At 42.9% G+C, this 72,089-nt stretch overlaps 2 protein-coding genes across 2 annotated transcripts; both read right to left on the minus strand.

The window, feature by feature from the left end:
• Positions 1–1,084: 1,084 nt before the first annotated feature.
• LOC127527377 (tripartite motif-containing protein 16-like) lies at positions 1,085–8,664 on the minus strand. Its single transcript, XM_051926012.1, has 2 exons — positions 8,252–8,664; positions 1,085–1,906 (listed from the first exon to the last, which is right to left on the minus strand). Exons 1-2 carry the CDS (start codon positions 8,292–8,294, stop codon positions 1,365–1,367), a joined length of 585 nt encoding a protein of 194 aa, XP_051781972.1. The 5' UTR covers positions 8,295–8,664; the 3' UTR covers positions 1,085–1,364.
• A 116-nt stretch (positions 8,665–8,780) lies between these two features.
• On the minus strand, positions 8,781–49,503 carry LOC127527613 (E3 ubiquitin/ISG15 ligase TRIM25-like). Its single transcript, XM_051926731.1, has 5 exons — positions 49,446–49,503; positions 47,183–47,764; positions 35,957–36,052; positions 24,058–24,291; positions 8,781–8,978 (listed from the first exon to the last, which is right to left on the minus strand). Exons 2-5 carry the CDS (start codon positions 47,762–47,764, stop codon positions 8,781–8,783), a joined length of 1,110 nt encoding a protein of 369 aa, XP_051782691.1. The 5' UTR covers positions 49,446–49,503.
• Positions 49,504–72,089: the final 22,586 nt, after the last annotated feature.

Below are 72,089 nucleotides of genomic sequence, written 5' to 3' on the forward strand. Positions count from 1 at the left end.
ACTGTAATTCAAATAAATGTTATTTTACCATGAGAATCTTACATAACATACTTAACCATTACTTAAAATGAAATAAAAAGAGATACATTTAAATAAATGTTGTTTTACCATAAGAATCTTACATAACCTAACAAAGCAACACTGTCCTAAAAGGTAATGGCAATATTAATACATTTGCACAACATACTAATTCAATCAAATCAAAATCTAAGAATTTAAAGTAATTTAAAGGAATTTCTTTCAGGTGTTTTATTCTTGTGCTTTATATTCTTTTTTCTTTTATAATGCACTATATACTCCCCCTCCCCCCTTCACTGCTGAACTTGCCCAATTGTGTAACATGGCGAGTGTCCACTAGAGGGCACCGCTGCTGCACTTCACTCCTCCAGTTCAAGTCTCCATTTGTCTGACTGTCTGATTGTTTTTCATTCTCTGCTTTCACGTTTCAGTGCTCAAGATTTCATTGAATGCTTTCTGGTTTAATGTTTTTGTGTCAATTGTTGTGTAAAATTTAGAATGGCCACAAGAAGCAGTACTTTGGCTACTGACCAATCAGTGACCCCGTCTGTCGCTTTCTGGTTTAATGTTTTTGTGTCAATTGTTGTGTAAAATTTAGAATGGCCACAAGAAGCAGTACTTTGGCTACTGACCAATCAGTGACCCCGTCTGTCTATCTATTCTCTTTCTTGTCCACTTTTCTATTTCAGGTTTGTGGACGAGGCAGGACCCAACCCTGGATGAGGCACCAGCCCACTGCAAGGCCATGACATGGGTGCAAGTGTGTGTCAACTAACCAAGAATTCATTTTTTTTTTGATAATGTCAGAGCTTCAACAACACCATTAGTAACAAATCTGGGGACCAGAAGGATGAGATGTAGATTAATGTCTAACGTGACATCAAGCGACTCAGTCAAATGCCAAACTCTGTCAGTATGGCTGACATCTGACTGACCGGTGAGTCCTCGTCTCATTCAGAAGTGATTGGGACCCCTGAGTGACCAATGGAGGGGCACAAAATGTCTAGTGAGAGGCCAAAGCTAATCACATTTGTGCTCCGAAATATAGTCACTATTCAAAAAGGACATGGGGCTGTGAAGCAACCATGACCACTGCTGGTCAGACTGGTATTTAAAAGTCTGAGATGTCACCACCCCTTACTGTGATAACGCAACACACCTGATTGGCTACTCCAATCCAATAATAATGAAGACCCTGATAACCAAACTTGTCCTACATTCTTAACCCCAATTATGGTCACAGAGGTGCTGTCCCCTCATAGTGAAATTCACTTTAACCCCAAACTGAAAAACACAAAATGGACCTGCGCTTGAGGGGACATCGAGTGACCAGTGGAGGGTACTGGTCAGTAGTTATATGGTGTCAGATGGTAGACTGTTACACTGCAGTCAGGACCAACCCAAAACCCTGGATAGAGGGGCTCAGTGAAGGAGTTGTTGAACCTGTGCAGGAGGGTCATTGTGTGTGAGACGCTATAAAATGACAGTGAGCCAGCAGGCCAGTCTAGATACACGCCTATTCTGGGACTGTAGGGGGCGCTGATTATGGTCCTCTGTCTATTGTGACTCACAAAACATTGAGAATGAGAGCAGAACAAACTCCAGGACTGCTCATTGTTCCCAAGGCTGTATTCTCTGCCCAGTCCTTTCCTGCTCAGTCCTTTATATGTGACTCCTATCCTCACCCAGTGTCCAGTGAACTTCACCTCCCAGTAGCAGCAAGTCCCAGTCAGAGCCTCTCTGCACAAGACTTGGGGACAGTAGTCAAATCTGTCAGGATGATAAGGATATTTGGCCTTGGTCCTCTTACATGTCACCTTCTTGTCCTCTTCAGACAGACGGAGGTCTCTGTTTGCCGTGTTGATGTCCAGTGTGAGGGGACAGAAGTCTGAAAGGAGGCAAAAGAAAACGAGTGAGGACATCTGGAAGTGTGCAACGGGACTGGGGGCGGAGCAGAACACAGACAATTAACAAGAACCAATCAGAGCTACACTGATGAGACTCAAACATGTGCCATCGACAATCAAGAGCTCATCTGATTGGGCAGAATCTAAGAGAATTAAAAAATGACACTCTGGAATTACAATAAATGCCATAAAGTGACCATCAAGGCCCAAGTTCTAATGGACTGTCCACGCTGACTGCTGGCTTTATTAAATGACACTTTTTATTGTCACTGTCCACATCTTTTAATTTATAATCAATCCACTGTCACACTTCATCACCAAACTGATTAGGTATCATGAGGACTCTACAACACAGAACAAACACCATACCCACAGACCCAGCGGCCAGGGAAGCAGAAGAACATCATATCACAAAGGCCCTGAGTAAATGTGGTTATCCCAGCTGGACATTTGTCAAAGCAGGGAAGACACCTAAAGAATGCTCTAAGCAATCCAGGATAGAGGAAGGACAAGCGCGGCCGAAGCGAAAACGTTTGGTGATCCCTTATGTGTCAGGAGTATCGCAACAGCTGAGACGCATTTTTTCAAAACACCAGGTCTCAGTGGCTTTCAAACCCCAAAACACGCTACGGCAAAAATTAGTCCACCCCAAGGATCGGGTGCCCCGGCACACACAGAGTAATATAGTTTACACAGTTAAGTGCTAAGAGGATTGCCATGAATCATACATCGAGGAAGCCAAACAACCACTGGCGAAGCGGATGGCACAACACAGAAGAGCTACCTCGCCAGGCCAGGACTCCGCAGTCTATTTACACCTACAGGACAGTGGTCACTCTTTCAGTGATGGAGATGTGCACATCCTGGACAGGGAGGAATGCTGGTTTGAGTGAGGAGTCAAGGAGGCCATTTACGTGAAAAAGGAACGACCATCTCTGAACTGAGGAGGGGTCCTAAGGGTACATCTTTCACCATCTTACAATGCTGTGATTGCAGCCATTCCCCAACTCTCTGTGAACGGTACTCATGGCCACTGATCAATGGACAATTGGCATGTCATTGATCACACGGCTCATTGTTAGTCAATGGTGCTAGTTTCGGTCATTATGCAAAGGTTGTAAGGTTGGAGAAACCTGCAGTCAACTGAGACTGAGGAAGTCACTTGGATGAGTGATGTAACATATCTCCATGGAAAAGAACTGTGTTCCAGATGAACTGAATCAACTTCTTAGAACAAACTGATTTTCCTTTCCTCACACTAAACCCCTGATCCTTTCTTCTCCTTTCATTCCCAGTTTTTTCTCCTTCCATTTCTGGTAGTCAATTAAAAGTTTAGGGGTCACCGTGCAGGTCTCGGCTACACAGAAAATGGAAATAAACAAAAATAAAATAAGACGGGCCTGAGAATGAAATGTTTGTGATGAAATGTCATAAAACCCGTGACTGACAGCTCGATGATTTACTGGCCAGCAGATAAGACGGCCATCGAGTGCTGAGAGAGATGGTAAGTTCATGAAGAAAATCATCATGGAGTGAGATGAAGGTGCTCAGGCAGTAAGAGAGACGATTCACTCAGTAGAAGTTTAAAATAAGATAAAAACGGGTTCAAAATAGATAGATAGATAGATAGATAGATAGATAGATAGATAGATAGATAGATAGATAGATAGATAGATAGATAGATAGATAGATAGATAGATAGATAGATAGATGTGAAAGGCACTATATAATAGATAGATAGATAGATAGATAGATAGATAGATAGATAGATAGATAGATAGATAGATAGATAGATAGATAGATAGATGTGAAAGGCACTATATGATAGATAGATAGATAGATAGATAGATAGATAGATAGATAGATAGATAGATAGATAGATAGATAGATAGATAGATAGGAGTGAAAGGCACTATATAACAGATAGATAGATAGATAGATAGATAGATAGATAGATAGATAGATAGATAGATAGATAGATAGATAGATAGATGTGAAAGGCACTATATGATAGATAGATAGATAGATAGATAGATAGATAGATAGATAGATAGATAGATAGATAGATAGATAGATAGAAATGAAAGGCACGATAGATAGATAGATAGATAGATAGATAGATAGATAGATAGATAGATAGATAGATAGATAGATAGATAGATAGATAGATAGAAATGAAAGGCACTATAGATAGATAGATAGATAGATAGATAGATAGATAGATAGATAGATAGATAGATAGATAGATAGATAGATAGATGTGAAAGGCACTATATGATAGATAGATAGATAGATAGATAGATAGATAGATAGATAGATAGATAGATAGATAGATAGATAGATAGATAGATAGATAGATAGATGTGAAAGGCACTATATGATAGATAGATAGATAGATAGATAGATAGATAGATAGATAGATAGATAGATAGATAGATAGATAGATAGATAGATAGATAGATAGATAGATAGATAGATAGATAGAAATGAAAGGCACTATAGATAGATAGATAGATAGATAGATAGATAGATAGATAGATAGATAGATAGATAGATAGAAATGAAAGGCACTATAGATAGATAGATAGATAGATAGATAGATAGATAGATAGATAGATAGATAGATAGATAGATAGATAGATAGATAGATAGATAGATGTGAAAGGCACTATATGATAGATAGATAGATAGATAGATAGATAGATAGATAGATAGATAGATAGATAGATAGATAGATAGATAGATAGATAGAAATGAAAGGCACTATAGATAGATAGATAGATAGATAGATAGATAGATAGATAGATAGATAGATAGATAGATAGATAGATAGATAGATAGATAGATAGAAATGAAAGGCACTATAGATAGATAGATAGATAGATAGATAGATAGATAGATAGATAGATAGATAGATAGATAGATAGATGTGAAAGGCACTATATGATAGATAGATAGATAGATAGATAGATAGATAGATAGATAGATAGATAGATAGATAGATAGATAGATAGATAGATAGATAGATAGATAGATGTGAAAGGCACTATATGATAGATAGATAGATAGATAGATAGATAGATAGATAGATAGATAGATAGATAGATAGATAGATAGATAGATAGGAGTGAAAGGCACTATATAACAGATAGATAGATAGATAGATAGATAGATAGATAGATAGATAGATAGATAGATAGATAGATAGATAGATGTGAAAGGCACTATATGATAGATAGATAGATAGATAGATAGATAGATAGATAGATAGATAGATAGATAGATAGATAGATAGATAGATAGAAATGAAAGGCACGATAGATAGATAGATAGATAGATAGATAGATAGATAGATAGATAGATAGATAGATAGATAGATAGATAGAAATGAAAGGCACTATAGATAGATAGATAGATAGATAGATAGATAGATAGATAGATAGATAGATAGATAGATAGATAGATAGATAGATAGATAGATAGATGTGAAAGGCACTATATGATAGATAGATAGATAGATAGATAGATAGATAGATAGATAGATAGATAGATAGATAGATAGATAGATGTGAAAGGCACTATATGATAGATAGATAGATAGATAGATAGATAGATAGATAGATAGATAGATAGATAGATAGATAGATAGATAGAAATGAAAGGCACTATAGATAGATAGATAGATAGATAGATAGATAGATAGATAGATAGATAGATAGATAGATAGATAGATAGAAATGAAAGGCACTATAGATAGATAGATAGATAGATAGATAGATAGATAGATAGATAGATAGATAGATAGATAGATAGATAGATAGATAGATGTGAAAGGCACTATATGATAGATAGATAGATAGATAGATAGATAGATAGATAGATAGATAGATAGATAGATAGATAGATAGATAGATAGATAGATAGAAATGAAAGGCACTATAGATAGATAGATAGATAGATAGATAGATAGATAGATAGATAGATAGATAGATAGATAGATAGATAGATAGATAGATAGAAATGAAAGGCACTATAGATAGATAGATAGATAGATAGATAGATAGATAGATAGATAGATAGATAGATAGATAGATAGATAGATAGATGTGAAAGGCACTATATGATAGATAGATAGATAGATAGATAGATAGATAGATAGATAGATAGATAGATAGATAGATAGATAGATAGATAGATAGATAGATAGATAGATGTGAAAGGCACTATATGATAGATAGATAGATAGATAGATAGATAGATAGATAGATAGATAGATAGATAGATAGATAGATAGATAGATAGATAGATAGATAGATAGATAGATAGATAGATAGATGTGTGCCTTGTGTGGTTGTGGCTATGTGAACACCTGACTTTACACAATGCAGCCTGAACTGAATTGAAGTGGCCTGATGAGGTTGTGTTAAAATCACTTAAATGTAAACCCAGCAAGGCCATGATGGTCCGCTGACCTGAGTGAATCAGTCCATGAAGACAATCAGCTGCTGCTCTCCGATCACCGAGTCGCTGATTGAATTTGATTGAATGACACAAATCGGTAAATTTGTAAAGCGGCCTGAGGGCGAGTCAGTGAGGAAAATGTCTGCCATTCTGATGTGACACAGAGTCGAAATGAGAACTCGGTGTATTGGAATGTCGGTCATTTTCACTAACCATATCATGTTGCATATTTTAGCATTGACTACTTATATGGATTATGCATACTGTATGTAACCAGTGGATGAAACTGCAATTCTTTGTGTGAAGCACACTACGCTGTTTTTAATGTAAGTAGTGTGCGCTACATAAAATTATAAATGTCATTACAAATTATAAGAAAATGAGCAAAGAGTGGCAACACACAGAAATGACAGAATGGAAAAGAGAAATACAAAAGCAATACGTGCCCAAACAAAGAGGACTGAAAAAGTGGACCTGGTGTAGTCGGCAAGATTTCATTTTAAGTTTATACGTTTTTTACTTCCTGTGAGTTCGCTTGACACTTGAAGAGACTGACACCTAATAGACTGCTTGGGTGCTGACCTGATCCTCTCTGTCCCATAATGCCCCAGTCACAAGACCCCATCACTCTCATCTCACAACACTCACACTGCTGTTTCTTCTGCTGGTTACACTTTCATATCATAATCCTGGCCTGAGATATGGTAAACCGGATATGGACGCAGGGACCTGCCCGTGGACGCAGGAGACATAGTGCACAGGCGCCACACAAAGCCCCCCTCTCTCCAGAGTGAAACGGGAGAGACTACAAACCGTCTGACATGCCGCAAACCAGGCAGGCACGGCTCCAAAAAGAAACCACTCAACTGACCGACCTACAAAGTGAAACGGGAAACACCACGGAGTCTGCAGTGGTCCACAATGCACCGCATGATAGTTCTGAAGAAGCTCCGTATTAACAATGGGGGGCCCCAGAGTGACACGGGCGAATGTTCTGTATTAAACGTACGTCATCCTCACACGTCCAAACTATACAGCATAGGTGGATCACATTACAGTGATGCATTATTGACAGTACAGTAAAGATCACAGTATCGTAAACAAACGGAAATTAGTACTCGAAAAAGGGAGAATATAATCACCATGGACCAGGTGTCATTGAAACAAAAGCAGGATAAAGCGAGGTCAGAAATAAAAGACAGAGTAGAAAACAAAGTAAAACGTCATAAAGAGGTTAAAGAACGGGGCCAAACACATGGAGAGCAGGTTACAGATGATGAAAACTGGAATGCAACAGCTTCAACAAAAACCTAGGCACAAAACACATGCACAGCGAGATACAGAATATAAAAGCAGAAAACACGACAATTAAATGTCCACACCACACAGCGGAGGCAGACCCGGAAGGTGCAGGCGCCTACATCGCGCGTCGGAAGGCGCGGGACAGTATGAAAAGCAAAGGCGCCTACACAGCATGGTGAAACCCGATATAATACGGAAGGCGCAGGTCTCGCCGCCATATTGTGCGTGGCACTACTGCGGAGTGAAGATAGGAATTGTACAAGATGCCGAACGCGACCCAACGTCTGAAACTGCGGAGGCAGAGCAGGCACGGGTTTAAACCGAACGAGCTTGACTGATGGATATACGCCTACAACGGGCGTCTCAAACCGCAGAAGCAGGGCAAAAACGGGTTCAAAACAACACAAGCTCCTACAACGCGCGTCTGAAACTATGGCTGCCCAGCGGGCACGGGTTCAAAACGCCGGGGGTAGGCGAGCGAAGTGAGCAGGGGGTGGAGGCCCCTTGTTAAAAGAGAAATGATTTCTGCTGTGAAGGTCCATTTAATCAAAGCACAGACTCACATTGTAAAAACTCGTCTCTGCTCCGAGGTTCAGGAGGCTGCATGGCGAAAATGGGAGCATCACGACCTTAAAATAAAGAGAAAAGAGAAGAGGAATGGAAACTAGAAAGACAGCATTGTGGAATGTTAGATAAATTCTTAAAACACACATTACAAGTGCAGAGCAATACAAATAAAACACAAAATGACCAGCAGCTCAAGCATAAAACTTGATGTAGTACCAACAATGCACAAACGGCTGCTTTCTGTAGAAAATTTTTTGTAATTAAAAAATACAAATAAGTGTGATCAACCTACAGAACAATCGCTGATCTGACATTTCAAAGGGATGTCTGCAAAGGGCCAAACAAGAAGAAGAAAGAAATGACAAAAGCAACTCTTGGCTATGAGAGTGTAATATTACTCAGCTAGTCCTTGTAAAAGGCACTATATATAATAAAACACTGTTAAGAGCCAAGGCTGATAAGACACATGTTAAAGAGCAGGCCTTCTTCATCTCTCAGTTTCCTCTTATTGTCTGCCTGGTCCTTTTAATAGACTTTAATCGGCACAACATGACCAGACACTGTACCTGATGTCCATCTCATGAGTTCCCACTGGCTGATCTTCTCCAGACACTTCCTCAGATATGCCAGCTCCTTTTTCAGTTCCTCAGAAGAGAAATCAGTTGTAACAGTGAAGCTGAGCGAGTCTCCATCAGCAGAAAGGATACAGCAAGATGAGAAAATCTCCATCAGAAGGGTAGAGAGGACATGGAGAAAGAAAAGAAATATTTGTTAGATAAAGCTGTTCTGGTGTAACGGACAGCCAGCCTGGTTAAACAGGCGATGATGTTTCGTTAATGTATGGCTTATTTGAGAGTGCACTTCAGTGTTGTTTAATATGAGTTACTAGCTGCCCGGGAGCAAAATAAAGTGTTTTTTTTCAATTGTTTGTGAAAATTATAATTAAAATAAAAAACACAACTTTAAAAATAAAAATAAATGAATAAACAATGAAGACTCACTAATGTGCTGGTATTGTTTGCTGAAGTGCCTTATTATTTGAATTTTTCCATCTTTAGCCTTAATATCTAAAGGTTCTTGGGACTTCCTACCCTTGAACAGGCCACATAAAGTTGTCCATGTGAGAAATGAGCCATGTCCAAATTGATTCTAGCAACTTTCAATAATTGTCCGAACATTCCAAGCATCAAGAGGATGATAACAGACATACAAGACCGGATCTCCAATTAGTCTCTTCCAATTGAAATTCTTTTATAATCAATTAAAGGATAGATAGATAGATAGATAGATAGATAGATAGATAGATAGATAGATAGATAGATAGATAGATAGATAGATAGATAGATAGATAGATAGATAGATAGATAGATAGATAGATAGATAGATAGATAGATAGATAGATAGATAGATACTTTATTAATCCCAATGGGAAATTCACATTCTTCAGCAGCAGCATACTGATACAATAAATAATATTAAATTAAAGAATGATAATAATACAGGTGAAAAAACAGACAATAACTATGTATAATGTTAAATATTAACGTTTACTCCCCCTGGTGGAATTAAAGAGTCGCATAGTTTGGGGGAGGAACGATCTCCTCAATCTGTCTGTGGAGCAGGACAGTGACAGCAGTCTGTTGCTGAAGCTGCTCTTCTGTCTGGAGATGATACTGTTTAGTGGATGCAGTGGATTCTCCATAATTGATAGGAGCCTGCTGAGCGCCCTTCGCTCTGCCACAGATGTTAAACTGTCCAGCTCCATGCCAACAATAGAGCCTGCCTTCCTCACCAGTTTGTCCAGGCGTGAGGCGTCTTTCCTCTTAATGCTGCCTCCCCAGCACACCACTGCGTAGAAGAGGGCGCTCGCCACAACTGTTTGATAGAACATCTGCAGCATCTTATTGCAGATGTTGAAGGAAGCCAGCCTTCTAAGGAAGTATAACCGGCTTTGTCCTTTCTTGCACAGCGCATCAGTATTGGCAGTCCAGTCTAATTTATCATCCAGCTGCACTCCCAGATATTTATAGGTCTGCACCATCTGCACACAGTCACCTTTGATGATCCCTGGGTCTATGAGGGGTCTGGGCCTCCTAAAATCCACCACCAGCTCCTTGGTTTTGCTGGTGTTCAGGTGTAGGTGGTTTGAGTCGCACCATTTAACAAAAGTCATTGATTAGGTCCCTATACTCCTCCTCCAGCCCATTCCTGATACAGCCCACAATAGCAGTGTCATCAGCGAACTTTTTGCACATGGCAGGACTCTGAGTTGTATTGGAAGTCCGATGTATATAGGCTGAACAGGGCCGGAGAAAGTACAGTCCCTTGTGGCGCTCCTGTGTTGCTGACCACAATGTCAGACGTGCAGTTCCCAAGACGCACATACTGAGGTCTGTCTTTAAGATAGTCCACGATCCATGCCACTAGGTATGAATCTAATCCCATCTCTGTCAGCTTGTCCCTAAGGAGCAGAGGTTGGATTGTGTTGAAGGCGCTAGAGAAGTTCAGAAACATAATTCTTACAGCACCACTACCTCTGTCCAAGTGAGAGAGGGATCGGTGTAGCATATAGATGATGGCATCTTCCGCTCCCACCTTCTCCTGATATGCAAACTGCAGAGGGTCAAGGGCGTGTTGAACCTGTGGCCTAAGGTGGTGAAGCAGCAGCCTCTCCATGGTCTTCATCACATGTGATGTCAGAGCAACAGGCCGAAAGTCATTCAGCTCACTAGGACGTGATACCTTTGGGACTGGGGTGATACAAGATGTTTTCCAAAGCCTCGGGACTCTCCTTTGTTCCAGGCTCAGGTTGAAGATGCGCTGTAGAGGAACCCCAGCTCCGATGCACAGACCTTCAGCAGTCGTGGCGATACTCCATCTGGACCCGCTGCTTTGCTGGCACGAAGTCTCCTCAGCTCTCTGCTCACTTGCGCTGTTGTAATTATGGGTGGGGATGTCTTTCCTATGCTGGTATCAGCAGAAGGATGTGTGCAGGGTGCAGTACTCCGAGGTGAGAGTGAGAGTGGGTTAGGGTGGTCAAACCTGTTAAAGAAGTTGTTCATTTGGTTTGCTCTCTTCACGTCTCACTCAATGGTGGTACCCCGCTTCGAGCTGCAGCCAGTGATGATCTTCATCCCATCCCACACTTCCTTCATGCTGTTATTCTGCAACTTCTGCTCCAGCTTTCTCCTGTACTGCTCCTTCGCTGCCCTGAGTTGGACTCGAGTTCCTTCTGCACGCGCTTGAGCTCATGCTGATCACCGTCTTTAAAAGCCCTTTTCTTCTGATTCAAAAGGCCCTTGATGTCACTTGTAATCCATGGCTTGTTGTTAGCATAGCAGCGTACTGTTCTTACTGGAACTACAATGTCCATACAGAAGTTGATGTAGTCAGTAGTGCAGTCAACAACTTCCTCAATGTTCTCACTATGTGATCCCTGCAGGATATCCCAGTCTGTAGTTCCAAAGTATTCTCTCAGAGTATTCTCAGCCTCCGGAGTCCACTTCCTGAATGATCATGTGGTTACAGGTAGGACTCTAACTTTTGGTTTATAGTGAGGCTGAAGCAGAACCAGGTTATGATCTGCTTTCCCAAGCGCAGGCAGCGGGGTGGCGCTGTATGCGTCTTTAACATTTGCATAAAGTAAATCAATAGTCTTATTTCCCCTGGTGTTACAGTCCACATACTGGGAGAATGCAGGTAATGTTTTGTCCAGCGTCACATGGTTAAAGTCTCCAGCGATTAGCACAAGCGCCTCAGGGTGCTGCGTTTGTAACTTAGCAACAGCGGAATGGATGATGTCACTCGCTGACTCCACGTCTGCCCGAGGAGGAATGTATACAATAACAACAATGACATGTCCAAACTCTCTGGGCAAATAGTAGGGACGTAAACTTACGGCCAACAGTTCGATATCCCTGCAGCAAGTGGAGATTTTGACGTTAACATGTCCAGAGTGACACCACCGTGTATTAACATAGAGAGCGAGTCCTCCTCCTTTGTGCTTACCACAGGTACTTGCATCTCTGTCCGCTCTAACTGTGCTAAACCCGGGTAGCTCCACGTTGGCATCTGGGATGGTGTTATTTAGCCACGTTTCGCAGAAACACAACAAACTGCATTCTCTGTAGGTCCTGACATTTTTCATCAGCGCAGCAAGTTCGTCGATCTTATTTGAGATTGAGTTTACATTCCCCAGAATCACAGAAGGCACCGAAGGCTTGAAACGCCACTTTCTCGCAAGCCGCTTCTTTTTTAGCTTAGTACCGGCTCTATACCGATATAAATAAATTGTATAAGTTAAATATCATAGCTATATTTGGTCTATACTTTACCTTCGATTTTGATAAGTTAATTAAGTTTAGTTTTTTGATTATGAGCGTATTAAAAAAAATTCCTATTTCTTTTTTCCGAATAACTTGTAACCCAACCTGTGAGCTACGATGCTGCAAAATAAATGACATTTAGTTCATTAATGAATAAAGAAAAATTGCAACGATAGCCGCTGTATCCACAAAATAAATATAGGATGTTATGGTAGATAAAAATAAAATTGTTTACTTATCTTATCTTAATACATAATTCGCCTGCCTCCTCACTCACATCTGTCCGAAGCCGAATGCGCAGTCGCCTTCTGCACAGCTCCCTGAAGAACCTTACGAGACCGACATCGCGGCAGGCGGCGGATTTACGGCTGTGAAAATTCAAAGAGAAAGGCGACTTCGACCGACATCCAACCCCAACATCACGGCAGGTGGCGGATTTACGGCCTCAAAAATTCAAAGAGAAAGGCGACTTCGATTAAAGCTCTAGAGGCCTGGAATGCGATTTCGACTACAGCTCGAGGCCTAATTATGCATTCTGATTCAATTACGCATTCATTCAATACCCCCTCCTCGAACCGCCACCTTATCGTGGTAGAGGGGTTTGCGTGTCCCAATGATCCTAGGAGCTCTGTTGTCCGGGGCTTTTTGCCCCTGGTAGGGCCACCCAAGGCAAACTGGTCCTAGGTGAGGGATGAGACAAAGTGCGGTTCAACAGACCTCGTATGACAAATAAAAAATTTGGACGGCGTTTTCCCTCACCCGGACGCGGGTCACCGGGGCCCCCCTCTGGAGCCAGGCCTGGAGGTGGAGCTCGTTGGCGAGCGCCTGGTGGCCGGGCTTGCACCCATGGGGCTCGGCCGGGCACAGCCTGAAGAGGCAACGTGGGTCCCCCTTCCCATGGGCTCACCACCTATGGGAGGGGCCAAGGAGGTCGGGTGCAGTGTGAGTTGGGTGGTGGCCGAAGGCGGGGGACCTTGGCGGTCCGATCCTCGGCTACAGAAGCTGGCTCTTGGGACGTGGAATGTCACCTCTCTGAAGGGGAAGGAGCCTGAGCTAGTGCGTGAGGTTGAGAGGTTCCGGCTAGATATAGTCCGGCTCACCTCAACGCACAGCTTGGACTCTGGAACCAATCTCCTTGAGAGGGGCTGGACTCTCTACCACTCTGGAGTTGCCCCCGGTGAGAGGTGCCGAGCGGGGTGTGGGTATACTTATTGCCCCCCGACTTGGAGCCTGTACATTGGGGTTTACCCCGGTAGACGAGAGGGTAGCCTCCCTCCGCCTTCGGGTGGGGGGACGGGTCCTAACTGTTGTTTGTGCGTATGCACCGAACAGCAGTTCGGAGTACCCACCCTTTTTGGAGTCCCTAGAGGGTGTGCTAGAGGGCATACCTTCTGGGGACTCCCTCGTACTGCTGGGGGACTTTAATGCTCACGTGGGCAATGACAGTGAGACCTGGAAGGGCGTGATTGGGAGGAATGGCCCCCCCGATCAGAACCCGAGTGGTGTTTTGTTATTGGACTTCTGTGCTCGTCACGGATTGTCCATAACGAATACCATGTTCAAGCATAGGGGTGTTCATATATGCACTTGGCACCAGGACACCCTAGGCCTCAGTTCGATGATCGACTTTGTGGTCGTGTCGTTGGACTTGCAGTCACATGTCTTGGACACTCGGGTGAAGAGAGGGGCGGAGCTATCAACTGATCACCACCTGGTGGTGAGTTGGCTTCGATGGTGGGGGGAGGATGCCGGTCAGGCCTGGTAGACCCAAACGTGTTGTGAGGGTCTGCTGGGAACGTCTGGCAGAGCCCCCTGTCAGAAGTAGCTTCAACTCCCACCTCCGGCAGAACTTCGACCATGTCCCGAGGGAGGTGGGGGACATTGAGTCCGAATGGGCCATGTTCCATGCCTCTATTGTTGAGGCGGCTGACCGGAGCTGTGGCCGTAAGGTGGTCGGTGCCTGTCGTGGCAGCAATCCCCGAACCCGTTGGTGGACACCGGCGGTGAGGGATGCCGTCAAGCTAAAGAAGGAGTCCTACCGGTCCCTTTTGTCCTGTGGAACTCTGGAGGCAGCTGATAGGTACCGGCAGGCCAAGCGGAATGCAGCTTCGGTGGTTGCTGAGGCAAAAACTCGGGCATGGGAGGAGTTTGGGGAGGCCATGGAGAACGACTTTCGGACGGCTTCGAGGAGATTCTGGTCCACCGTCCGGCGTCTCAGGAAGGGGAAGCAGTGCAGTGTCAACACTGTATATGGTGGGGATGGTGCGCTGCTGACCTCGACTTGGGATGTTGTGAGTTGGTGGGGGGAGTACTTCGAAGACCTCCTCAATCCCAATAACATGCCTTCCAATGAGGAAGCAGAGCCTGGGGACTCGGAGGTGGGTTTCCCCATCTCTGGGACTGAGGTCACCGAGGTGGTCAAAAAACTCCTTGGTGGCAGGGCCCCGGGGGTGGATGAGATACGCCCGGAGTTCCTCAAGGTTCTGGATGTTGTAGGGCTGTCTTGGTTGACACGTGTCTACAACATCGCATGGACATCAGGGACAGTACCTCTGGATTGGCAGACCGGGGTGGTGGTCCCCCTCTTTAAGAAGGGGGACCGGAGGGTGTGTTCCAACTACAGAGGGATCACACTCCTCAGCCTCCCTGGAAAAGTCTTTTCGGGGGTTCTGGAGAGGAGGGTCCGTCGGATAGTCGAACCTCGGATTCAGGAGGAACAGTGTGGTTTTCGTCCTGGTCGCGGAACAGTGGACCAGCTCTACACCCTTAGCAGAGTCCTGGAGGGTGCATGGGAGTTCGCCCAACCAGTCTACATGTGTTTTGTGGACTTGGAAAAGGCGTTCGACTGTGTTCCTCGGGGGATCCTGTGGGGGGTGCTCCGGGAGTATGGAGTACCGGACCCCTTGATAAGGGCTGTTCAGTCCCTGTACGATCGGTGCCAGAGCTTGGTCCGCATTGCCAGCGGTAAGTCGAACCCGTTTCCAGTGAGAGTTGGACTCCGCCAGGGCTGCCCTTTGTCACCGATTCTGTTCATAACTTTTATGGACAGAATTTCTAGGCGCAGCCAGGGTGTTGAGGGGGGTCCGGTTTGGTGGACTCAGGATTGGGTCACTGCTTTTTGCAGATGATGTTGTCCTGTTTGCTTCATCGGGCCGTGATCTTCAGCTCTCTCTGGATCGGTTCGCAGCTGAGTGTGAAGCGGCTGGGATGGGAATCAGCACCTCCAAATCCGAGACCATGGTCCTCAGCCGGAGAAGGGTGGAGTGCCCTCTCAGGGTTGGGAGCGAGATCCTGCCTCAAGTGGAGGAGTTCAAGTATCTCGGGGTCTTGTTCACGAGTGAGGGAAGAATGGAGCGTGAGATCGACAGGCGGATCGGTGCGGCGTCCGCAGTGATGCGGGCTCTGCATCGGTCTGTCGTGGTGAAAAAGGAGCTGAGCCATAAGGCAAAGCTCTCAATTTACCGGTCGATCTATGTTCCTACCCTCACCTATGGTAATGAGCTATGGGTAGTGACCGAAAGAACGAGATCGCGAATACAAGCGGCTGAAATGAGTTTCCTCCGCAGGGTGTCTGGGCTCTCCCTTAAAGATAGGGTGAGAAGCTCAGTCATCCGGGAGGGGCTCAGAGTAGAGCCTCTGCTCCTCTGCATCGAAAGGAGTCAGATGAGGTGGCTCGGGCATCTGATCAGGATGCCTCCTGGACACCTCCCTGGGGAGGTGTTCCGGGCACGTCCAACCGGGAGGAGGCCCCAGGGAAGACCCAGGACACGCTGGAGGGACTATGTCTCCCGGCTGGCCTGGGAACGCCTCGGGATTCTCCCGGAAGAGCTAGAAGAAGTGGCCGGGGAGAGGGAACTCTGGGCATCTCTGCTCAAGCTGCTGCCCCCGCGACCTGACCTCGGATAAGCGGAAGAGAATGGATGGATGGATGGATTCATTCAATACACCTATATCAGGTTTGTGGTGCTTATACTTATTACTATTCCATATTGTACTGGAACATCCATCATTCAATATTATACTATAGGCCTGGAAAATTAATCAGCTAACAGTACAAGCCTGTACAGTAATGAGTGAAGCGGACTACAATCATTACAAAACAGTTTCTCCGTTACTTATCATTTGTTCTTCATACACTGCTGACACAAACTTGTGCCTGTTTCATCTTACGTTGTCGAAACAGGCTCTTTGTCTAGTATTAAATATAAAATAGATTTTAATCAAAATATAATTGCAGAATATGTTCAAAGCCCCCGTGACCCTGTGTTCGGATTCAGTGGGTTGGAAAATGGATGGATGGATGAATTGATGAATATGTTCAAAGTAGTGTAAAAAGGATGGGAAAAGCAAAGCTTTTTTTAAGGTTTTTTGACAGATTCATTTTTTGTTTTTTGGTGTAGTAGTAAGTTTTTACATGCAGAATTTTTGACAACGTAGAAAAACATCAATTAAATGAATATTATTATTACGTTGATTTAATTATATTACACATATAATGCTTATAATATAGTTAACAAAAACAAACATTAAACGACAAACAGATAACACTATGGATTTTTCATGATAAACTGTCAGTTGCTGTTACGGAGCACACCAGAAACGTTCCGAGTGTCAACTGGATGATAACATACATACAATCTGCTTTATATATCTCTCTATTATATAAATAAATCTTGGAACGAGACAAAACGTGATCTTTTGAAGAGAGACAGAGAGACACTTTCACATCCTGCGAGACAGGCACATCACGTCATACTTCCAATCTTTGCAAGCAAGTCCCCTGACACACATGCAGAACAGGTTAAAGATAATGGAAGTAGGAAAATTCAAAACTCTCAAAAAAATGAGTGAAAAGATGACAGCACAAACAAATGGAAAATATTACTCGGTGAAATAACGGAAAAGCAAAAGGAGATTGCTTAGTGTTTGAGGACAAAAGGACAGGTGCTGTACAGGCTTTTAAATGTTCGAAGTGCTGCCCGAAATGACGATCATGCTTAACGAAAGCAGCAGCAAGCCAGAAGCTGATCGAGCAAAGAGGAGGTTAAAAAAAACCAACTCTTACTTGTTTCCCAATGTATCACCATTTAAGAGGGGCTTCAGAGGAGCGACCACATCACCTTGGTGTGCATTCAGACACACTTTGGCCTTGGCGGGTGGGGAATTGGTATGCGAGCGAAGTTCAAATCATACGGCATGGCAGCAGCAGCAAGCCAGCAGCTGATCAAGCAAAGAGGAGTTAAAAGAATGTATTTGTATCCCATTGTATCACCGTTTAAGTGTGGTTCTGGAGAAGCAGATGCGTCTCCTTGGGGTGTGTTTAGCACCCATCTTCACAATGGCGTGAAGTGAAAGCAGGCGGGGAAAGGGGTTGGTGAATGAAGCAAGCAGGGGGCAATGTCCCCTAGTAAGATTATTTATACTGTATATATATATATATGGCTGTTTGAGTCACAAAGACAGAATGAGATCCAAAAATAACTGGGATGACAACTCTCTTTAATTTCAAATGCAACAGACGCATGGTGGTGGTGCTCAAACATAAAGAATGCTGGCAGTCACCTCCAGTTCACCCTCTGATGGTTGTTCCGAGTGGCAACTGGATGATAACATGCACACAAGCCCTAAGATCACCCCCCCCCCCCCCCCACCAACCCTACTCAGAAGGGGGTGGGTTAGGGTTGATTCCCCCCTACAGTATTTTTAGTCAACCAATGAGAAACATGTGTACCAAGTTTCATGAAAATCGCTGCAGCCGTGATGCTGGAACACACATACATACATACACATACACATACATTGACTTTTATATATATATATTGTGAAGGACAGCCGGGTCCCATGCCCGGCAGGGACGCCCCTGCTGCATCTGTTCCGGGGGAGACACCATGGGCAGCTCAATACCTCCCCCGGGACGCTTGGTGGCAGCCTCCCTGGCGGACGATGATTCCCCAGCCTGGCGCATGGCTCCATGGGACATGGAGTCCTCCACAGCCTGGTTGGGGGCTTGGATGGCCACCAGGGGGAGCTGCATGGACTTTGCAGCCCAGCTGGTCAATTCTTCAGCCCCACCCGGAAATGCAATTAGGCCCAGGTGATCAAGCACCTGGAATACTTCCTGGTGGGGTATAAAAAAGGCCAGCCACCACCACTCGAGAGAGCCAGGGTCAGGAGGAAGGAGACAAAGCTTGCGAGGAGTGGTGGGAGAGGAGAAAAGAGTGCTGTTGTGGTGTGGAGAAGAGTGTTTGTGGGACTGTTTACTGCCTGTGGGTCACGGGGAAGACGTGCGCACACGGGTGAAGAGGAAAATAAAGCCCTTGTGTTTTATACGTGCCTCTGTGTCATTCTGTGCCGGGTTGGGCGATATATAGCGCCTTTTCTACAATATACAGATTATCGATCTTGACTTTTAATAATCTTTTTTAATGCCTAAGAGGCAAGTCATCAGACTGTAAATGAGGGGGCTGGGGGTGCAGAATTGACTAAGCACACAAGACAAGACATTATAATAATAATAATTCATTACATTTATATAGCGCTTTTCTCAGTACTCAAATCGCTATCCACATAGGGAGGAACTGGGAAGTGAACCCACAATCTACCACAGTCTCCTTACTGCAAAGCAGCAGCACTACCACTGCGCCACCTGTGAGGATTATGGTGTAAGGAGCGTGAGAAGAATTTGGGCCCGTTCACACCTTCACTGTTTGTTGAGCCTTTTTCAAGCTCTTTAATGGTTTTTTTATGCGTTGGTCAAGAATTGTTCAGGATATTTCTGGGGTTCATTTTTCCAGGGTTTTCAAAGAAGCATTTTGAAGATATGATTGACATCGTGTTTCATACTGGTGATCACAGGTGTCATCAACATTGTGATTGTGTGTTCTTCTTGAGTTCATCCTGTCCTGTTGCAAAAGGTGTCAAAGAGGACAATTCTGGACTCCCTAAGAAGCATGCAGCATCCTGAAAGATTCCCAGATTACACGTGGGTGTCAATGAGCATGTAAGCATGTACTGTGAGAAATAAAACAACAAACCAATCTGTTATTTCACCAAGAAAAGCCTGCAGCTGTCGGTGTAACATCCTCAAGTCATCTAGTAACTGCTAGAGAGGAGCACAGCGATACCCATCTCAGAATTGAACAGGCCTTTTACTGCTAGATATTTAATCCTACTTGGGCTGAGAGGTAAATTTAACATGCCCAGTTTAGGGTCACTGGGTGCCAGTAAGCTTCACTGCAGCACTGGGTATAAGGCAAGAGCAGCCATTCTTGGGGCTCAGTCGCCCAGCCAAGCAAAAAAGAGTGCGCTGTGTGTGCAATTCCAAATCAGGAACCCATTTTTAAAGAATCTGTCTAGTTTTAATCCAGTTATTCGAATAATATATTTTGTAAAACAGAGTGATCTACTGGCACGGCAGCCAGTGTTCAGCTGGGGTCTCAGATTGGGAATGGAATAACACAAAGGACTAAACGTATTTTCTTAATTAAAAAGTTTTACTGACACATTTCCAGCGTTCAGCATTAAATCATCGGGTAATAAAACACAATTAAATACACTCACTGATAGTGATCAATGCACAATTACACAAGGAGAGATCCTGCAAACCCTTTCCAGTTGGACCTGTAAGGAGGGAATGCCAGCTCTACACTACCACTCTGCCTATATGTCAAAACATCTGTACTGAACTTTAACCCGATTAAAACTAAATGTAAAGCTGTAACTTTTGTGAAGTTCTTGTCACTTGATTTAATTTCAAAGTCTGATGTCTTTGTCAGTAGAGGTTTTTTTTTACTTTCAGTGAGTCTCTTCACTCTTGGCTCGTCCTGGTAGAGGCAGTGACTTCGTCTAAAGACGCTTCCAAAACGCTCTTTTCTTTTCTTTTACCAGCTTTTTATGAGTATTACCATTAATTTCAATGGAAAACACTTGCAGGAGTTCTCTAAACCACTAGAGCACTTTGGTGTGAGTAGGCGCCATTGAAAACAATGGCAGGTCACTTTTATTAGCATTTTAGGATTGTTTGGTGAAGTGCTAAAACGCTAGATAAACACTTAACTGTTGTTGGGCCCTGAAAGTTAAAACTGGGGATTGCAGGGTCGGAGCCAAAGCTGCTGCCTTTTATAGGTGTGAGATGAAGTTAATTAAATGAAATTAAATGTAATGACTTACAAAAGTACCAAGAAATCTATTCACTTTAATTATACAATGGTAGGTCTGTAGCTAGAACATACAACTGATGAGAGAGACTTGGGTGTCTTTTTATACTGATCACCATTCTCAACCAGACAACGTTGAGATGGCTTCTGAGAAGGTGGGTGTTATGGTGTCCATGACGTATGACCATTGGCATTAACTTGGAGTTGCTAGCCCATCCTTGCTGTCTTAGCATTCACTATTTTTCCACTGGATTCTGTGATTTGATTCACTCACCACAGCATCAGAGAGGTCGACCCTGATGCTGGGTGGTAATGCCGGGCCCACACTCTCCATTCCAGACAATCCCAAAAGCGTTCAATGGAGTTGAGGTCAGGGTCCTGTGCAGGCCAGTCAGATTCTTCCACACCATCACCATGTGACTGATACAATGTGGCACCAGGTGGCATTCTTCTGGCATCCACCAAACTCAACTTCACCAAGCAGACTGCCAGATCATAATTCATCAGTCCAGAGAATGTGCTTCCACTGCTCCACACTCCAATGGTGGTGGACTTAGTTCTAGGTAATGGAGCTCCAGAGAAACAGCTTCCATGCTGAGGCAGTTTGGAATTCAGAAGTGAGTGCTGCAACCAAAGATGGATGATTTTTATGTGCTTCAGCATTTGGCACTCACAAATCTTGTGTGTTCTGCCATTTTGCACCTGTGCGGTTGTTGCCGTTCCAAGACATTTCTATTTCACACTTACAGCACCTGCAGTTGACTAAGGAAGAAATTTAACAAGCCAACTTGTTGTAAATGTGGCATCCCATAACAGTGCCATGTTGAAAGTCACACACTGGGTCTCCAGCCAGTGTTAGTCTATGGAGATTACAGGCTGTGTGGACCTCTTAGCAATGGGGAGGCTGAAAGAGCCAAACTCTTTAATTAGAAGGGCAATCCACATACCTGGGACCATGTAGTGTGTCAGGAGTTGGGAGTCCAAATCCAAACTAGTGTGTGCAGGTTTGGTCTCCTTATTTGATAAATGGCATAACAGCAGAGAAGATTGAAGAGAATGGACTGTGGGGTCTGAGCTGGGAGGACATGCTGAAGGACTTCAATATCTCATCAGTTTAAGGACAGAGACATGAGAATGTGACCTGACCGAAGTGTTTAAAGATATGAACAGAGCTTGTGTCATCTTTTATTAAAGGTTACAGTGCATCTGGAAAGTATTCACAGCACATCACTTTTTCCACATTTTGTGATGTTACAGCCTTATTCCAAAATGGATTCATTTTTTTCCTCAGAATTCTACACACAACACCCCATAATACCCCAACGTGAAAAAAGTTTACTTGAGATTTTTGCAAATTTATTAAAAATTAAAAAATTGAGAAAGCACATGTACATAAGTATTCACAGCCTTTGCCATGAAGCTCAAAATTGAGCTCAGGTGCATCCTGTTTCCCCTGATCACCCTTGAGATGTTTCTGCAGCTTCATTGGAGTCCACCTGTGGTAAATTCAGTTGACTGGACATGATTTGGAAAGGCACACACCTGTCTATATAAGGTCCCACAGTTGACAGTTCATGTCAGAGCACAAACCAAGCATGAAGTCAAAGAAATTGTCTGTAGACCTCCGAGACAGGATTGTCTCGAGGCACAAATCTGGGGAAGGTTACAGAAAAATTTCTGCTGTTTTGAAGGTCCCAATGAGCACAGTGGCCTCCATCATCCATAAGTGGAAGAAGTTCGAAACCACCAGGACTCTTCCTAGAGCTGGCCGGCCATCTAAACTGAGGGATCGGGGGAGAAGGGCCTTAGTCAGGGAGGTGACCAAGAACCTGATGGTCACTCTGTCAGAGCTGCAGAGGTCCTCTGTGGAGAGAGGAGAACCTTCCAGGAGGACGACCATCTCTGCAGCAATCCACCAATCAGGCCTGTATGGTAGAGTGGCCAGACGGAAGCCACTCCTTAGTAAAAGGCACATGGCAGCCCACCTGGAGTTTGCCAAAAGCCACCTGAAGGACTCTCAAACCATGTGAATGAAAATTCTCTGGTCTGATGAGACAAAGATTGAACTCTTTGGTGTGAATGCCAGGCATCACGTTTCGAGGAAACCAGGCACCACTCATCACCAGGCCAATACCATCCCTACAGTGAAGCATGGTGGTGGCAGCATCATGCTGTGGGGATGTTTTTCAGCGGCAGGGACTGGGACTGGGAGACTAGTCAGGATAAAGGGAAAGATGACTGCAGCAATGTACATAGACATCCTGGATGAAAACCTGCTCCAGAGCACTCTTGACCTCAGACTGGGGCGATGGTTCATCTTTCAGCAGGACAACGACCCTAAGCACACAGCCAAGATATCAAAGGAGTGGCTTCAGGACAACTCTGTGAATGTCCTTGAGTGGCCCAGTCAGAGCCCAGACTTGAATCCGATTGAACATCTCTGGAGAGATCTTAAAATGGCTGTGCACCGACGCTTCCCATCCAACCTGATGGAGCTTGAGAGGTGCTGCAAAGAGGAATGGGCCAAACTGGCCAAGGATAGGTGTGCCAAGCTTGTGGCATCATATTCAACAAGACTTGAGGCTGGAATTGCTGCCAAAGGAGCATCGACAAAGTATTGAGCAAAGGCTGTGAATACTTATGGACATGGGATTTCTCAGTTTTTTTATTTTTAATAAATTTGCAAGAACCTCAAGTACTAGGGTGTTGTACCGTGTTAGCCATTATGAATGTAGAGAAAAGCCAAGCAAAATGACACCTTTTATTGGCTAACTAGAAAGATTACAATATGCAAGCTTTCGAGGCAACAGGGGCCTGAGTTGCCTCGAAAGCTTGCATATTGTAATCTTTCTAGTTAGCCAATAAAAGGTGTCATTTTGCTTGGCTTTTCTCTACAAGAACCTCAAGTAAACTTTTTTCACGTTGTCATTATGGGGTGTTGTGTGTAGAATTCTGAGGAAAAAAATGAATTTAATCCATTTTGGAATAAGGCTGTAACATAGCAAAATGTGGAAAAAGTGATGCGCTGTGAATACTTTCCGGATGCACTGTATATTTAAAAGATTTTGGTTAGGTGTAAATTTCATTCAAATGTAGCTCTCCACACAGAGAACTGTAGAAACATCAAATTACCCTGTGGTGCAGATGGAAGCAGCACCTCAAAGTCTTTTGAATACAGGCCTATTAGAAATATTACGTGAATATGAAAAGATGATCTGCATTGGGCTGTTCTTGTCATGTGTTACAAAGTCCTCAAATATTTTGAATTTCTCTCTAAATGTTCTCAGGTCCCACACACCCCACTGTGAAGTGTCACCTCACCTCCAGGAAGCGGAAATGGTTCTTCGATTCCAGAAGCTCCTTCAGCTCAGTTTCTGTCATCTTCAGCTCCTCAATCTCCTTCTCCATTTGCTCCGTGACTCCTTCAGCCTTTTCCATTTCTGTCTTTTCTCGTTCTCTGATCCGCTCAATTAATTTCTTCCAGGTTTCTTCAATACAGCAAATCAGATGAGTGAAGCTTTTCTTCTGTTCCTCCACTTCTTTTTCCACCGAGATCTGGTTGGATGGAAAAAGACACAGAATTAAGTTACCTGTTACCTAACAAGAATTACCAGTCACAAGACACTTTTGTTGCTGCGTAGATGTTGTAAATGATTATTTGGATGGGCTGGCATTACATCTGGGGTGGTGGATGGTTCTTTACTTAACACTAGAATCCCTGAAGTCTGAAAATTTTCATAATGCCGGGCCACCTTAATTTTACTCACAGCTCCTCATCACTGTGGCAGCTGCCCACAATAAGCCCTTTTATTTTATAAATGTGTCAATCGGCCACAGGCGGGTAGCCTGCTATCCCATCCACCACTGAGGCAGCTGAAATCAGACACGAAATACTCACAGCTAAAGTCTGTTTATCTGGGAGTGAGGTGTCTGGAATTGGATAGGAAAATAATTTACTGTTATTTGGAATACATACATTCCATGTGTGTTCTATGTCTACAGTGATCTGGGTAAATGCAGGATGACAGGAAATGTGAGGAAAAAAATGTTGAACACATACCTAAAGCAGAAACGTTTTTCATAACGACAAAATGTTGATGCGAAGTGTATAATGTGTGAAGACTGAAGTCCAAATATCAAAAACACTTTCAGAAAAGTTATAACAAAACATCCACCCATCCATTATCCTACCCGCTATATCCTAACTACAGGGTCACGGGGGTCTGCTGGAGCCAATTCCAGCCAACACAGGGTGCCAGCCCACTGCAGGGCACACACTAGGGACAATTTAGAATTGCCAATACACCTAACCTGCATGTCTTTGGACTGTGGGAGGAAACCCACACAGACACGGGGAGAACATACAAACTCCACGTAGGGAGGACCCAGGAAGTTAGGTCTACTAACTGCAAGGCGGCAGCGCTAACCACTGCACCACCATGCCACCCTATAACAAAACAAGTGTGCATTTATTCAAGAATAAAACCAAAGAAAAAGAAATTGTTTAATTTACATGTTGCTGTCAATGTGTGAAAGCTAAAACCCAAATATCAATCAATGCGAAGTAAAGACGTTTTCACGCATGTGTGTGTTTCCGCATTTCACAATAGAAAGGTGGCACTCTCAATGACATCTGCTTGGTTGGTGCAGAATGGCTGCTTCATACTCAAGACGTTGCCATTTCAATCCTCGGCCCTCTCTGCATTTAGGGCTACGAGTAGTCTGCTGTGATTATTATTACTATTACAGTATATAAACGTCTACGTGTGGAAGTGTGTGTGTCTGTCCGACCCGGAAATGAGAAGTGGAGTCGGGCTAAGGGCTCAACCTCCTGAGGATACGCAAGCGAGGAAACATGAAGCATCCGAAGAGAGAGTCACTCGCTTATCCCACTATTACAGAAGCATGGCAAGCACATGGGCAAAACGGTATCCCTTTTACTTTTCCTCTCGCCGCTAGTACACAAGCGAGGCGAGCACGTCGGCAAAACGAAACCTCCTAGGAGAGAGACGCCCTGAGTTGTTCCTTTCAATTATTTGACATCTCTACATTTCCGGTTTTTTTCTGGCAATTTCAGTAGTTTCTAGGACCCAACAGCACGGGCCTACACGGCTAGTTATATAATTAAAACATAAAAAAATCAGCCCTAAAAGGGGTAAACTGACAGGAAACTCCTGTTATTGTTCACTTCTGAGCAGTTCGACCTACAATATTTTCATTATCAGTCTCAATATTTGTATTCTAATGGTTATTTTGCATATTTATTAAATCTCTGTTTGCTATACAGTTGAGGCCAAAAGTTTTGAGAATGACACAAGTGTTGGTTTTCACAAAGTGTCAGATGTTTCTAAGGGTATACTGAAGTAGAATTTCAAGTATTTCAGAAGTTTCAAAGGCTTTTATTGACAATGACGTGAAGTTTATGCACAGAGTCCATATTTGCAGTCTTCTTTCTTGTTCAAAACCTCTTCATTTCGCCCTGGCAGGCTGTCCATCAACTTCTGGGCCAAATCCTGACTGATGGCAGCCCATTCTTGCTTAGTCAGAATTGGTGGGCTCTTGCTTGTGCACCCGCTGCCTCTTGAGGATTGACCACAAGTTCTGAATGGGGAATTTCCTGGCCATGGACCCAAAATTTCAATGTTTTGTTCCCCGAGCCACTAAGTTCTCATTTTGGCCTTATTGCCTGGTGCTCCGTCATGTTGGTCACCAAACTGTGGTTGGATAGTTGGCAGAAGTTGCTCTCGCAGGATGTTTTGGTCCCATTCTTTATTCATGGCTGTGTTCTTAGGCCAAATTGTGAGTGAGCTCTGTACTTCCTTGTTCTGAGAAGCAACCCCACACATGAATGGTCTCAGGATGTGTTACTGTTGGCATGACACAGGACTGATGTTAGCACTGCTCACCTCTTCTTTTTTCTGGATTCCCAAAACAATCGAAAAGGGAAGATGACTTGATCCCAGTAGTCCTCAGCAGTCCAATCCCAGAATATCAGTCTGTCCCTGATGTTTTTCTTGGCTTCTTTGCTGCCCTTCTTGACACCCACCAGGCCATCTTCCCAAAGTCTTTGCCTCCCTCACACCTGCCTGCTGCCATTCATTCCTGAGCAAGCTCTGCAGTGGTGGTGCCCGCAGCTGAGTCCACTTTAGGAGATGCTTCTGGCTCTTGCTGGACTTTCTTCTTCACAACAGCAGTGGAAAGGGGTATTTTGTTGTGATGAAGTTCATTTTCATGGCAAAGAGGCACTTTGCAAGTAATTGCAATTCATCTGATGACTCTTCAGAACATTCTGGAGTAGATGCAAATCGTCATCATAAAAACGCAGGCAGCAAACTTTGTGAAAATGAATATTTGTGTCATTCTCAAAACGTTTTGGCCAAATATATTGATGACATTTGTTGCCGTCATATTTTAGTTCCCATGTTTCTCCTTTCATTTTCATCAGTGGGCTGTCCATCTCAGGTTCAAGGACTCAGGTCTTGGAGAGGACTGAGTGTGACGGGGAACTGGTTTATTGTAGGCAGACAGTACCAGTAGAAGTTCTTGTTCTTCATATTATAAAGGCTGGGGGATTGATTCATACTGTGCTTCACATAATACACTTACCAGTAGAAGAAGAAGGAAGACATTAAAGTATAGAAACAATTTGCTAGTTAATTCAGTTACATCACACTCCAGCAGGTGAGGGGTTGTTCTAGCAGGGAAGTGAACAAGTAAGAGTTCATTTAAGAAGGGGGGGATTTGAAATCAGGCCATGTGTAAGCAGCGGTATTAGAAAGAAAGCAGCAAAGAGACTGAGAAGGAAACGGGAGTTATGGAAAAGTCGAGAAAAGACCAAAACACACACAACAGGCAGCTTACAGTGCATGAGAAGCAAAAGGAAATCCGTTGTAAGAGATGTGGGCAAACACAGCGGAGAGCAGGTAGTAAACTACTACTGCAGTTAAGTTTAAATTTGAAATTAAGAGTCACCCAAACAGATTTACAAAATGAGGCCAGATCGTACACGAGTCCTTCATCTGTCAAAGATGCTAACTAGTCCAGCACCTCCAAATCAATGTCAGGAGGTAACTCAATCGTATTGTTACTAGAGCAAGGGTCACCAGCTCCGGTCCTGGAGGACCACCATGGCTGCAGGTTTTCATTCTGAGTCTTAATTAGTGACCTGTTTTTGACGCTGCTTCGCTTCTTTTGAATTCATTTTAATTTGACTTGATCTTGAAGACTCAGACCCCTTCGTTGTTTCTTTTTCCTTAATTAGCAGCCATACAATAATGAGATACGAAATGAGCCAAAACAACCGGTGTCCATCACACAATATCTGAAAATAAAGAACGATAAATAAAGGTCTCAGGGAAGTCGATCTGCTCAGGTCCACAAAACAATTTAATAGAAAAGAGAAAACCAACAATTATAGAAATGTCTGCTATTGCACAATGAGAGCAGCAACGAGCCATGGAATTAAAGAACAGGTTTAATTAACGACGAGACTCGGCGCCTCATTAAGTAGCTGGATGGAGTGAAATTGGTTGGAGTTTGAGGCCCTGACTTAGTTGGTCTCACTGTTGGCTCACTTACTTCACATTTCATTTCTATTTGGGTGCCATTTAAGGAACGAAATGAAGCAATTTAGAGGAACGATGAAGACATTCAGGGGAACAAATCTTTAAAAAGCAATTCAATTAAAATGAATGGTAAAGGAGTTAATTAGCAGCACAGAATAGGCACTCATTAAAAAAGGAATGAAAACCTGCAGTCATTGTGGTCCTGCAGGACCAGAGTTGGTGACCCCTGGACTACAGAACTGAACGTAGTCAGATGTCCCCTGTTGAGATAGTGTGCGGTCCTAAAGCGAGGTAGAAGGGGACCAAAAAGACAAGAGCAGATGGGTCATGGTCTGAATTTAGCACAGGGTAAGAGACACATACAGTCCACGTGCATCAAGCCTAGAGCTGGAGGTGTCCAACTGTTTCTGGGACATTTCAGGACTGGACGGCTACTCTGAAAACTCTGAGGTGGACGGTAGGAATGAGAAGTCTCAACTGACACATCCACACCAAAGCACAAAGAAAGAAATGAGAAAGCCAGGACTAAATCAGATGGGAAAATGGAGGCGCTGGTTTGATTCTGGGGCTGAAGTCTCACATTGGATTTTTATTTATTGGTGTACAGGTAGAAGTCCTACCTGGACGGCTAAAAAAGTCTTTATTGCTAGGGTCAGTTGTCATTGTCCAGGTTGCAACAAGTGACATACTGTATACGAAAGGGCAGAATATGAAATTTGAAGAGTTTAGTGTTAAGTTGAAGAGCAGAACTGACAAGGTGGTAGTCTCAGAAGGTCTACCTGTGCCACGCACTAGTCCAGGCAAGACTGAAGAGATTAAGAGATTTAATACATGTGTGATATGTTGGTGCAGAACAAAGGGGTCTAAATGAGTGACACCAGAGGGACATTAATGTAAACATTTCTTACATTTAAATGAATGGAATCAGTTGTTAAAGAAACAATTCAGAAATACAGTTAGGTTCATAAATATTTGGACAGAGACCACTTTTTTCTCATTTTGGTTCTGTACATCACCACAATAATTTGAAATGAAACAACTCAGATGCAGTTGAAGTGCAAACTTTCAGCTTTAATTCAGTGGGGTGAACAAAACGATTGCATAAAAATGTGAGTCAACTAAAGCATTTTTTGAACACAATCCCTTCATTTCAGGGACTCAAAGTAATTGGACAATTGACTCAAAGGCTATTTCATGGGCAGGTGTGTGCAAGTCCGTCGTTATGTCCTTATCAATTAAGCAGATAAAAGGCCTGGAGTTGATTTGAGGTGTGGTGCTTGCATGTGGAAGATTTTGCTGTGAACAGACAACATGCGGTCAAAGGAGCTCTCCATGCAGGTGACAGAAGCCATCCTTAAGCTGCGAAAACAGAAAAAACCCATCCGAGAAATTGCTACAATATTACGAGTGACAAAATCTACAGTTTGGTACATCCTGAGAAAGAAAGCAAGCGCTGGTGAACTCAGCAACGCAAAAAGACCTGGGGCCTCATGTATAAACGGTGCGTACGCACAGAAATGTTGAGTACGAACCTTTCCACGCTCAAATCGCGATGTATAAAACCTAAACTTGGCGTAAAGCCACGCACATTTCCACGGTAACTCATATCTTGGCGTACGCAATTTCTCCGCTCGGTTTTGCAGACTGGCGGCACCCAGCGTCAAAGCAGTGCTACTGTTCCTGTGTGGTTACCCTTTCTTAGATCCACATCCACGGCGGCGGCTTTATCAAATACACTGAAATTAACCGCATATCATTCATAAATTTAATGCATCTGATTGTAATTAACCTGTAACAATATAATGGTCCACAGAATGGTCAAACTACTGTTCCTGTGTGCTCATCCTTTCTTTCTTAGCTCCACATTCCTGACGCGGCTTTATAAATACACTGAAATTAACTGCATATTGTTTATTAGTGTAATGCATCTGATTGTAATTAACCTGCTGCAATATAATGGGCCAGGGAATAGCCATAGTATTCCAAATACCAGAACTGCTTTAGCGTTGTTACTCTCACTGCAACTTCTTCTTCTTTTTGCTGCTCCCGTTAATGGTTGCCACTGCGGATCATCTTTTTCCATATTACTCTCACTGCACCACTCGGAATATTTATATCACTGTATCTGAGCGTGAATCACAGCAGTAGATGATCGGAAAGAGAATTATCGGTATACAGTTTCAAGTACACACTACCTCAACCACGGCAAAAAGCGTCAAAGCCTTTCCTGTACGGACCTCGCGTTTCAGAAACAGTTTCATCCCAAGAACTATAAACGCACTCAATCAGTCCATCAAGTGCTCCTTGTAGAACTGTTTGTACTTATAAGTACAATCACCTCACTGTAAACTTACACTACACTTATAATATTGCACAACATGCGCCACTTTATAAAGCGCGTATGATGACAATATCATTTTTAAGATGAAATGCAGCAAAATATGTTGCTTATAGAATACAGATAAAACTTTAACTTCATTTAAATAATCTGTATTGTTAATAATTAAACATGTGAGGACACAGTGCCGCAGCGTATAGCTAGTTCAAGGATAGCTCCTGCCTTGCGCTGTATTCTTGCTGGTGCTGACGTGACACTGGAAGGATAGACGAATAGAATAATTAAACATGTACTACGAAGATATTTCAATGTTCCTTAAAAGTTTTGAAGAGTCGGCGTTCTAAGCTTACAAATGGCTTAACGTCTATTACAGAGCTGATTGTGTGGCGATTGGAGAAAGAAAAGTATGGACAGGAATTGGAGGTTAGTACGTTTGAAAGAGACAGTACTTCTGTAATAAATTATTTCATCGAAGGTCGCACATGGCGCAGCAAGCCTCTTGCGTGAGATATGAACAATCACTGCGCCACCGTGTTCCCATGTTTAATAACATGCTTTAACTCCTATCATCATGAAAATGATATCACGTATACATCTCAGTATTTTAATTATTCAGAGAGCTGTAATATCACAAATGTAATGCATTCTGTGTCCTGTCGGAGAAAGAGAAAGAACGGAAGCACGTAGTGATTCACACACATAGAGCACATAGAAGATCAAATACAGAACAAAGACTTTAAAATAAACGATTTTAAGATGAAGTTTATGATGTTCTACTTTAATGGCAAAATAAACTACGTGATTAAAGTGGAAATTTCGAGATTAAAGTTGACATTTCATGCTTTTTTCCCACTGTGTGCCTATGTTTTTTGTCTGTACCCTAATAAGCTGTCATATGACACTCAGATGGTGGGCGAAGACTTGCTTTTTCACACCGACTTTGATAAGTGACAACTACTTTTTTATTTCGGACACTGTGCGACTTTGTGAACTTGAGCTTTCGAGTTTCTCCGACACTCTGTCACTCGATCAACTTCCTTTTGTTGATTATCCCACTGTTTAAACCAACAAATAGTACGTTTTTCCTTTGCCTCCACTTGGTATTCGCTGAAATTCTTATATTTTTCCCTGTGCTTTTCCCATTGTCTTTTCACAGAAGGCTATTTATAATGATTTGCATATTGAAAGAGGCGTAATTCTGGGAGGAGTTGGGGCGGGACAGAAGGCGCGTGCACGTGCGTAACTTTTCACGCTGATCGGGATTTATATAGTGGAAGAACGTGAAATTTTGCGTGCGCACAGATTCCTGCATCTGGATTTTTCTGTGCGTACGCACAATCCCGCTTTTGTGCTTACACCATGTTATAGTGTGAGTTCTACACACGGCGTTATACATGAGGCCCCTGGACATCCACAGAAGACAACAGTGGTGGATGATCGCAGAATCATTTCCATGGTGAAGAGAAACCCCTTCACAACAGCCAACCAAGTGAACAACACTCTCCAGGGGGTAGGCGGGCGTATCGATATCCAAGTCTACCATAAAGAGAAGACTTCATGAAAGTAAATACAGAGGGTGCACTGCAAGGTGCAAGCCACTCATAAGCCTCAAGAATAGAAAGGCTACATTGGACTTTACTAAAGAACATCTAAAAAAGCCAGCACAGTTCTGGAAAAACATTCTATGGACAGATGAAACCAAGATCAACCTCTACCAGAATGATGGCAAGAAAAAAGTATGGAGAAGGCGTGGAACAACTCATTATCCAAAGCATAGCACATCATCTGTAAAACAGGGTGGAGGGGGGCAGTGTGATGGCTGCCAGTGGCACTGGGACACTAGTGTTTATTGATGATGTGACACAGGACAGAAGCAGCCGAATGAATTCTGAGGTGTTCAGAGACATACTGTCTGCTCAAATCCAGCTATAAATACAGCAGTCAAATTGATTCATGATACAGATGGACAATGACCCAAAACATACAGCTAAAGCAACCCAGGAGTTTATTAAAGCAAAGAAGCGGAAAATTCTTGAATGGCCAAGCCAGTCACCTGATCTTAACCCAACTGAGCAGGCATTTCACTTGTTGAAGACTAAACTTCAGACAGAAAGGCCCACAAACAAACAGCAACTGAAAGCCGCTGCAGTAAAGGCCTGGCAGAGCATTCAAAAGGAGGAAACCCAACATCTGGTGATGTCCAGGAGATCAAGACTTCAGGCTGTCATTGTCAGCAAAGGGTTTTCAACCAAGTATTAGAAATGAACATTTGATTTCCAGTTATTTAATTTGTCCAATTACTTTTGAGCCCCTGAAATGAAGGGATTGTGTTCAGAAATTGCTTTAGTTGCCTCCCATTTTTATGCAATCGTTTTGTTCACCCCACTGAATTAAAGCTGAAAGTCTGCACTTCAACTGCATCGGAGTTGTTTCATTTCAAATTCATTGTGGTGATGTACAGAACCAAAATGAGAAAAAAGTTGTCTCTGTCCAAATATTTATGGACCTAACTGTAAATGTAAAGTGTCTGTGAGCAGTTGGCATGGGGTTAGAAGGGGAATTTCATGTTTTACTGTCAGTCAGTCAGTCAGTCAGTCAGTCAGTCAGTCATTCTCCAACCCTCTATATCCTAACACAGGGTGACGGGATCTGCTGGAGCCAATCCCAGCCAGCACAGGACGCAAGGCAGGAAACAAATCCCTGGGCAGGACACCAGCCCACCACAGATGTTTTACTGAGATGCAGCAATTCTTGGGTGGCACGGTGGCACAGTGGTAGTGCTGCTGCTTTGCAGTAAGGAGACCTGGGTTCGCTTCCCAGGTCCTTCCTGCTTGGAGTTTGCATGTTGTCTGCATGGGTTTCATCCCACAGTCCAAAGACATGCAGGTTATGTACATTGGCGATCCTAAATTACCACTAGTGTGTGCTGGGTGTGTGTGTGTGTGCCCTGTGGTTGGCTGGCACCCTGCCCAGGGTTTGTTTCCTACCCTTGTGCCCTGTGCTGGCTGGGATTGGCTCCAGAAGATCCCATGACCCTGTGTTAGGATAGAGCAGGTTGGATAATGACTGACTGACTGACTGACTGACTGACTGCAGCAATTCTATCAGAAATCAGCAAAAGCAGATGAGCACAGAGGCCTGAAGCATTCTGCTGTGTCATGATGGCTCGTCTCAGCTCATTTGTTGTTCCTCGACTGTCACATCAGCTCAGTTCGGCAGTCTCTTAATTGGACGGTTGAGTGACATGTCGTGTCCTGCCCATTTGTTCTCAACTGATGGTACGCCCCAGTGGTCTGGACCTGCTGTGTTTAATATAACTCTTTAATTAAAAACTTTTGTGCTGAATAAATTAGTTTGTTAAAGTTTAAGTGATGAGTTCTTCCAATGCTGGCTGAAAACATTCTCAAGAATTCCTTGGCAAGAAGCAACCCTGGATAGTGTGCCAGTCAAATAACAGGGCCAGCCACACATATCCATCATCACAAACTTGTTGGACAGATTTAGAGTCGCTGCCAATTAACAAACTCCTCAGGTCCCCTGGAGGAAAGCCCACAAATAACAGAAAGAAAACACAAACCGCACATATGGACACCAGATATGTGAGGCAGCAGAACTGACCAGAGACACGGACCCAGCAAGCTGGCGAAACGTCTTAGCAACAGCACACTTTCAAAGACAAAATAACAGTTTTACTAAGGAACCAGTGATATGTTTAGAATCTTTATGGTTCTTAATGTAAAATTTGAAAGACTTAAAAAATGACTAAAGAACAGCAGTCACCACAATCAAAACTGTATTCACTCAACTAGTGGCACACATTAAGCCAGTGGTTCTCAAATTGTGGGGCAGGCAAAGTAACATAAAGGGGGGCATGAAGATGTGAAAAAAAAAGAAAACAAGAATCGAAAATATGAAAAATACATCTTTTGAATCCAAAACGAATTAACTTAAACTACTACATTCTGATACTAGAACAATAAATATATCCAGCCATCCATCCATTTTCCAACCCGCTGAATCCGAACACAGGGTCACGGTGGTCTGCTGGAGCCAATCCCAGCCAACACAGGGCACAAGGCAGGAACCAATCCTGGGCAGGGTGCCAACCCACCGCAGGACACACACAAACACACCCACACACCAAGCACACACACTAGGGCCAATTTAGAATCGCCAATCCACCTAACCTGCATGTCTTTGGACTGTGGGAGGAAACCGGAGCGCCCGGAGGAAACCCAATAAATATAGAGTTAGATAAATGTCGATAAAAGTTAAGTAGGTATAATAAAATATGCATCTATGATATATCATTAATTAAAAATGAACAAATTGGTATTAGTGGGCTTCTTTCAAAAAAATGTTAGGGGGGGCGCAATTAAAACTGTTATGAAAACTTGGGTTGCAAATACTTAAAGGTTGGGAAATGCTACCTTAAGCTATGGAGTCAAACAAAGTTGTGACCCAAAAATTAACAAGAAAAGGCCAAAAAGGAACATTGGGCCCTCTGATCTGCTTCACAACATCAATACCAACCTGCACTTTTGAGTTAACTGGATGAAAATAAAAGTGCGACTGAAAATGCAAGGGTGGCACGCACGGTGGCGCAGTGGTAGCGCTGCTGCCTCACAGTTAGGAGAGACACTTGTCCCTAGTGTGTGTGTGCGTGTGTGTGTGTGTGTGTCCTGCCCAGAGTTCGCGCCCTGTGTTGGCTGGGAATGGCTCCAGTAGGCCCCCGTGACCGTGTGTTAGGATATATAATCCCTTGGGATTAATAAAGTAGTATCTATCTATCTATCTATCTATCTATCTATCTATCTATCTATCTATCTATCTATCTATCTATCTATCTATCTATCTATCTATCTATCTATTTTATAGTGCCTTTTCTATCTATCTATCTATCTATCTATCTATCTATTTTATAGTGCCTTTCACATCTATCTATCTATTATATAGTGCCTTCACATCTATCTATCTATCTATCTATCTATCTATCTATCTATCTATCTATCTATCTATCTATCTATCTATCTATCTATCTATCTATCTATCTATCTATCTATCTATCTATCTATCGCGGGTTGGACTATGACTGACTGACTGACTGAAAATGCAAAGGACGTCAGGGTCATACTGTCTGAATCACAAATGAACAAAACATGGAGGACAATGACATGCTATGTGGGACACATAATTAAACCTCTTCTGTCCTTTTCCTTTCCCTACATGTCATTACAAGTGAAGCTCTGCCAGCTCATCCAGTTTTCATTTATTTCTCCTCTCTCTGGTATGAAGTGTCTTCTGTAATTGCACTCACCTTCATCTGCTCCATCGCCCTCGTCATCTCCTGCAGGGTCTTCTCCCTCTCCTCAAGTCTCCTTGTGATTTCGATCCGAATCACCCCCAGCTGTTTCTGTTTGGACACATACGTGGTCTGATTAGATTTCACTTTCACTCACCGTCTGAAGATGAGTTAACTGCGCTCAGATAAACCTGACAGTAAACCAAACTGGCAACAAATGCAAATATAAAACTCTTTATAACGGAGGCCCAGAGAAAACAAACAACTTTTAAAATTTACTTCCAGAAATAAGACGACAAGTGAAAGTAACTGTGACGATGTGGGTTTGACTCCATGCTCCCATCTTCTGTCTGGGAGCCCTTAAACCCAACACCGTCGGTAATGCTACCAATGAGCTAGACAGTGAGGCAACAACAATGGAGCAAGACGATGGTGTATAGAAGTGCCAAGTGCTTCTATTTAAACAACAGAACAAAACAGTGTTCAAATTAAATAAAGTGCATTGATTCAAAAAGTCTTCATTAAATAAAGAATCCATAATACAAAAGTGAAAAGTGGAGGTTAAAACAATAGAAAAAAATCTTTAAAACAACAAGGTTAAAACCATGCAGAAAGCAGTCTTTTAAAACATTACAAGCCCGGTGTCTTCTACCTGGCGGCTCCCTTGCTTTTCCCATCTGGGCTTCTCAACAGGGGAGTCGCCCTACTTGCAGCTGACCTTCACTCTGCCTACTTCAGCTGTTCAGTTTGCCTCTCCGATCCCTGGCTCCGGTAGACTCCTCCTGACAGCGACTTGGGTTCCTCAACAACCAGGGCACCCACGCTGTGGAATACACTCCCCAAGTCCCGACTCCCACGGCCTTACGCAGAGAGTCATCCGCCTTCTGGTCATTCCCGCTCCATGATCACTCAGCGGGAGTGGCCACTGCTACTATTCCCTGTTCAGCTGCACGCGAGCCTGCACTCGCTCGCTGTCCCGCACCGGCTTTCTCTCTCTCACCACTGCTTCCTGCTTTCTTCCTGCAACCTCCGTTCCTTCTTTTTCCTTTCTTTTTCTCCTCTTAGCCAACTTGCACTTCTATTTATCAAGAGGGCATGGCAGCTGTGGCAAATCAGCAGCCCCCGGAACAATCACGGATGCGGACGGTTTTTCCCTTGTGCACTTAGGTGAGAAACGCCACATCGCGAATCGCCCTGAGAGCCGCTTCAGCCACACAACCACCACGTCCCCTCACTAAGCCGCGAGCGCGGTGCTTTTTTATTTAAAACTATCCTTTGATGGGAGCTGTGGACCCGCTATACCACAGTAACTCCAATTTCAGTTACAGTGCATCCGGACAGTATTCCCAGCGCTTCATCACTTTTTCCACATTTTGTTATGTTACAGCCTTATTCCACAATGGATTAAATTCATTTTTTTCCTCAGAATTCTACATACAACACCCCATAATGACAACGTGAAAAAAGTTTACTTGAGATTTTTGCAAATTTATTAAAAATAAAAACATTGAGAAAGCACATGTACATAAGTATTCACAGCCTTTGTCATGAAGCTCAGAATTAAGTTCAGGTTCATCCTGTTTCCCCTGATCATCCTTGAGATGTTTCTGCAGCTTCATTGGAGTCCACCTGTGGTAAATTCAGTTGACTGGACATGATTTGGAAAGGCACACACCTGTCTATATAAGGTCCTACAGTTGACAGTTCACGTCAGAGCACAAACCAAGCATGAAGTCAAAGGAATTGTCTGTAGACCTCTGAGACAGGATTGTCTCGAGGCACAAATCTGGGGAAGGTTGCAGAAAAATTTCTGCTGCTTTGAAGGTCCCAATGAGCACAGTGGCCTCCATCATCTGTAAGTGGAAGAAGTTCAAAACCACCAGGACTCTTCCTAGAGCTGGCCGGCCATCTAAACTGAGCGTTCGGGTGAGAAGGGCCTTAGTCAGGGAGGAGACCAAGAACCCGATGGTCACTCTGTCAGAGCTCCAGAGGTCCTCTGTGGAGAGAGGAGAACATTCCAGAAGGACAACCATCTCTGCAGCAATCCACCAATCAGGCTTGTATGGTTGAGTGGCCAGACGAAAGCCACTCCTTAGTAAAAGGCACATGGCAGCCCGCCTGAAGTTTGCCAAAAGGCACCTGAAGGACTCTCAGACCATGAGAATGAAAATTCTCTGGTCTGATGAGACAAAGACTGAACTCTTTGGTGTGAATGCCAGGAGTCACGTTAGGAGGAAACCTGGCACCATCCTTACAGTGAAGCATGGTGGTGGCAGCATCATGCTGTGGGGATGTTTTTCAGCGGCAGGAACTGGGAGACTAGTCAGGATAAAGGGAAAGATGCAATGTACAGAGACATTCTGGATGAAAACCTGCTCCAGAGCGCTCTTGACCTCAGACTGGGGCGACGGTTCATCTTTCAGTAGGACAACGACCCTAAGCACACAGCCAAGATATCAAAGGAGTGGCTTCAGGACAACTCTGTGAATGTCCTTGAATGGCCGAGCCAGGTCCCAGACTTGAATCCGATTGAACATCTCTGGAGAGATCTTAAAATGGCTATGCACCGACGCTTCCCATCCAACCTGATGGAGCTTGAGAGGTGCTGAAAAGAGGAATGGGCCAAACTGGCCAAGGATAGGTGTGCCAAGCTTGTGGCATCATATTCAAAAAGACTTGAGGCTGGAATTGCTGCCAAAGGGGCATCGACAAAGTATTGAGCAAAGGCTGTGAATACTTATGGACATGGGATTTCTCAGTTTTTTTATTTTTAATAAATTTGCAAAAACCTCAAGTAAACTTTTTTTCACGTTGTCATTATGGGGTGTTGTGTGCAGAATTTTGAGGAAAAAACCGAATTTAATCCATTTTGGAATAAGGCTGTAACATAACAAAATGTGGAAAAAGTGATGTGCTGTGAATACTTTCCGGATGCACTGTATGAAGATGAGGAAACAAATTACTAAATGGTGGGCTGCTTTAGGTCATGAAAGGAGGCCACATTCAGGCTCAATTGGTAGCGATGGCCAAAGGGACGGCTGTGGAAGCACTGAGGACTAAATAGGCAACTGAGATGGTCAATAAAGAAGAGTTAGGACAAGCTGGGGGGCTACAGACAAGGGAGCAAATCAGTCAGTGGTATACAACCAGGTCATGAAGGAAACGCCAAGGGATAAGAGAGCCTGCTAGAGATGTGGAGGAGAGCTCAGTGCAGCAGAAGGACATTTCATAAACCCAAAAATGCCCTTCTATAGCGGTGGACTCCAAAGGGTTACGCTGACACACAGGTTTGCTCCAGTGACAGATATGGTGTTTGATGTTCTTGTTTCAGAGGTGGATGTCCACCTTACACACCTGGGTAGGCTGCTGATCAGAGTTTTCATGGATCCAGTTTTCATTATCCAGGTCTGAACAAGTGACAGAGGTAAAGGCATGCAGACAGTGGTGCAAGAACAATATTAAGAGTGAGGAGGTAAAATTAGGGGCAAAACAGACAAGGTGGTCTTATCAGACGTTCTTCTGTCTGTGCTACATATGTCAGACCAGGTAAGACTGAGGAGTTGAGAAAGCTTAACATGAAGGTCAAACTTGTATAGTCATAGAAATACCAAATGAGTAGGAAATGAAAAGAGGAACATACAGGAAGACAACAATTCAAAAGTACTGGAGAAACAAAATCAAATTAAAAAGACAATAAAGATACCAAACAAAACACGTAAAAATATGCTGACCAAAATGCTAAATACCAGAGAAAACCCCAAAAGCATCACATTCAAGCAAATATTACATTGAATAAATAGCCAGAATGTCTTTTGGAAATTCAACATGGCTGGACACGAGCCACAAAAAGGCCTAAAGACAAACTCTTAGACAGGTCTGGTTTGTCCCTAAGACTCCAGAAAGTGTCACTGCCGTGGAAAACATCCTGCATTGTTTCTGTTCTAAAGAAGGCAAACGCCTCTCCACCTAATGACTACAGACCGATGGCACTAACTTCTGACATCGTGATGACTTTTTAGAGGCTGGTCACAGACTATAGGAATCCTCTTATGGGTGACCACCTGGACCCACTGCAGTTTGTCTAACAGACAAAAATTGGAGTGGAGGACGCCAATTAATTATCTGCTCCACAAGGCTTACCCAGGAGCACTCTGAGGATTCTGTGTTTTGATTTCTAGAGTACCTTCAATACCAACCAGCCATCTCTGTTAAGGGGTCAGCTCACCGATATGCAGGCGGACCACAGTTTGGGTGACTCAAGGACTGTGAGAGCAATACTGGAGCACCACAAGGAACCTCTGTTAAGGGGTCAGCTCACCGATATGCAGGCGGACCACAGTTTGGGTGACTCAAGGACTGTGAGAGCAATACTGGAGCACCACAAGGAACCTCTGTTAAGGGGTCAGCTCACCGATATGCAGGCGGACCACAGTTTGGGTGACTCAAGGACTGTGAGAGCAATACTGGAGCACCACAAGGAACGGGCCTGTCTGCTTTACTCTTCACTCTGTGCACCTCACACTAGAAATAGAACAGCAGGTCAGGTCACTTGCAAAAAGTCTCAGATGATTCTGAACTTATGGGGTGTGTTGAGAAGGGGATGCGACAGAGGAGGGGAGTCAGGGGGAGAAGTTTGTATCTTAGATTATGAAGAATTGTCAGCAGCTTAACATCAGCAAAACCAAGGAACTGGTGATTGACTTTCACTGCACCAGAGAGCTTCTGCTCTGGTCATTATTCAAGGAGAGGTGCAGAGGTGGCCCAGTCCTACAAGTACTTGGGGGTCCACATCAATGGCAGGTTGGACTGGTCTCAGAACACAGAGGAACTAGAGAAGAAAAAGCTAAGCAGAGTCCTTCTTCCTTAAAGACTGTGTTCCTTAAATGTCGAAAGTGACAATCTTTGACATATTCTACAACTCTGTGATGGTCAGTGTGGTATGCTAAGCAGTAACATCACTTCAAGAGAGGCTCACTGAATCAACAATCTGGTTCAGTTATAGGACACACTCTGGACCCCTGGAGGGCATAGAGGATTAGAGAATTTAGACAAACTGAGTGCCATTATGAACAACGCTGCAAATCTTCTCTCTGACACATCAACACTGAGGACTTTCAGCCAACAAAATCTTCAGCAGAAGTGTGTCAAAGGGCTCCTTTATACCAACAGTAATACACAATGATCAGGCCTTCATTTGTGTGGCTTATTCCTGTTGTGTTATATTTCTATATTTTTAGAGTTTGTCTGAAAGCTAAATTTCCCATTGGAACACATGAGGTGCTAACTACCTGCCTACCTACTTACCAGCTATTATATAGTGCCTTTCACCATCCATCCATCCATCCATCCATCCATCCATCCATCCATCCATCCATCCATCCATCTATCATCCATCATCCATCCATCATCCATCCATCCATCTATCTATCTATCTATCTATCTATCTATCTATCTATCTATCTATCTATCTATCTATCTATTGATGCACCATAGGGCTGTTTTGCACCCTTCTCTCTTTTTCCACATAAAAAATATTTTATTTGTTTTTCAGAGCAGGATTTACATTGTTTGCATTTATGTTAATCTGCTCTTAACGTTGGGGACTTTCAAAACTCAGAAATAAGTGGACAGGACTGGCGAGTTTTGTTGGGCTGAATGGCCTGTTCTCATCTAGAGTGTTCTAACGTTGTAATGTTCTAATGCCAACATGTACTGTGACATACTGAAGCACAGCATGATCCCCTCCCTTCGGAAACTGGGCCGCAGGGCGGTATTCCAACATGACAACGACCCCAAACACACCTCCAAGACCACCACTGCCTTGCTAAAGAAACTGAGGGTAAAGGTGCTGGACTGGCCAAGCATGTCTCCAGACCTAAACCCTATTGAGCAAACAGAAGGTGGAGGAGCGCCAGGTCTCTAACATCCACCAGCTCCGTGATGTTGTCATGGAGGAGTGGAAGAGGATTCAAGTGGCAACCTGTGAAGCTCGTGTGAACTCCATGGCCAAGAGAGTTAAGGCAGTGCTGGAAAATAATGGTGGCCACACAAAATATTGACACTTTGGGCACAATTTGGACATTTTTCACTTAGCAGTGTACTCACTTTTGTTGCCAGCGGTTTAGACATTAATGGCTGTGTGTTGAGTTATTTTGAGGGGACAGCAAATTTACTGTTAAACAAGCTGTACACGGACTACTTTACATTGTATCAAAGTGTCATATCTTTAGTGTTGTCCCATGAAAAGATATAATAAAATATTTACAAAAATGGGAGGGGTGTACTGACTTTTGTGAGATACTGTAAATAAAATGTATTAATATTATTATTATTATTATTATTATTATTAAGATGGCAGTCTAACGCATGGCCCACTCATTCACATACTGGGGCCAATTATGAGTCATAAATCAACTTAACCTGCCTTTATTTTTGTAACAGGAGGTCAAATTCTCCGTACAGGGAGAACATGCAGAGTTCCCATATACAACAGTTAGGTGTGGTAGTAAAACTCGGGTTGCTGGATCTTTAAAGCAGCAAGACCACCCAGCAAGCACCAATGCTGCCCAACTGATCAGCAAAATAAATCCATCTGTTCATCCATGTATTCACTTTAAAATGCCTCAATACAGTTCAGGAGCAAAGGTGCAGGAGCCTACCCTCGCAGCATGGCAAGCAGGGCAGCAACCAAACCCACATGGGATGCCTGTCAATACCAGGATGTATTCTCTCACACACACACACATTGGAAAAGATCAGAGTTTCTGATTAATGTAATCTACACAGCTGTGTCACGTGATGACATGTCATTTTGTGACTTGCTTAATCCAGACCAGGGTCTCATATAGAGCTGGCATAGGACACAAGGCAGGAACAAGCCCTGGACAGCATGCCAGTCCATCGCAGGGCAAACACACACACACACAAAAGGCCCAGTTTAGCATCACCAGTTCACCTAACTTGCATGTCTTTGCACAGTGGGAGGAAACTGGCGCACCTGGAGGACACCCACACAGACAAGGGAAGAACATGCAAATGGCACACCTGGTCAATGTACTGTGAGGCAGCAGTGCTACAACTATGCCATCATGCCACCCTGTGTCACATGAAGTGACAGCAAAATTCCATAATGTTGTGAAAAATATACAAAGACATGGAGACAATGACAACTTTATTTCTTTTGCACACCTAATACTGTAGTACTAGGGTGTTGTACCGTGTTAGCCATTATGAATGTAGTGAGAAGTCAAACAAAATGTCACCTTTAATTGACAAACTGAGCAGATTACAATGTGCCAGCTTTCAAGGCAACTCAGGCCCCTTCTTCCTGTTGCCAGGACATTATAAATACGTGTCACACATACGTCACATCACATTACATTACATCCTGCCTGAAGAAGGGGCCTGAGTTGCCCTTCCATATTGTAATCTGCTCAGTTAGCCACTATGAGGGGTCACTTTGCTTGACTTCTCACTACACACCTAATACTGCAAGTTAAAATAAAGTCGTTTGATGCTCTACAGTTTAGTCTCCACATTAACATTCTAAGAATTAAAATCTTCTGATTATAATCACTGTCTCTACTAAAGGCCTTTGTTTCATGTTGGCTTTGAGAAATTCTCTCCATGATGACTGCCATTTTAGAAGGCCTCAATATCAGGCCATTTTATCCATCCATCCATCCATTTTCCAACCCGCTGAATCCAAACACAGGGTCACTGGAGCCAATCCCAGACAACACAGGGCACAAGGCAGGAACCAATCCCGGGCAGGGTGCCAACCCAACGCAGGACACACACAAACACACCAAGCACACACTAGGGCCAATTTAGAATGCCAATCCACCTAACCTGCATGTCTTTGGACTGTGGGAGGAAACCCACGCAGACACGGGGAGAACATGCAAACTCTACGCAGGGAGGGCCGGGAAACGAATCCGGGTCCCCAGGTCTCCCAACTGTGAGGCAGCAGCGCTACCCACTGCGCCACCATGCCGCCAGGCCATTTTATGTTTGCTATTATTTTATTAAATGTAAAAAGTCTTGCTAAGATGCAATTGTCATTCTATACAAAACACAATATTATTTAAGTAACGCTACATGTTGTTTATATGTTAAAATGATTTTAATTGCTAAAAATAAAATATAACATGAATGTAAATCCTTATTTTCTATTTATCGAGTGGAGTCTAAATGATTGTGTCGCACATGCAGATCTGCTTGTTGTATTTCAGAAGGTTTATGATGTCATATTGTATTTAAATTCTCTAACATGAGCAGCAGTAAAATAAGAATGCTTAGTAACGTCAATTCTAACCCACGGTTAAAGCACAAAACTCAAATAAGCAACACATTAAAATGCTTACCTGAATGCTGTCAATAATGAGAGTAAAATAAATCAATTGTAATAATATGTAGCTAAGCATAATTATGAAATTACAGCAATAACAGAAACCTGATGGGGGGGATGAGCAGGACATGGAGGGGCAGACGTTTAACAGGAAGGACAGACAGAACTGTACAGGGGGGCTGATTTTGTCAAACAGAATTTAAACTCAAGGCCTCTTCATTTGGACGATGAGCCCACCTTAGTGAGGACGTCTGGATTTGTCTGGAAAGCATTCAGGGATGAGAACTTATTTTAGGAGTGTGTTGTAGAAATGCAGTCACCATTTTCATTTACTAATATAAACTAACTAACTAACGTAATCAGTGACTGTTTAATAAGCCATCAGTGAGGGGGGAGCCTGTCTGCAGTTTGTAATAATCAGATTGAATTGAGGGTGTGCATGTGATTGGACCACTGGGGTCAGGTGACCAGCATATCATACAATTCTCAGTGTTTTGGAAGAGCAAAGAGAAACAGATGTGGCAGAGCATGAAAGGAATAAACTGGAATAAGCGTTTAGGTGTGAAGACAGAGAGCAAAGAGCAGTGGAGCCGCTTTAAAAACATTTACACACGACGCAGGACAAGTTCATCCCAAAATGTGGAATTAGAAAATAGCAAATGCTTTGCTGTTTTTAAAAACAATCTTTGTGTTATATGGTCTGGGAGTGTCATCACTTCATGTGTAAATCACATCAAAAGATGCATCTCTATTCAAATTCAAGAAAAATTCAGCATTTTATCTAATGCATTGTGAATCATTATTAGTGTATATGCTTTATGGAATGCTTAAATTATTTTGTCCTGCTTATTCCCTCCCACTCAGCATCAAAAGCACCAGAACTCGTCCATTCAGCAGTCACAGACAGGGCAGCCAGACGACACCTGCAGTCAGGTGTGCTGTTCCAGTTTGAAGGGACACTTAAAATGACCGGCATGTCACAGCAGTATGGTACAAAAAGCCATACAGACAAATGGGGGACATGAAAACATGACAGAGACAGACCTGCAAATCAAATAACTGCAAACTTTCAGGAATAAATGGTCAAAGTGGGCCAATAAGTGGGCTCTGAGGCTAGAGATCTGCACTGGCAATCGGAAGGTTGGGAAGGTTGGGTTGGCAATCAGAATAGGGACTCTGCTCTGTTGGGCCCTTGAGCAAGGCCCTTAACCTGCAATTGCTGAGCGCTGTGAGTAGTGAGAAAAGCGCTATAGAAATGCAAAGAATTATTGAATTATTAACAGCTCATCAGAGTGCTGGACCACAACAATAGTGTTTGGCCAGTGCTCTGTGATATTCTTCTAGCGTTTTTGTCTTTTGATTATATTGATTTTTCTAAAAAAAACATCACATTGACAGGGAAGGCTGTGGCCTGTGAGTTTCTTTTAAGTACAGTAACAAGTAAAAGAACTCAGTTGGTAGTGAGACCCTCATAATGCCTGCTTCCACTCTCACAGGGGGCTTGCTTCTCACAGTCCAATGTCAGCTGGGCAACCCTGTGCAGTTCTGTCATTTAATCTACTGTCACTATGCCTTATAATACGATGAAAAAGATTAAAATTTATGATCTACTTCTGAATAAACGTGCAGCAACAATGCAGGACTGAGTACAACTACACAACAGACCTAAAGGACTAATGTGAGCAAAACAAAAATATTCAAACTTTAAATGAACAAACATCATATTGAGTACTGTACAGGCATACAGAATACATTATATAAAAATACTAACAGCAGGATGAAAAACATAAATCAAAATACATATTACCAGTTATCAGAGCGCTTTAATCTAATGCTATACTGGGTGAATGCATCGTTAAGGTTTATTAATAGCACCAGTCCATTGATTATATGAGACATCTCTGTCCAGTGTGAGGGCATTGGGAGCTGCAGCCTACGGTGGGGACAATGGGCTTAAAATAAATGTATAGGAGTGTTAGGAGGGGGGCTGACAACAAACCTGTACAGCCAAACATTTGATTAAATGTCACCATTTCAGGGTACAAAAAGGCCCATTTTTGGCATTTTACAAAAGTGCCCTGAAAGTTATAGATGTGCCCTAAAAGTTATCATATAGTGCCTTTCACATCTATCTATCTATCTATCTATCTATCTATCTATCTATCTATCTATCTATCTATCTATCTATCTATCTATCTATCTATCTATCTATCTATCTATCTATCTATCTATCTAATATATAGTGCCTTTCACTATCTATCTATCTATCTATCTATCTATCTATCTATCTATCTATCTATCTATCTATCTATCTAATATATAGTGCCTTTCACTATCTATCTATCTATCTATCTATCTATCTATCTATCTATCTATCTATCTATCTATCTATCTATCTATCTATCTATCTATCTAATATATAGTGCCTTTCACTATCTATCTATCTATCTATCTATCTATCTATCTATCTATCTATCTATCTACTATCTACTATCTATCTATCTATCTGTCTGTCTGTCTGTCTGTCTGTCTGTCTGTCTGTCTGTCTGTCCATGTCTTTCACGTCTGTTTGTCTTGCAGTGCCTTTCTATCTCTTTGTGAAGGACTCTGCCACATCCACAGTTATAATGTGTAAAGCTCCAAATTGTACGTCACGCACACATTTCACTCATCTCTGGCTTTCCAAAGCGTTCCTGGCTAAAGGCTGTATGTAATGTTGAACGCCGCCATCAGACACATCACGTCTTGTGCCCGGTCTCATGAGGACAGACCCCAGCTCCCTAACATGATAGTCTCCTCAAATGAATGTTTAGATGTTTCTATCAAACTACTTTTTGAAATGCCTTTTCTCGTTTGCTTATTATTTTCATTAAAAACTAAACTGCACTCACCTGCTTTTCTTTTCTTTCATTCTCAAGCTCGACCATTGTATGCCCATTGTGCCCGCTCACCACACACATCACACAGATGCAGGTCTGATCAGTTTTACAAAATAAGTCCAGACTCCTGTTATGTTTCACACAGAGCTTCTCCTTCAGATTTCTAACTGGGTCGGTCAGCTTGTGGTCCTTCCAGGCCGCTATCTCAAAGTGAGGCTGCAGGTGAGTCTGACAGAAGGAGGCCATGCAGGTTAGACAGGACTTCATCGCTCTGGACTTGTTCCCAGTACAGATGTCACACTCCACGTCTCCAGGGTCAACATAATTCTGAGATGAGTGAGGACTGATTCTCGGCTTCTTTATTTTCTTGACCAGCTCATTCAGCACGGTGTTCCTGTGAAGTTCAGGCCTTGTGGTGAAGGTTCTTCTGCACTGAGGACATCTGCACAGTTGGCTTAGATCCCAGTAGTCAGTGAGGCACTTCAGACAGAAACTGTGACCACAGAGGATGGAGACAGGGTCACTCAGGGTGTCCAGACACACCGGGCAGGTGATCTCGTCCTGTAATCCAAACAGCTGGGCTTCGGCCATCATCTGTCAGAGAGAATCAGTCAGATTTAAAGTGACACCTCAGAGCAGACAGAGAGGACATCTGAGGAGACAAACGTTAGGAACACAACTCTGTGCCTGTTATTGCAATTTAGTTTAATGAGATGTGCATTGTGCCGAGTACCAGGTGGTCCTCAGCAGATTGAGACAGAAGCTCTTTTTAGTGAGAGGGGTCCGTGATGGTGGGTGTTGGTGGTGATGCGGGATGTCAGTGGGGAGTCCAGCTGGTTGCTCATTATGTTCAGCTCAGCTGTTCTCCATTGACAATCCACAGGTTGATGGTCGTTGGATTAAAGGAGCCCGGGCAGAAAGCCGAGGGGGGTCTTTGCCAGCTGTGAAAGCCCGATGTGGTGAACCAGGGAGACGGCTGGAGAAAGATGATTTATTTGGATTATTTATTTATTGCTGTGCACTGCACTTCTGCACTTTGGGGCTATGGTGGTGTGATGGCGAGTACCTGCATGACTGCCTTACGTTTGATTCTTGCTCACATATTTACTTTTTTTTCCTTCATGAATATATTAACCTGCGGTGGGTTGGCACCCTGCCCAGGATTGGTTCCCTGCCTTGTGCCCTGTGTTGGCTGGGATTGGCTCCAGCAGACCCCCGTGACCCTGTGTTCGGATTCAGCGGGTTGGAAAATGGATGGATGGATGGATATATTAAGAACAGTTACACTTTAAATGCATCAGCATTAATGGTAATAAAGTTTGGAATTTCTTTTTATCTCTACACTTTCAAAATTCCTCTAGTGGCTTGGAAACCCGGCTAATAAAACTTCTAAAGCCGACTACAAACTCATCAGTTATGGAGGCGTCAGGTGTGTAAAAGTGTCTACTCAGTCTGACTCTCTGTCAAGTTTGAATATTCTACTCGACGCGCTCCACACCACTGACCCAACTGGTGCCCCTGATGTGGATCTGACCCTAAAATCTCAGCGATTACTCCAGCGTCATATCCATATTTAGAGGTCATAAGTCTACAGCTTTTGGTGGGGGAGGTCAATGCCCACCTGGCTTAGTGGCACAGGACATTCACAATTCATCCTAACTCTGTGTTTACTTCATACTCTTTTGTTCTCTCAGTATTGTTTCTAATTTTTACACATCACACCTTATGACCTCACTCCAGCACTCACATTCTCATCTTTCATTCTCCTGTTTACAGCAAAATGTGGTGTCTCAGAAACAGAGGGAAAAGAGAAGTAAGAGAGAGAGTGAAGTAGAGGAAGAAAAGAGTGGAAAGCAACAAGAGCACAGAACAAAAGAAAAAAGGCAAATGAAAGTGGGCCAGCACTTGTGTGACCCCCCTCCTTATATACACACACACGGTCACACCAGCAGGGGACATGAAGTGCCAAAGACACTCATTAGGATGATCACATCAAAATCTCCTCACCGCTCACACGTTCAGAAGACAACTGAAGCTTCAGTAACTGAATAGAAAAAAAGAAAAATGGCTGCTGTTAAGAAGGCCTTTGCAACCTCAGAGCCTTTCACTGTCCACTAATTAACAAAACAGTGTGGTCCAAATGTGACACAAAGTGACATTCACTTAATAATATACAAAGCAGACCGCTGATCCACCACTCAGTGCCCCGCATACCCACTGCTATGTAACACACTGGGCTCACTGGTGTGAAAAGACTTGTGGAAGACTTACTTACCAGCTCTCACTTCACGTCTTGGTTTCTTCCTCTTCACCACAGATGGTCTTCAGGTCCTCCTAGTCAAGAGAAGTCAGGTGTGTGGAGTTCAGCTGGAAAGCCCACCAAGAATGAACAGAACAACCTGTGCTGAGTGTCTTTGTCTTTGAAGGCTTCAATCATCAGTCATCAAGTGCCTGGGGGTCTCTTTGTGTTTTTGTGTCCAAGCACAACTTGTAGCAGAGTTTGACTTTCCTGAGGCTTCAGTCCTACATGAAGAGTTACAGTGGAGGACACTGCCACTTCTGTCACAGGGCCTGCCTTATTATGGGAGATATTTTCTGCAACAATGGAAATGAAAACTGAAATTCTAAAATGAAAATGCAGTCTTGCTTTTGCAATTTAATTTTCAAAGTCTATGTGCAAGAATGCTGCAAAAATTAAAAACAGAATGACATAACAGCAGTTGCAATTTCATTTTCAGCCTGAACAGCAATGAAGTGGCAAAAAGGAAAAATAAAAATGCAAATAAGCACATGCTGCTCATTCAATATTTCATTTTCCACATTGCATTTTCATTTTCAATTTCTCAACATGCAAATATATTTTAATTGGTATGGGCCAGTGGGCGGGGCTAGGGCATCATCAGGTGACAGAAGTGTTTTTGGAAGGTACTGGCAGCTTCTAATAGGATGAGATTGTGGTGTGCACGAGAGTTAATGGAGTCGGCAGATTGTCAGGATGAAAACTTGATATTATTTAGATGCAAAGTGATTTTAAATAACAACAACAATGTTTATTTATATAGCAGTTTTTCATACAAGTGATGGAGCTCAAAGTGCTTTACAAGATGAAGAAAGAGAAAAAAAGAGACAAAATATAAGGATAAAATTAGGCAATACTAATTAACATAGAATAAAAGTAAAGTCCAATGGCCAGGGAGGACAGAAAAACAAACAAACAAAAAAATCTGCAGGGGTTCTGAGGCCATGAGACCACCCAGCCCCAACATACATGATCTCAATCAGTCCTCAAGGTGTAGATAGATAGATAGATAGATAGATAGATAGATAGATAGATAGATAGATAGATAGATAGATAGATAGATAGATAGAAGTGAAGGCACTATAGATAGATAGATAGATAGATAGATAGATAGATAGATAGATAGATAGATAGATAGATAGATAGATAGATAGAGTGGTGTGAAAAACTATTTGCCCCCTTCCTGATTTCTTATTCTTTTGCATGTTTGTCACACAAAATGTTTCTGATCATCAAACACATTTAACCATTAGTCAAATATAACACAAGTAAACACAAAATGCAGTTTTTAAATGATGGTTTTTATTATTTAGGGAGAAAAAAAATCCAAACCTACATGGCCCTGTGTGAAAAAGTAATTACCCCCTTGTTAAAAAATAACCTAACTGTGGTGTATCACACCTGAGTTCAATTTCCGTAGCCACCCCCAGGCCTGATTACTGCCACACCTGTTTCAATCAAGAAATCACTTAAATAGGAGCTGCCTGACACAGACAAGTAGACCAAAAGCACCTCAAAAGCTAGACATCATGCCAAGATCCAAAGAAATTCAGGAACAAATGAACAGAAGTAATTGAGATCTATCAGTCTGGTAAAGGTTATAAAGCCATTTCTAAAGCTTTGGGACTCCAGCGAACCACAGTGAGAGCCATTATCCACAAATGGCAAAAACATGGAACAGTGGTGAACCTTCCCAGGAGTGGCCGGCCAACCAAAATTACCCCAAGAGCGCAGAGACGACTCATCCGAGAGGTCACAAAAGACCCCAGGACAACGTCTAAAGAACTGCAGGCCTCACTTGCCTCAATTAAGGTCAGTGTTCACGACTCCACCATAAGAAAGAGACTGGGCAAAAACGGCCTGCATGGCAGATTTCCAAGACGCAAACCACTGTTAAGCAAAAAAACATTAGGGCTCGTCTCAATTTTGCTAAGAAACATCTCAATGATTGCCAAGACTTTTGGGAAAATACCTTGTGGACTGATGAGACAAAAGTTGAACTTTTTGGAAGGCAAATGTCCCGTTACATCTGGCGTAAAAGGAACACAGCATTTCAGAAAAAGAACATCATACCAACAGTAAAATATGGTGGTGGTAGTGTGATGGTCTGGGGTTGTTTTGCTGCTTCAGGACCTGGAAGGCTTGCTGTGATAGATGGAACCATGAATTCTACTGTCTACCAAAAAATCCTGAAGGAGAATGTCCGGCCATCTGTTCGTCAACTCAAGCTGAAGCGATCTTGGGTGCTGCAACAGGACAATGACCCAAAACACACCAGCAAATCCACCTCTGAATGGCTGAAGAAAAACAAAATGAAGACTTTGGAGTGGCCTAGTCAAAGTCCTGACCTGAATCCAATTGAGATGCTATGGCATGACCTTAAAAAGGCGGTTCATGCTAGAAAACCCTCAAATAAAGCTGAATTACAACAATTTTGCAAAGATGAGTGGGCCAAAATTCCTCCAGGGCGCTGTAAAAGACTCATTGCAAGTTATCGCAAATGCTTGATTGCAGTTATTGCTGCTAAGGGTGGCCCCAACCAGTTATTAGGTTCAGGGGGGCAATTACTTTTTCACACAGGGCCATGTAGGTTTGGATTTTTTTTTCTCCCTAAATAATAAAAACCACCATTTACAAACTGCATTTTGTGTTTACTTGTGTTATATTTGACTAATGGTTAAATGTGTTTGATGATCAGAAACATTTTGTGTGACAAACATGCAAAAGAATAAGAAATCAGGAAGGGGGCAAATAGTTTTTCACACCACTGTAGATAGATAGATAGATAGATAGATAGATAGATAGATAGATAGATAGATAGATAGATAGATAGATAGATAGATAGATAGATACTTTATTAATCTCAAGGGGAATTCACAAAGTATACAGGCTTGACATGGAAGAATTTGATGATGATGGTCATGTGGACCTCTGGCCTTCACTCCATCAATATAAGGACAGCATGATGACCTGATCAGGCGATACCATCACAGAGAACTGGTGAAGGAACAGCAGAGAAATTAGGTGTTTGTCCATGATAAAAATGAGAATTAAATTCATATACAGAATATTAGGGGTACAAGAAAATGAAGCTCTGAGAATGCTATGTTACAGTAATGGGTTTTTAGCCATGCTCCACCGTATCAGCCTGGTGAATTTCTATCGGTCAGCTATTCCAGATTTGAGGTGCCTAACAGCAGAAGGCCACCCGCCTCACCACTTCTTTTAAGTTTAGCTCTTGGAATTCTAAGTGGACCCACATTTGAAGATCTGTGGTTACGATTTGAAGTGTAAGGTGACAGGCATTCTGAGATATAAGATGGAGCAGATTATTGAAGGCTTTGTAAACCATCAGCAGGATTTTAACTCTTTGAGGACTGAATATTTTTTCCAAAAAACTCATTTTTCTGAAAAGCTCACAAAGCAATGGTTTCACACATAAGTCAACATGAAATGTCTGTTGCTATGTGCTGTGGCTGCTGTTGGTGCATGTTTGGCATCTCTGGTGGCAGTCACTGCGCTTGGGCACCTTGATGGTCAGCAGGAATGCACAGTTGGCTGGCTGCCTGGCTGTCTTCGCACAGCAAGTGAGTGGCGGTGGCAGTTAGATAGATAGATAGATAGATAGATAGATAGATAGATAGATAGATAGATAGATAGATAGATAGATAGATAGATAGATAGATAGATAGTTAGATAGGTAGATACTTTATTAATCCCATGGGAAATTCACATTCTTCAGCAGCAGCATACTGATACAATAAATAATATTAAATTAAAGAATGATTACAATGCAGGTGAAAAACAGAAAAACAGACAATAACTATGTATAATGTTGAATGTTAACGTTTACCCCTCTGGGTGGTATTAAAGAGTCGCATAGTTTGGGGGAGGAACGATCTCCTCAATCTGTCAGTGGAGCAGGACAGTGACAGCAGTCTGTCGCTGAAGCTGCTCTTCTGTCTGGAGATGATACTGTTTAGTGGATGCAGTGGATTCTCCATAATTGATAGGAGCCTGCTGAGCGCCCTTCGCTCTGCCACAGATGTTAAACTGTCCAGCTCCATGCCAACAATAGAGCTTGCCTTCCTCACCAGTTTGTCTAGACGTGAGGCATCTTTCCTCTTAATGCTGCCTCCCCCAGCACACCACTGCGTAGAAGAGGGTGCTCGCCACAACTGTCTGATAGAACATCTGCAGCATCTTATTGCAGATGTTGAAGGACGCCAGCCTTCTAAGGTAGTATAACCGGCTCTGTCCTTTCTTGCACAGGCATCAGTATTGGCAGTCAGTCTAATTTATCATCCAGCTGCACTCCCAGGTCTGCACCATCTGCACACAGTCACCTTTGATGATCACTGGGTCTATGAGGGGTCTGGGCCTCCTAAAATCCACCACCAGCAGTGTGACGCAATATGGTTTGTACCTCTTGTCATCATAAGTGGTGGTCCTCCCAGGCAAACGCTGATGTAGGCGCATCAGCTACACGAAAGTGTTCTGCACCATGATCAGCTGGGGACCGATCAGATGATGCTGGTTCCTTACTTTTGTTTTTGATATCATCTTCAGTCCAAAAAGTCAGAGTCCTATTCAACGAAATTACGTAAAACGTCCATGGAGTATTTTGTTTTGCACATTTGCTTTGGTCTCTCGCCAGATGTCAGCGCCATTTTATAGGTTGTTTGCTCTTTGCTACTCACGCACGCGTAGCGAATCAAGATTCAATCAACAAAGCTATGTAACATTCCTTCTAGCAAAGAGAGTCAAACTAAAATGTAAGGGTGAGTTTTGTTGCAGTTTACAGCTGATTACCGTCCTCTACCTCTGAATTTTGACAAAAGTCGACATCAGCACTGAAAGAATTAAAGTCAATTTTATATGACACAGGTAACAAGTGTAGTGACATCAGAACTGGGGTGATGTGCTTGGATTTTCTTTTCCTAGCAGCTCTAGGAAGCTCTAGCAGCTCCATTCTGCACTCATTGTCACTGATTGATGTCTTTTTTGGGTGGTCCTGAGAGGAGTGCGTTACAGTAATCTAGCCGACTGAAAACAAAAGCGTGAACTAATTTCTCAGCATCTTGCAGTGTTATAAGAGGTCTAACTTTTGCTATATTAAGTAAAAAAAATGCTGTCCTAGTAATCTGATTAATATGTGATTTCAGAGTCAATAATTACCCATAAATTCTTTACCTCTTGGAGATGTCAAGGTTTTCACCAACTTTGAGGTAAATGATGTTGTAGGCAGAATTTACGTCACTTGAGTACGGCATCAGCATACACAGCAACCAGTACAGCCCCAGAGCGTCGTTGGCTGAACATTGCAGTAGAGGTAATAAAGACATATCTGCTCCCTGGCGTTAAGACCAAAGAAATAACAAAAGGACAATCAGGCAAAGAAAGGTAAGTAAGAGCATTTTTAACGTGTAACAAACGCAACAACCATCTTTCTTGAGGCAGCTAGAAATCCAACCTTGCTACAAGCTCTCCTCCACATGCAACCGCGCTTAAAAGATTCAATATTCTTCAGCTAAATAATTGGTGAGTTGTCTCTGTCATTGAATACTTCAGTTTTTCAGACTGGTTAATCATTTGTTAAAGCCTGTTTTAGACTAGTACCACAACGTTTGCATGCATTAAAACTAAGTTGATTTCAACTCGCTCTGTTGTAAGAAGCCTGTTAAAACAGCTCCATGCTTTGTCAGAGGTTAAGAAGTTAAGTACCATTACATTTACCCAATCTATGCATGTAATATCTTACGTTGTTTACACAGTACTTTAGGCCCACTTCAGTACATTTATCTGAATGAATAGAATAGAAAGCCTTGTGGGAAGCAGCCCGGACACAGACAGGCAGACATCGTTTATTTACAATAAAGTGAACACGCACATCCCAGTGCCACAGCACCAATCACCCCAAAGTCCAGACCTCACAATGCCTCTCTCTCTCTCTCTTCAGGTCCGCTTCCACTCCTCTCCTCCGAGCTCCATCCTCTTCCACCCAACTCCAGCCATCGAATGGAGGGAGGCGGCCCCTTTTATATTCACCCGGATGTGCTCCAGGTGCATCCCGATGAGCTTCCGCCAGCCCTTCCTGGTGTGGCGGAAGTTCCGGCTCTGCACCCGGAAGAACTTCAGGTGTCCCTGGTCTTCTCGCCCCCAGCACTTCCGGGTGTGATGGAAGTGCTGAGGGCCAGGGCTCCACAGGCATCAGGGCACCCCCTGGCGGTGACCACAGGCCCCTATAGGGTTGAGCTTCTAAGCTATGTTCCCGTGGTCCCCAAAGCCACCAGGGCAGTCACCCCCTTATGGTCTGGAGGAGGTGCAAGCCCTCCTCCAGTCCTTCTGGGCGTCCCGGCTGGGTACCACCCCCAGCCACTCGCCACAGTGCCCCATCGCCAGCTGAGACCCCTAGGGGCAGGTCTCCGACGAAGTGGGTCCTATAGGGGCGGAGATGCTGCCTGGACGCCACCTGGTGGCGTCCTTCTGTGCTACACACAGGCAGTGCTCCCCCTCCAACCGGCACCCCAGGATCTGCACCTTTGGCACCCCCTCCGTGGGTTCCATGCCCCACTAGCTGGGACAACACGCAGGACAGCTCAATCACCCCTGGAATCACAGCCGACTCTGGGGTTTCCTTCTGCCTCAGCAGAGGGCGGCCCTTCTCTGGACATGAGCAACCTGCCTCACATCCTCTCTTATCGGAGGAACCAGTTCTCTTCCCTCGGTTCCTCCTCTTCCTCTGGGAAGACGTGACAGTTTGGGTCTCCCTATGGGAGAGGTATAGACCATGTCCTGTCTGCGTCCCTGTGGAGCGGTGTGAGACCAACTCTGGCGTAGGGCACTAGGACCCGCAGCATTCATCAGCTGGCGTCCTGCCTGCCCTGTCATTCTCTCCCCCCTCACCGCACGCTCGGCTCTCACTGCCGCGTCCACTATCGGAGCCCCCGCTACTTGAATCCGATCACGTATTACATCATGGTTCTTTTCGCTGGGGTCTCCGTTATTCTTTATGGGGCCGGTTCCACATACCTGCCCCGCCACGCCGCTCCGGCCAAGACTCCAGCATTGCGCCGATCCGCCCACTGTCACAGCATCATCACGGACGCGACCACCTTCACCTCCAGCTCCTTCAATCCTCTATGGAGGATGCGTATCACCTGCAGAAGCGACTCTGCTGGCTGAAGGCACTCCTCCAGCTCGTGCAGAGCCGCGAGAAAGCACAGTTCATCAGCCGGCGGTGGACTTACCATTTCCTCAGTCACACCCACCGACTGTGTCCTGTGGGGCCTCTCCTTAGGCCCAATTGGGTCTTTCCCCGGCTCGGGATGGACATTCGTTGGTCCCCCCTTTGACAAATCAACGGCAGGCACATAACACCCATCATCCAATCCCTTGCCTGTCTCAGGGAGGGATTTCCGATCCACGGCCATCTTGTCTCCCCCTGTCCTGGTGCGGCGTCATGCCTCTGGGCAACCTCACAGCTGCTGCGGCCTCTTGAGCTGCAGTGACTCCTCCTCCACAGCTTCTGCTGCTGCCACTGCACTGACAAAGCCCCGTGGATCAGCATGCGTCTGCCACCAATGCGGATCCGGGCAGTTCCTGCCTGCAACAAAAAATGCATGTCCGGCCCCCCGTCACTCTGCACGAGGGGGAATTGGCTCTTCTGTGGACCGGTGGTGGTCCCTTGGGTGAGTCGCTCCCGCGGGGTTGTGCGTGTGTCGCTCTCACGGCGTGTGTGTGGGCTTACCTGCTACGCCGGACTGCCCACAAAATTTTTTAAATCGATAGGTCCCTGCCTTGAACCAGGCAGAGAGTCCCATCTGGGATGCCATTGTGGGAAGCAGCCCATACACAGAAAGTCAGACATCGCTTTAATGCACCACACAAAATAAAATGAATACGCACACCCCAGTGCCGCAGCACCAATCACCCCAAAGTCCAGACCTCACAATGCCTCTCTCTCGCTCTTCAGGTCTGCCTCCACTCCTCTCCTCCAAGCTCCGTCCTCTTCCACCTGACTCCAGCCATTGAATGGAGAGAGACGGCCCCTTTTTATTTTTACCCGGACGTGCTCCAGGTGCATCCCGATGAGCTTCCTGGTGTGGTGGAAGTACCAGCTGTGCACCTGGAGTGCTGGCCTTCTTCCCCCCAGCACTTCTGGGTGTGGTGGAAGTGCTGAGGGTCAGGGCTCTATAGGCATTGGGGCGCCCCCTGGCGGTGACCACAGGCCCCTATACGGTTGAGCTTCTAAGCTCTGTGCCCGTGGTCCCCAAATCCACCAGGGCAGTCGCCCCCTCATGGTCTGGAGGAGGCATAAGCCCTCCTCCGGTCCTTCTGTGCGTACCGGCTGGGTATCACCCTTAGCCACTCGCCACAGCATTTATTGTTATTGTAAAATAAACTACAGTGAAATTACTAGCGCCAATCCAACTGGGCGCAAAAGCAAACACACTACTTTTGTGAAAAACAAATCAATTCTACAATACATAATACAAACAAAAAGAACAATAAATAAATAAAAGAGTAATATCATATGTAAAAATATACTTAAAAAGAAATGAGATAAAATAACAGTAAAATGAGAAGTAATACATTGTTACAAAAACGACACAAAGTCATCAGAAAGGTTTGGGGCAACCACCCATATATTGTGCCTTGGCTGCAAAATGGTTGAATAGTTGAGAGAAGTTCTCAGGTACGAGTCCAAAACACAAACACAAGATGGTGGCTTTATATGCCGAGATCGGAAGTAACGTCATCAGTCACACCGGAACCGGATAGCGCGTAGTGTTCTTCCCCAGCACCACCATTTTGAAATCACAGTGTCAGTTACGCATCTTCAGCTTTAATAACATTTCGTAGCTTGTCTCTTTTGTTATAATTAAACTACTATACATTGTTATAGCCAAAAGCATATGCGTCTGGTGTTGGAATTGTCACTAAAAATTGAAATAATTAAATGTTCACGAAACAGCAGAAGCAGTTCAAGTACTGCTTCAATTAAAGTGTAGGAACAACAACAGTGGACGATATAAAGTGTGATGATGACAAAATTGAAAAACGACAAAAATGGAAACCACTGACGGTAATGTTATTCTGTATTAATGTTAATGTTCGCCTGCATTGTCATTTTCTTTATAAATTCTGTTATATTATGTTTAGTTAATACATTGTGACGTGCAGGCAGCTGGTGATGCGCTGTGTGGGAGCAGAAAAGGCGGAATTCTGGGTAAGTGATGGGACTGGGTGAACGGCCTCTGTTCTGTGAGTGGCGGACACGTCTGTTAGGAGAGGAGTGACAGGAGAAGTGAGGAGAAGAAGGAAGGTGTGGCGGAAGGAAGTGTTGAGTAGGGAGTCAGGAGACAATAAGCAGGAGTGTTTGTGGTATACAGAAAGACAGAACGTGAGTGGGAGGAGATAAACTGATGTGTAGGGAAAGCTTTCTTTTATTGTTTTCGAGGTGTAACCCAGATAACGGCGTATAAGAAAGGGCACCGCTTGTTATGGACTTCAAGTAAAACATAGAAATCTCTAGTACCTCCGAGTTGTGTTTGCTTATTACACTGGTCATTACAATATTATATAAATTAATTCATTTTGTTAATACTATATTATATTTTGTTAATATAGTTTTTTTTTTTTTGTAAATAAATACGACTATTTGCTAAACTAATCTACTGTATATCATTTGGAAAGTAGCTGTTCTGTTATCCAACTTTTCTCTTATCCGTCACAGCCTATGTCCTGACCCCTGACCAATAATCAGGGTTTTACTGTATTTAATTAATAATAATCATCATTTTTGGAGGTGAATGTTTAACTTTAAGAAAGAGACTCCATTGGAAGATGTGCTAAAGGTTACTCATTCAAATGGTGTGTCTTACTGTCTTAAAATCTCTGAGATCTGCACAGCCTGCCCTGGCCTGCGTTTCCTCCTGACCTTCACCTTGTTGATGCCGTGGATCTCAACATCTGGACATACAACTTGTCAGGCCCTTCTGAAGATTCAGAGGTTCATGAGCTCCATGCACCAGATGTGTCTAGCAGTGGTGCCCTTTAGAAGTGAAGGACTGCAAGACCACTGGTGTTGATGTTCATGGCTGGTCTTGCTCTACTGCTTGTATGGTTGTTGTTCCGTTTTGTTTTACCGCTCGTGACATCACTTCCAGTGTCTGTCCACCTGGATCTGCCTCTTACTTATTACTGGAAGGCTCACGTCTGTCAAGATGATTCTCCTTGTCAATGTATTTTTAAATCCATGTTTTCCTTTCATTTTACAGGGCTTTCCTGCGGGTACCCCAGCACTTTATGCTTGTCTGTGATTTTCTTACAGTATGTACATTCTATTTATGTGACAGTAAAATAAAATGGTATTTGTGATGAAAACCGGGGCGTCAGCGAGCAACAAACCCTCACATGAACACACAATTACAGTCCTGGGTTCAAATACAGGTTGGTTTATTCATCAAAATCCTTTCTAAATTTGTAAAAGCACAAAACCACAGGTTATCTCACGCCACAATTCAATTCTCCACTACAGTTTCCCTCACCACCGCACTGCCCTCCTCCAGTTGAGTGTTCCTTCTGTTCCTCCCAGCTCCGACTCGCCTGGCCAAGGCAGTGCGGTCCCTTTTATCAAGGACCCAGGAGTAGTTCTGGTGCCAGGGCCACTGGCCGATGGAAGCACTTCTGGGTCATACGGAAATCCATCACAGCAGGAAGCTTGTCTCCCTGTAGCACCATCTTGAGACACCCAGTGACCCCAGCAGGGCTGCTCTACCAGACTACATCTCCCTGCATGCCCTGCTGGCTCTCCACTGGGCACCGTTTGGGGCTGCTGCCATCTAGTGTGCTGGAGTAAAAAGCCCCCAGTGATATCTTTCCCTTTCAAAGGACTCTCTGTCCATCTTCCTTCTGGGTCTGCTCCCTTTCTCCTCCCCAGTCTGGATGCTTATCTTTTTGACAAGTGGATAAGTCACAGCATACTAATTGTGGTTATCATTGTAACAACAGCAGAAGCCGTTTTTAAATTACTGAAAGAAACACAAAACTGCCTGATGATTTACACTCAGATTTGTAACGTTAGTGTGGCTTGAGCAGCATCCATATGCAAGTCCACAATGTCAACGACAGTTATTGTAGCAGAGGCAGACGATGAACTTGCAGATTTTGGGGAAACTTCATAAGTCCTGATCAGTTTAGAAATCTAGAAACAAGTGAATGAGCTGAGGACTTGTTCCACTCCGGTTCTTTGAAAAGCTATGCAGAAGTTCAAGTAACTGATTACCTTGTCCATCAAATCCATGACACATTTTTCAGACTCGTCTTGAACGCGGCCCGATGTGCCTAACACAATATAGAGGTGAAGTATGCTGTTCAGCTTTAGAATGATCTTTATTCCACGATCCTCTAAGAGGTAAAGAACAAACAAAGAAACATTCAAACCTGCCAGTTCTGAGTTGTGGGGAGCCAGAGCTTATCCCAGCAGCAATAAACATTGGTTGGCATTTTAGTCAATGGTCAAAAACACAGTTAAGATGAGCAGCCAGTTTTACTTCAATTACGCTTTTATATCATTTATGGATGCTTCAGCTTGAGGTGATACAAACAGGTTTGGCTCCAAATCAAGTCAGAGTAGTTCCATTTCTTTATTTCAGTAGTTAGGCACTTGGTGCTAACATGAATATTTTAATGTGAATACAATTTCCTTGATATTCACTTTCTCTGTGGATTAAACTCGGGTTGATTGTGCACATTGGAGAAGCCCCCTGTCTCTAAGTGTCAATTACTACGTGACTTTATTAGTCTAGTCATCCATTTCTTATCAGACCCACTTAATCCATTTCAGGGTCACAGCAAACACACAATTCTTGTATTATTATTACTTTTGGGCCGTGCTGTCTGAGTAAGGTTGTCGTATTCACTAATCACAGAGATGTATTGCATGTTGAGGAGTACATGTGTAGCGGCTTTAAAATGGTTGCTGATGCTTTGAAGGAAGACAGACACACCAATATCCAGATTCTGCTGTTTATTGTGCAACAACGTCATCCAGCCATAAGACAAGCAGTAAGAGGCACAGTCAACACACGCAGCGACAGGCGCTCGCTCTCTCAGTCTCCTGTAGCAAGCCAAACAATATGCTAATGCGGCTGGATCTCCGTCATATTAAAAACACTTCTAAAGTCAGTTTCTGCCGACCAAAAGTGACGACAGAACCTTAAGGTACATCAACAGCTACGTGACGTGATGTTTCCATGCAGTTTGAGACAGAATACACCATCTTAAAACTTGTTAGTTTACATGAGAGACAGAGAGCATCGAGAAGCATCTTACCTGCAACAGTGTCATCCAGCTTTTGTCGGGAGCCTGCTGTTACGATACATGTGCACCCTATGGGTGTTTCATTAATTAAAGCCCCCCCTGCTACAACAGGCAAATAGGAACTATTATACAAAAGACACACTGATTGCATTCATATTAAACAAAATTCACAACATATAAAATAGAAGCATTTCAGTATTAAAAAGTCCATAGTTTTGAGAATGTTCACAAAAATAAAACATAATAAAACTGACTGAGCCACACTGTTATGTTCACTTTGTAATGTTCGGCATCACCAGACATTAAGCAGAATTCATCTTTGTTCCAAACTATTTTAATCTTCATGTCCAGACCATTCAATATAATTTTTTCCTGAAAAAAAGATCAGAATGAATGTGATCCTAAAAGTAGTTTGGCTCTCGGCCGTAGAGGCGCTACTTTTATTAAAACCAGTGTTTTCTCCATCAGGATTTGTAATATTTGACCCAGTTGCTAATTTTAAGTGTACAGTTTCCTCCTTTTTTCCTGGGATCACGTAGACTCTTTTTTCCACTGCATTATAACTGAATTTCACAGGATTCTCAGAAGGGACAGTTCCCATGGCAACGTCTGTCAAAGTGGGCAGGTCTAAGGTTGTCAAGTTCATAAAAGACAATAGGTCGTGAATACTTTTGTAATATCCGCAAGAAATGTAGCAATATTTTTTTATCCTGGGAGCTGAAACATAGTATTCATTATCTGGTTTGTCTATGGTATTCCATGTATGTGGGTACTGTATTTCTGCTATACCAACTTCCCAAGAACCTTCTAGGTCTATGGGTTTAGCAAGCTTTGTTGGGAAATTGTGTTTTTAGGGAAAATGTCCGAGGAAGCGTTGCTAGGTAGAGTCACAAAAAAACATTTGTGGTCCATTGTATACTGTTAGAGAATGATGAGCCGATTAGGGGCGGTCTGGATTTTATTTCACATCTTGGGCTTGGCTGTCTGGTATCCAGCTAATAAATTTTTCTGGCTACCCGAGCCATTTGGCTAAAATGACCCGTTTCTTATTCTTAACTTTCCTAGCGATCTTGTAAACGTCTGTGGAATTTTTGCAATTCAACTTCATAAAGGGATCCTGTGATCTCTTCTCCATCGTAATCCTTCAGTTTGTACACAGCTGGTGACCTAGGTACAAGCTCAGAGATGGTAAAGATTTCATCTGAAAATGTTTGTTCATAACCTTTCACGATGTCTGGTTTTAGAAACCCTAACTGTATCTCCTACTTTGAACTTAAACAATGGAGGACGCCGGGGATTAGCGACGTCATATAAGTTTTTGAAAACTTTCCAGGAATTTAACGTGTTTACATCAGAAGGAGCCACTTTTATACTTTGATGATAGTTTTTGTTGTAAGAATATACTAGATCTGGCAATTTATCGATGTAGGTTCTCGTATTACATGCGCTGAAATATTACCACATTTTAGATTTTAGCGTGTGGTTAAATCTCTCCACCAAGGATGCCTTTAACTCATTTCCTGTGAGGAACTGTTTTATTCCATTCTTCTTTGGCAGCTTTTGAAAATCTCAGCTGAAAAACTTTCCCCTTATCATTCTAGAGCTTCTTTTTGGAGTTCTACCGCTGTTCAGAATGTCTTGGAAGGTTCTTGTCACTTCTTTGCCCATTTTGCTCTTCAGGGGTTGTACCCATATATGCTTAGAAAGTACATCGATACAGGTCAACAAATATTTATAAGCCAGTTATGCTCAGACACATTTGTCATATCTGCTAAATCCATCTGCCATTGCGAGTCTATATTGGATATATAAACCTTATTTCTCCTAAAATGTATTCTAGAAGGTTTATCAATTGTATAAGAATATTGAACAGATTACCAATCCGACACCTGATGGTCATTACTTTTCTGAACCGAAATCTCAAGAGCTGTTTTCAAAGAGTCTTTTCCCCTAAAGCTGCCAGGAATTGCCGGGTTATAATAAACTTTTTTCATGTAACCCTCCATCATCGACGGTGAAAAAAAAATGGCAGCTTTTTAAAAGTCAAATGGTACTTTATTTTTAATTGTCAAAAACAATATTAAGATTCAGAGATGCTTTACCGGTCATTTCAAAAACTAAGCAGCATGATTAAAATAGACAAAACAATGTTATATCACAGGAACATTCAGTTCAGACACTTCATCTGCTTTTTCCATATCTTATTTCCCGTAAAACCCCAAAAGTACATCAGACATCATCAGTTTCAGAGAAATGGCATTTTGAGAAGGTATCAGCTATATCGCATATTATTGACGAAGAGTTATCGTCCATGTTATGAAAGGCTTGTACAATAGCCTCATTGATAGAATGTTCATTTTAAAAGTCATCGACAGAATTTTGTACAAACGTATGAATCTTATGACAAGGCAGAAAGATATTAAAGCATCCCAGTGTCTTTATGAGCAGGCTCCTGAGCCACGGTTTGCGGAAATCAGCCAGCACCTCTTGAAAGCACCCAACCCAATAAACAGTGTCAGGCTCAAAGAGACATGCATGCTGTGTTAGGCTGGGGTGGTCTATTAAACACCCCTGACAGGTACTTTTTAGGTCCCGATCAAGTATTATATCCAGCAGAGCAGCAATCAAAGTCTTAATCAGTTTCAGAGCCCTCTGGAATGTTTTACCCATGGCCCCATCAATTTGTTCAAGGTCCATACCTGCATAGTCACCTTCTTTGGGAGAATTTTCCAAGTGGCCAGAGCTTCTACTAGTTCGTCCATAGTCTTGTCTTTCCTGAATGACTATCTCCTCATCCCCTGTTAGGCTCCTCGGAACATCATTATAAGGCACAAAGATGTTGGATATTGCACAGTTCTCCAGGAGACTATCTGCCCAATACATATCATCAGGGGCATGTAACTGAGGTTCAGGACAATAGATCTGGTCAGTTGAAGACATAAGAAGGTCCGGCCAAGATGGCTGGTCTGGAGGGAAGTTGCTAGGAGCAGAGTACCAGGAGCTGGGTTGGATATTGTCAGGCCAAAACAGGTAGTTGGTGGCCACTGTCCATCGCGCAATATGGTAGACTGGCATTTCAAAACACATCAAAGTGTGGAGGACTTCTGACATCTGTGAGTCTGAGAGAACAGGGAGACGACCGGTCCAGCTATTAAAGGCTTCTAGGAGCTCAGCTTCGTTAGTGTAGTTGGTTGAAGACATCTCGAGGTCGCTTTACGGCAATGTAATCTCTGAAAAATGGCAGCTGTATTTATTTCCACTTACTTAGGGGTGGGTGTTTCCCAGTTTTCTTCCTCCTCCTTCTCCTCTGATCTTGAATTACTCAATATGCAAATCTTCTCTGAAAACATCCATCCATCCATTATGCAACCCGCTATATCCTAATACAGGGTCATAGGGGTCTGCCGGATCCAATCCCAGCCAACACACGGCGCAAGGCAGGAAACAACCCCCAGGCAGGGCGCCAGCTCACTGCAGCCTCTGAAAACATTGGTTCCAATTTTCTTTTAAGACTTTTCATTTATTATAAAGTACAGGACTCTCCTTATCACCTGTGGGGCCTTGTGCTGTCATCTAGCAGTCCATGTGGAGACTTCCTGTCTTCAGCCCATTTCTCCTAATGTGTTTTGCTAAAGGTAAAATAGTAAAAAAACAAAATAAATTCAAGTTCATAGTAGTTCATAAGTGTTATAATGGCAAAGCGCAATGCCTAATATAACAACAACTGGTGATCCCTAATGTATGAGACTTGTCAGGTAACTAATGTGTGCTTGGTGTCCTCTGACTAAGACTTCTGAGGTACTTATTGCTGACAGACAGGTCCTCCTCTAGCTGATGCTCTTCCATGTTAATTCCAGTACCTGTCAGGTCTCCCTTTGTGGTGGTACATCAAGGTCTGTTGGAGACTTGCCCACTAGAATACAAATAATAGTCGACTCAAACTTAACTTCTTTTATGGCCGCGCCTGGTCACAGCAGTCACTTAGTCAGTAGTGGGCATGTGTCATGTATCTGGCATGAAATTCGTCAGGATTCAGTTCCCAATTACACTTATCCATTGAATGATCAGAACCTCGATGTAATCAGTGAAATGAAACGTCTTCATGCAGGCATCACCTACGGAGAAATCACATTATTGTCACGACACCAGCGTATTTCACAAAAACACCAGTGTGGTTCACCTTCAGGTCCATCTGCCTTCCTCTTCTAATCTGTTACAAAGGTTAGTCACATTCCAGGCTCTGAGGAGCTGACTGCACTTTTGATTCATATAATTTCATTACATGTTTGTGGTAAAAACATCAAGGAGGGTCTTTTAGTCCGCCTAGTGCTTTATTTGCAGATGAGATGCAGGTGTAGGTTTCTGTTTAAGCGGACAAACATGCGCGATGTAAAACTGTTGTAAAGGTTCTTTGTTATTACTTTTGTTTCAGTTTGTTCTTCATGTGGAAGTGCATTGGCTGTTGTGTTGAAATCACCCAACTTAGTCTAACTTGTCCTGTGCTCTTTATTCCTGCCACATCTAAACTGTGTTTACTTTATAATGACTTTCTGAACGCATTATTGTGTATGAGTGCAATTCTGGATCCGTGTACTTTTTGGTATTTGAAATTTCGTTTCAGAAAATATAATTTAAAAAAAGAAAAAGAGACACTTATTTAATTTTCAGCTTAAAAGGGAAAAATGAAAAACTCAAAACAATTACTTTTTCCCTTTTGTTCTTTCGCACATCAGAAAAGAAAAATGAAGAAGCAAGAACGAGAAAACGCCCTTTATTTATTTTGTCTGAACCGGACGTTTTTGAGGTAATGTGCCACTTGCAGCAAACACTGGTCACTGGTGTGTAGACTTGACAATCATCATGACGTTGGAACAGAACTCAGACCTGATTTTAGAGACGGTAAAACAAGGCCTGTCGTCGAAAATTATATCTGAGAGTCTGTCATATGAAGAGTGAGAAGGGAGAGGGTTTTCTGCGAGAAATTTTAGAAAGATTTGTGCTGAACAAATCTCGGGATGTCGACTCTCTGGCACATATTTGGAAATAAAGGTGACAAAAGCTATAAATGTGTCTGTTTTGTTGTTTTTGAGACTATTACACTTTCATTATTACACAAATAAATCCAGAAAAGTATGTGTAATTTTAAGTTTATGACTGCTATTTGTTACCATAGAATTAAAAAATACCTTATTTCCCCTCATTTTATTCTTAATTCAAATTTCAAAATCTGAAAATTCCTTTCATTTTCGTTTTTTCATTTTTGCTTCTAAAATGAAATTTCAAATACCAAAAAGTACACGGACCAATTCTGCAATGTCAGATTATTCTACAGATTTGTGTTCTTGTATGTAATGCGGTGATGGAGATGGTCACTGACCTCTGCACAGACGACAAGGAGAATTCTATAAATCTATATGGTGCTGTTAAATGTATTTTCTTTTTGTTATATCTATGAATGTTAGTTCATACAGCAGATACAAAGTCACACACCCTACTTCTTTAATTACCCAAGTCTCCAGGCCACACTACTTTACTCACAATTCAAAAATCAAACAAATGACATCTTTCAAAGTTTGCTGCTTCACAGGATTAAACTGCCATGCCAGCTCATGTTCTGTGTAAAACTGATTGAGCAAAAGGCTGCCGTGGCACTTCATTGCTTTCAGGTTTACAGTTTTATAGGGTCCTTGTTGTCACGTCACAGAGTGCAGTGAAATTCTTGTCCCCACTCTCCAGGGTCATAATCGGTGACTAGAACTTCCTCACCTTGAACCTTCTGTCTCCCTTAGCCGTAACTGGGCCACAGGCCACGCAGTTTCTTTAAACGGAACACACAAAGATTTCCACGGCAACTGAATGGTGAGAAGTGGGCCGAGTCTGGAAGTGGACCCCATCACTGCCACCATCAGTTAAAGCACAGAAGGCCTGACCTTATTTCCTTATTTGTTCATTTATCCGACTATGGCTGATCATTTGGCTCTCACATGTGAACACAGATGAAAAAATAAAAGTGTTTTATTGTTTTCTTAATCTAAGCTACTCGACATACATACACACATTTTTGCTTTACATACTTGTTTGTGTGTCACTCTTTCAAACTAGACAAATGTATATAGCATATTTTGCAAATGTACAAACCCATAAATAACTGAACCACCGAACATTCGCAGCACATATTGGAATATTGTAGTTACTTAATTAATAAACTGACCTGTATTTTCTGTAGTACTTTTCTTAATCATTATTAGGCCAGTGTGCCAAAACAAAACAAGAGTCCCCCTAGAAATCCCCATACTTCTCTGCTGCTTGTAATTGCTGAGCCAAAGAACTCAGAGTTACCTGGATGAGGTCCCCATGAGTCTCCTCTGCTCAGACTAAACAGTTTAATTCTCAGAGTCTTCCACAGTTTGACGTGTCCTGAAGTCCCATGATGCACCTGGTTGCTCTCCTCTGCACAGCTTCAAATGCTGTTATGTCTTTAATGTGGTGTGGTGACACAATACTCCAGATATGGCCTTACTGGTGCATTATGTAGTTTTAGCATGATGTCCCTTGATTATTTATATTCAGTAGATTTTTATTATTTAACTTTTTTATTTTCCTTTTCAATCACTTTTTCACTGATGAACATGTTGTATCACCATAAACCCCTAAATCCTGCTCAGAGGTTGCTTTTTGTAGGACTGTGTCTCCCCTCTTGTGTTTATAGCTGACGTTGCCCATTTCTAGCACTTTTATATTTTAAACTACATTTTCCAAGTGGGTGAAAATGTGAAGGTTCTGAAGATTGTTTTAAGTATTTCTTAATTATTGTTGCTGTCTCCTCACTATCTGCTGTTCATTCAATTTTAGTATCATCTGAGAATGTAACATGTTTACTACCGTAGATACTCGCGTATAAGTCGAAAAATTTATGCCTTAAAATTCATTCAAAAAAACAGAATCGACTTATCCGCAGGGCAACACAATTGTCCATAGAATTTGGGTAATGACATTGTACACTCAACGCTTCACGGTGTTAAGTCACCGGTCATCTGCCGTTTCCCATGGTCTTTGAAATAATTATAAGCCAGCAATACTATTGCTAATTAGCTAGTTTTTTTCTAATTTCATTAAATAATTCTTTAAACTGTGAAATACTTGAATTTGAGCATTAGCTTTTGCAGGTTTTGGATAACAAACATACCATTAGCTGCCACGTGCAACCAGATTTGGAATCAAAAGAACCAAGGCAACGCACGCTATCAATGCGATGCAAGTGCAGCCCACTATTCAAAAAATTTCTCTGCCTGCCTGTTTGTCGCGTTTGACAGAAGTTGAAAAGCAGCATCAGGAGAGAGCAGCCTGAAGTAGTCCAGCAGCGGGTGATCTGTCGTGTCCAACAGCAAGCCATGCTGTCTTGTGAAGTCCAGTAGCTGCATCGGCTGCGCGAATGCGATCAGCTGGCGCGGCATCGGCTGGTGTCCGATCAGCTAATGCTGGCTTCTCACTCTCTTGCTCGATTCCTGATCACTGTCAATAAAATCTGATTCTGAAAAATCAGAGTCCGACTCAGCGATAATGTGCAAAACATCGTCTGCTGAGTGTTTTCTTTTCTGCACTCGCTTCGCTCCCTTGTTACATATCGACGCCATCTTGCCTTTGTTTAAATTTGTTTACATTTAGCAACTCACGCACATGCAAGGATTAGTTGCCGAGTCAACGAGTCTAACATTTCTCCAAGCACAGAGAGAATGCCTGTGACGTGACAGTGAGTTTTGTCGCCATTAACAACTGATTGTCGCCCTCTATCTCTGCCTACCTGTTTGTCTCGTCTGACAGTAGCTGAAAAGCAGCATCAGGAGAGAGCAGCCTGAAGTAGTCCAGCAGCAGGTGATCTGTCGTGTCCTACAGCAAGCCATGCTGTCTTGTGAACTCCGGTAGCCAGTTCGGATCAATGTCTGGGTATTCCTCCCACGCAAACCTTGCCGTAGCTTCATCGGCTGCGCGAATGCATTCAGCTGGCAGCCGATCAGCTGGGGCGAGATTGGCTGGTGTCCGATTAGCTGATGCCGGCTTCTCACTCTCTTGCTCGATTCCTTATCACTGTCAATAAAATCCGATTCTGAAAAATCAGAGTCCGACTCAGCGATAATGTGCAAAACATCGTCTGCTGAGTGTTTTCTTTCCCTTGTGTTTTCGCTCCCTTGTGACATGTCGATGCCATCTTGCCTGTTTACATTTCCGGGGGGCAGAATTTCAGTCCACTTTACACAAGACAACAAATTAGAGTTTTTTTTTTCATACACTGTACTCTTACTCTTGGTTTGGTAGCTGATTAAGTTATAATAATCGTAAAGTAGAAATTATTAAGTAGCTTGTGTTTATTGGTTGATGTACAGTGATGGGAGTTATTGTAATAAATTGAAAAGTAACCCATTTTAGAAAAATAAACAAAAAAATTAAATAATAATAATATTGTCTCAATGAATAAAAAAAAAGACAAAAGAACAATAAAGTAGTAAATTACAGTGAAGTTCATCATCAGAATTTATTTGAAAAGCTCGGGCATGCGCAGAGAACTGCTCAACTATACTTGGCGCGTTTGACGGCAGTCATTTTGTGGACATGCCATACAAGTTTAGGTGCGGCCAGACGTCATCTCAGCAGTTGTGCTCGTTGTTGTCAGCATATACCGGTGACTGTGGTACTTGGTACACTAATTTGGTGAGTACCTTTCTTTTCATTCTTTTTCATACTGTTTTACTTTTGTTAATGAGCGCCGGTCTGTTGCGCTTGCACGGGAGAGAATCTGTGCTAAACTCTGCCACCGTCTTTGTCCATTATCGCAGAAAGTTGGTTGCTTTTCCTTTTTTGCTTTGCTTCTTGTCCATTGACACCATTCCTTAATTTGGGATGAGAACAGGAAAGTGTTAAACTCACCCAAAGTCGTGTTGTGAATGAAACGGTGCGTTTATATATTTGTCTTAATGTATATGTTTGTAGAGTTGCGTGGAGTGAATGTAACGTGGCCAACATTAAGTGATTTAGTAGCTTGCTTGCAATAATTTTCTCAGTTGTCTAGTCAGGAAGGGGAAAAAGTTTTCAATCTTTAATATTAGCTGCGCTGGATCCCTGATAACCTGCATTTGAAAGTCACACGCATTCAGCGTCCACTGTTGACGTCATGCTAAGTACTGCATGTTGAACATGACCTGCTTTAGTAACATGGGACATGATTATCAAACATTGTGGCAAACCGCTTTGTAATCTAATCTAGTCATACTCCTTTGTGTAATTATTTTTAGGACAGTTTTGCCTGAAGGCCTGCATGAAAAAAGCCTTGAAGATGACAGAAATATGCTCGTAGAGGAGATGAAGAAAAAACAACCAAATGGGTCTCTCATCTCAAAATTAATGGATCTAACATTCCCATTGCGCCGACGAGAGATAGTGAGAAACGAGGCTGCAGTCCAGGACGTGGCTGAACGTTGGCCAGCACTTTTCATGGAGAGACAGGTAAGCTACTATTAAACTGAAAAGATCCTGAAAAGTTAAACTTTAAGGATAGATTTTACAGCTCTTTGAAGCAAAAAAAATAATCTCAGAAGTTTATCAAATTGTTAATATTTTATTGCCCTGAATACGTTTTAAATCAGTGTTTAATTCCAGTTTGTATGAAGTCAATGCATCAGACTTTTTTAAGTAGTATTTGAATATGAAAGAAATGTATCTTTTTTTGTCTTGTAAGCTTTTACTGTATTGTGAGTACAATTGTTATGAATGTAATTGATTACTTAAGGTTGTCTTCTTCTCCTTCTTCCCCTTTCTCTTTTTCAGGTATTTGCTGAGTTTAACAGAATTGCCAGTAAGAATTTTGCAGGAGATTTCTTTGAGGCTCTGGACCGATACACACCAAGCTTCATCCAACTGTTCAGTTGCAAAAAAGGAACTGCTGGAAAGAAACGGACAGAACTGAAGCAGCAAATTGACTTGATGGTGAGTGACTTATAATTCTTTTTCATCATTGTTGTTCCTATGTTGTTACTTTAAAGGTGTACCATGAAAAGTTACCCCCCTGTCTGATTAAGATCATGTCATCAATCTCTTTTAAACCATATTGTGAGGCATTGCATCAGACAAGGATGGGAAAAAAAAATGACCGGATTCTCAAAAAACTCCCTTAATTCCCAAAAATGTTTATACACTAGCATGGGGCGACGAGTGTATTAAAAACTCTGTTAAAGGTGTTTAGATCAAACAATATAGTCATTGTGTGCTGCAAACAACAATTTTTTGTTTTTTTGGAAGAAT

This window comes from Erpetoichthys calabaricus, chromosome 4 (genome assembly GCF_900747795.2).
Source record: "Erpetoichthys calabaricus chromosome 4, fErpCal1.3, whole genome shotgun sequence".
Taxonomy (NCBI): domain Eukaryota; kingdom Metazoa; phylum Chordata; class Cladistia; order Polypteriformes; family Polypteridae; genus Erpetoichthys; species Erpetoichthys calabaricus.

Bases quoted from the DNA above. Each gene is read 5' to 3' on its own strand.
- LOC127527377 (XM_051926012.1), bottom strand. From the start codon at position 8,294: ATGCAGCCTCCTGAACCTCGGAGCAGAGACGAGTTTTTACAAT. The intron at 1,907-8,251 runs GTGAGTCTGTGC...GCCTCCTTTCAG, and splicing joins CAGAGACGAGTTTTTACAAT to ACTTCTGTCCCCTCACACTG.
- LOC127527613 (XM_051926731.1), bottom strand. From the start codon at position 47,764: ATGATGGCCGAAGCCCAGCTGTTTGGATTACAGGACGAGATCACCTGC. The intron at 36,053-47,182 runs GTGAGTGCAGTT...GTGTCCAAACAG, and splicing joins ATGAAAGAAAAGAAAAGCAG to AAACAGCTGGGGGTGATTCG. The intron at 24,292-35,956 runs GTGAGTGCAATT...CCATCCAACCAG, and splicing joins GGGCGATGGAGCAGATGAAG to ATCTCGGTGGAAAAAGAAGT.